At 35.8% G+C, this 72,089-nt stretch overlaps 3 protein-coding genes across 3 annotated transcripts; 2 read left to right on the top strand and 1 right to left on the bottom strand.

The window, feature by feature from the left end:
* Positions 1–31,322: 31,322 nt before the first annotated feature.
* Positions 31,323–36,969, top strand: LOC103433076 (uncharacterized). Its single transcript, XM_008371294.4, has 8 exons — positions 31,323–31,574; positions 32,010–32,135; positions 32,602–32,700; positions 33,680–33,822; positions 34,703–34,811; positions 35,624–35,731; positions 36,159–36,299; positions 36,418–36,969. Exons 1-8 carry the CDS (start codon positions 31,503–31,505, stop codon positions 36,847–36,849), a joined length of 1,230 nt encoding a protein of 409 aa, XP_008369516.1. The 5' UTR covers positions 31,323–31,502; the 3' UTR covers positions 36,850–36,969.
* A 1,230-nt stretch (positions 36,970–38,199) lies between these two features.
* On the bottom strand, positions 38,200–39,123 carry LOC103433077 (probable calcium-binding protein CML13). The gene has a single exon (XM_008371296.4). It carries the CDS (start codon positions 38,859–38,861, stop codon positions 38,418–38,420), a length of 444 nt encoding a protein of 147 aa, XP_008369518.2. The 5' UTR covers positions 38,862–39,123; the 3' UTR covers positions 38,200–38,417.
* Positions 39,124–70,360: 31,237 nt separating this feature from the next.
* Positions 70,361–70,819, top strand: LOC103433092 (senescence associated gene 20-like). The gene has a single exon (XM_008371317.2). The coding sequence runs from the start codon at positions 70,361–70,363 to the stop codon at positions 70,817–70,819; it is 459 nt and encodes a 152-aa protein (XP_008369539.2).
* Positions 70,820–72,089: the final 1,270 nt, after the last annotated feature.

Genomic DNA, 72,089 nt, shown 5'->3' with positions numbered 1-72,089 from the left:
CAAAATGACCAAGAATATTTAACGTACCCATGATTAAATCAGGATTGTTCTGAGCATCTTGCAGTGACATGTTATGGATACGTCCCTGATTCTGCTGTCGTCCACCACAACCTCTGTTAGCATGAACGCCATGTCCCTGTCTTAATTGACCAGACTGCCTCGAAGATCCTGTACTGTCAGCAGCAATCTCGACCTGCTGAGACTGTCCCCCTTGGTACCACTGTGATCCACTAGTTGAACGTGGCTGATATGACATAGAACCTCCCTGATACTGAGGGTCCTGAGAGTACTGATAATGTCCTGAAGTATAAGGAGCGGTGTCGCCCTGATAATGATAGGCACCTCATCGTCCAGTCTGGACATAACCACTAGATCCTGAAGCTTGCTGGGTTGGCACAGGTGGTGGGAAGGAAGATTGTTGGGGTCTCTGCTGATTCTGAGGGCATTAAGTAGCTCTATGACCCATCTATCCACAAGTATAGCATCCACCGCTGCCTCTCCTACACTCCAAAAAATGCCTATTATTACACCTACGGTTTAAAGGAGCACCTGAACCACCTGAACCACCAAAGTCTCTCTGTCTCTGAAATTTAGGGCTTCCTGTAAATCTACCACCCTTCATCTGCAAATTAGAACTCAAACCTCCACTAGAAGAGTTAGAACTGCCACTATTTCTCTTAAAATTCTGGGTCATATGAGGTCTCTAAGATGCTTGCCCTTTGCCTTTATCATTTCGCCTCTGATTCCCATTCTTTTCTTCCTCATCCTTATTTTTACTAGGCATGTTCTCTGAGTCCTCAATCCGCTGTAAAACCTCATAAAACTCTTGGTAAGTGACACAGGGAGTCGACGTCGCTATAGAACGCCATTTCTTCTTAGTACCCAACCTGAAGCGATGAAGCATCTCAACCGGATTAGCAGCAACCTCCGAATCATAACGCGAAAAATCAGTGAACCTCCTGTAATACTCATTAGCTGATGTCTTTCCTTGCTTCAGATGAGTAAACTCTTGTTTCTTACGATCAATATACTCAGGAGGAATGAACATTTCTCGAAGCAACTTTTTAAATACTCCCCAGTTTGCAATCTCTGCTAGGGTCAACTGGTAAGACTCCTGTCTCCACCAGGATGCAGGCTGCTCTCCCAAAAACCAGGTAGTCGTCTCGACCCACCAATCAAAAGGAAGATTCCCCTAACTCTGCATCACAAAAAAGGTTTTCTTTATATGATTAAGATATTTTTCCGCTCCCTCATGTCCTACATTTCCTATGAAGTGATTCAGCTTTAGATTATACACAGTCTCAAGAGGTGTCATTTGAGGATGACAGAGCGAAGTCTAAATGGCATTAGCTATAGCTTCCCCTAATTGAGTAATATCAGGAAAACTAGGCTCAGCTGAATGACGGGGCTTTCTACGAGGCGACATAGTTTTGACAGAAGACATCACAAAGATTAGAATATTCATGAACTATAAATGACTGCTAAACCTAGGCTCTGATACCAAACTGACACACCTCGACCGAGATCAAGGCATGTTGGCCGTCACGTGAGGGTGACGTAGCCATGTGCACAGTGCGGAAACATTAGGGATAAGAAATATACGAATAATTAAAAACCGAAACTACTAGAGTGCACTAGAAAACGAGAAATGTTAGGAGTAAGATACAAAAGTAAGTACTCCTAATCAGAGCATAGAAAGTCTAGGTGTAGTCCAGTAGGACAAGTACTAGTTATACAGTACCATAAGATGTCCTACAATTATTTTGATATGTCAGAACTGCCGAAATCTTCAAGGCCACCAACAACAAGCTTACCTAAAACCTGGAAGGGCACAAAACAGAAAACGTGAGTGGGCAAAAACAAATGTTTTACAAAACCAATTCATTTATCAACATTTCTAACCCCTCGCTGTAAAACATGTATAATTTTTCCCAGAATCAGAATATAAGCATATACATAAATATATATGTAAATATCTCAATTCAAATCACGCTTCACATAATCATATTCATATGTATGCCATGCCAAAATATAACAGAGTAAGTAATTTAGGTGAGAATAATTTCATAGAAATGTAATATATTAGCCGGAACCCCTGTGGTAGTCTATACAGCTAAATTCATAGCTCAAAAGTCAATCTAGCTGAAGTCACTACAATGACCTATACGGCACTATACTGTACAAGAGTCAGAACCAAATGAAAAGGTATGTACGACAATACTGAGTGTAATATAATTATGCTCAATATTATTCTCACATAATAGCTGGGCGATAAAGCGCGACCACCTATGAGTTGGAACCAAAGTAAAGGTTTGTACGACAAGACTGTGCACCTAAATTGGATCCAATATGAGCATATGGTGCAGGAGGTGACATTATAAACAGGCATGTGCCATATCTCTGGCTAAATCACTATCACCCTAGGTGCAGTTTTATGAGCTCAACGTTATTTAATCACATATCACATCATCGATAATTCACATAACCAAACATAACTCACCTGAGCATCCATAGCACCACAGTTATATATATAATGCATCATATATCAATTCATATACGGATTATAAATTTATATGCATGGCATTCATGGCATACTCTTATTTAAACATATTTTATGGGAAAATATCAAGTATATTAATATATACTAAAAACCAAAAGCCCACTCACTGGTATGTCGAAAGGTTATAGCCCCCGAGTCGCCATTGAACGCATTCGTCCTCAGGATAAGTCTCACCTATATGCGAATTAACTATAAAAACATTATTTAAAGCACATAGGCAAAACTAGCTAATAACTTCTCATACAATACTCAAATGAGGTGTTTGAATATACCAATGTGATCTACACAACTCCACGAACATCCTCATATTTTTAGAATAATTTTCTGACCACCCACGCACCGCCCACGCTTGGGCACGTGCCTGGCACACCAACGGCAACAGTGACACCGTTAGGAATATTCTGTTAAATAGTAATAGAAACCATTAAAGTTAACTGACGCCATGGATTATTCCGTCAAAGTTGATGGAATATTCCGTCATCCTTAACCTCAAACCTTCGGGAACCGTCGTCGGCGTCGAAAATTGGGAAAAACTTGCAACCTTAATATCTCACTCGATATTCAACCAAACCCATACCAAGTTTAGGACCTAAATCAGTTACAACAAATCTATACCAGTTTTAGGACCTAAATCCCACGGGATTCGCCAGAAAACTCCTCGATATTCCAGCGAAAATTTGCAGCTCATAGTTCTCGCTATTCTGACGTCCAATTTCTTCCAACAAACCACTCCTAACCTTGTGATGACCTCCTTATGCTACCTAAAAGCTCTAAATTCCCAAAAACATACGATTTTACGTTTGCATGAATAGTGCCATAATCGGAGAGCGAGGAAACTAGGGTTTTCGAATGAGTCCTTACCTAGAAATGGTACCATTCAACTCATATGGACCTCAGGAACACAATGGTGTCTTTTAAACCTTCGATCTGCAAGTTTTTTTTCTGAATTTGATGTTGTCCGTACATGAGGGAATGAGAGAGAGAGTGAGTCCGAGAGAGGAGAGAGCACGGGAAAGAAGAGAGAGGAAGGGTGTGTGTGTGTGAATGGTCTACGTGGTTCACCAACCAAAACCATATAAACTTAGTCCAATTTTTGTCCAAAGATTAAGGAGAAATGCAAGTTTGAACCACCCCATCACGCATAATACACACCACAACACTCATGTTCAAGGGTATAATAGTCAATTCACATTGTCAGAATTAAATATTTCGGACGGGTTGTGACAGTGTCCCTCTTGGACCCTGAATTGAGCTGTGCTGGTTGACACCCGGAGGGTGATGAAGCCATAAAGTGTAGTGATGTAGAAAATGTGAGTAAATTTAAACCTAAAAGTGCCTAAATGCAAGATTGCGCATGTGAGCGGGAGTGAACCCAATTCACACGTGATGTCAAAGCATAAGTACAGTACAGTAAAGGTAGGATAAGAATTATATCGTCGAAGGTACACTCCTATACCAACATTTTCCAAAAATCCTCATCGATACAAAAGCTCTGCTACTAAAACCTAGAGGAGCAAAAAACAAGGGTGAGTGGGCCTAAAAATAAAGGTTTGTAAAACCTTTTCAAAATGTAATAACCCTTCCCCGTAAAACAAGTATAGTTTCCAAATATATACATACATATATATATATATATATATATACACGAGAAATCCTAATATTTCACCTATAAAACATATGACAATCGGTACCATATCTCGCATAAACGAACATGTAATATCGGGTGCTCATCGACATATGATGACACACGAGTTTATGCAGAGATATTCTGACATAAACAGGACTGGGTGTGATAATGATTTACGCTATGGTACTACAATCACGTGAAGACTAATGCTATGCGCGTCACATACGAGTCCTAATTGCCTATAGCAATCTAAGACAGGACTGGCACCTACAATGGATCCAAAGTTAGCATACGGTGCTATATGAACATACACGTGAAGATTGGCCCTTGGCGAGTACTAACATTAGTGTAGCACACGATGAGCAGATAACGTAAATATGATCATGCCACAATAATTCAACAATTTTAGTCAATATAATACTATTTCCAAGCCGTAAATATAATTAAGGCATTCCCTATAGTCCGCTTACTTGTGCATCCCATAGGATTAATCATAATTTCCCAACACTAAGATATTTTCTTATAACTGTTAATTTAATTATGGCAATCACATAGAAAATTCATTAATAAATATATATTTGGAAACTAACAGATATATATACTATATAAAAGAAAAGACCCACTCACAGATACTTGCGAAGTTGCAGCCGTTTCGAATGAGCGAAGCCGGAGTCTCTGATAGTAATCGTACCTAAGCATAATGGAGACCCATTAGTAAATCTCAATTAAAACGTCTGAATTTGGAGAAACGGACGACAGTTTTGGAATCAGCGCATTGAAATACCGTAAAAAGGGTCCCGGGAAATTTTCGTAAAAAGACGACGAAAAGTCAACCGAGATGATGAGTCAGTCAACTACGTTAAAACTAAGGAATTTCACCTAATGGATGTGAAAAATGGACTCGGGACGTCGAAATTAGCCTAGGAGAGTTTTCGAGAAAAGTATACCTAAGTGGAACTGAATCGTGACCAGAGTTGGTCAAAAAATGGCTTGAAAGCTGTCGGAAAACTAGAGAATCATTTTCTCTGAGGTTTCTGCATTCCAAAAGTCACCAAACTTCTCAAAACTACTCGAAATGTAGGCCAAAACATGATATAATAGGTTTTAAAGGGTTTTCGATCGTTACCTTCACTAGAATCGACGAAATCTTTATTGGGAAACTAAAATCCCTTGCCGGAGCTTCTTGGCTCGACGGCAGAAACTGGGTTCACGGTATGGCTGCCCAAACAGGGTGTTTATGGTGGCTTTTCGTTCGTGGTGGTTAAAGACGAGAAGGGTTGGTGGTCTAGGTGGTTCACCGGAAGAATAACGGCAGTGGTCGTTGTTGTTGTTACTGTCAAGGGGAGAAGCTACGAGAGAGATGAGAGAAAGAGATAGCTAAGAGAGATGAGAGATCAAAAAGAGGCTAAGAGTTTGGAGAGAGAGGGACACATGACAAGAGAGAAGTAAAGAGTTATGAGGTGTGGGCCCCATGGGCCAAAAATAAATTAATAAAATATTTAAAGTATCTAATCAGAAAATATTAAAATAATAATATAATAATTATGAAAAATATTTTAAATATCAAATAGTAAATTTTTTTACAAAAGTATTTTCGGATTCATAGTTCCGTAAAATCTTCGTCGTCACTCCGAATTTGATTCCGCTTGCGCCTACGCGTTCATATCGTCTAGTACTTCAAGAATTTGGTAAGCTAATAGCTCGTACATGTCACGAAAAGATGGTCAACGAAAGTCAGCAAACTCGCCTCAAGGGTATTTTCGTTAATTCACTCCTTTAAAATTAATAAAATCGTAAAATTATGGCAGGTTGTTACAATCTACCCACCTTAAAAAAAAATTCATCCTCGAAATTTGATATAAGTTGCTATATAAAAATAGTGAAAAGATAGCATAAAAATATATATGTAAAGAAGATATCAAGTTAGAGTGGTTGCATAAAAGAAAATGTCATTCTATCACAATCGGAGTGCAATGATTCCTCTTTCATGCCTCCAAACTCATACTTTCTTTCTCCTTCAATACAAAACTATAAATAAAACCTTTATAAAAACACAAAGTCAGAAATAGATATATAATAATGGGTAGATCTCCGTTTACTACTCTCAAGTTTCATGGTTTTCAACATTTAGTACATAAAGTTTTTTTCGTCCCAGAGTCATACCTAAAGTGTTAATTTTGGAACAGTCTCATACATCTATTAGTTTGGCTGTTAAGTTTCTCATTGACTGATGATGTGGCGCTCATGTGGACAATGATTGGGTGCCACATGTCATTGAGGGGTTCACGTGGAAATAAAAAATTCAAAAAAAAATTACCCACCCAATTTTAAAATATTAAAGTAATTAATTAAATAAAAGTATTAAATTAATTTCAAAAGACAAAGAGAGAGAAATAAGAAAAGTTTCAAAATTTTCATAGTTAAAACAAATTTACAAGAAAGAAATAAAGAAAATTGCAGTAATTTCAAAATATAGAGAGATTTGAGTACATTTTGAGAAGAAATTGGGAGAAAGGATAGCTGAGAAACTAGGCCTTCTTAAATCAAAGAGAGTAGAGTATGAGAGCAAGCAGTTGAGGTGTGAGGAAGAAGAAAGAGGGATGGAGTCGTGGCCACCAACAATCCATCGTCATCAAAGTTGAGAGAGGTGTTTGGCTAAGACACAAAGTGGGGTGGGAGTAGAATAGATGAGTTCTAATTGGGGTTTTTGGTTTTAATTGACTTTTCTCATATGCCTAGGTGGCTTAATCTTAGGTTCTGTAAAGAACCCAATCTTTTCGTCACCGAGTGGAAACAATTGGGCAGCAAAATTTGGCGCCTAAAAATTTGTGAGGAATTTAGGATTGCTATGTGACGAATAGCATTCCAAAAATGTTTCATATCCTGCACTAGTATGTATGTGACACTTTTTTAAAAATTCCTCACTTATTATACTAAAATGTGATGAATTTATAAACGTCACATAAAATGTCGTCACCTAATCCATGTTTTCTTGTAGTGATTGTTTGGTTTGATAGTTTATTCTTGTTTACTATCTAATGTGATTCTCTTGTCTATATGATACCTTGAATGTGGTTTGGAACAACTTCCTAAATCTCATTCATACTCTGACCAGACACTCTTAATCATATCATAGAGTATTCTCCCTCAACGGTTTGAAGGTTAGAGACCCCTTATTGAACATTCACCCACCTCTATGGTTAAATGGCTTAACCACAACTATGTCGTGGACACCCTTTGATGAGTGCCTTTAACACAGACAAAGATCAAAGATCTAATTACAAGACAATTATGATGCCTCAAGTCAAATGAATACTTTGCATTATCCCAACTATGAGTTCTCATGTGACATGAGTATGAGAACTCCTAGTTGATCGCGTTCAATGGACTCATTTTCTATTGAGCACCTACATATTTGTCTTGATGTCAATCACACTGATGACTCAAGACCGGTCACTCTTCCGGAGATAAGACATAGCATCTACTGATCTTAACTGATCATCAATGCCTAATTGGCAATCTTATAATCAGGAATGTTCAGGATATGTGTATGAAAGAGAATGATCTCATGAATCTGAATTTTTTAGATCACATTATCTTAATTACACGTTCATTAGACTTATTGTTCAAGTATATGAGATGACTTTAAACAATAATCATTGCCCTTATATTAAACAAGTTTAGTTTAACATGTGAAATGTCTGTCAGGTATCATCATGTGATTGGGATTAGGGCACAGTCTAGATGCCTCATTTGGCCTTGTATTAGGCACATGGTGCCAAAGAATGTAGTTAACTTAGTACGCTTATCTGAGACAAAAGTAATCGTGCACAGGGTCAGAGTTTAAAGCTACCACTCGGATGTAACATCCCACATTGCCCAGGGGAGTGAATCCTGTAAGCTTTATATGTATATTCCCATTTCTACCTAGCAAGAGGCCTTTTGGGAGCTTACTGGCTTCGGGTTCCATCAGAACTCCAAAGTTAAGCGAGTTCGTGCGAGAGCAATCCCATTATGGGTGACCCACTAGGAAGTTCTCTTGTGAGTTCCCAGAAACAAAACCATGAGGGCGTGTTCGGGGCCCAAAGCGTACAATATCGTGCTACGGTGGAGTCGAGTTCAGGATGTGGTGAGGGACCGGGCTGGGATGTGACAATTTGGTATCAGAGCTAATCCATGGCCGAAAGTGTGCCGACGAGGACATTGGGCCCCTAAGGGGGGATTGTAACATCCCACATCGCCTAGGGGAGTGGATCATGTAAGCCTTATATGTATATTCTCATCTCTACCTAGCATGAGGCCTTTTGGGAGTTCACTGGCTTCGGGTTCCTTCAGAACTCCGAAGTTAAGCGAGTTCGCGCGAGAGCAATCCCAGGATGGGTGACCCACTAGGAAGTTCTCGTGTGAGTTCCAAGAAACAAAACCGTGAGGTCGTGGTCGGGGCTCAAAGCAGACAATATCGTGCTTCTGTGGAGTCGAGCTCGGGATATGGTGAGGGCTTAGGTCGAAATGTGACACGGATGATTTCTAGATAGCCATTTTCGATTATTCCCTCGAATGGCGTAAAGCCTAGGTTTGTATGTTATAACCCACAACCCTTAGGTTGTATAATCTTCCGGAGGTCGAATAGTGTGTTGGACTTTCGGATCAAGGGCCATGTCCCTATGTCCATAGCCCACCCATCGTAAATGTGCTTAGTATGGGTATAGCCTCTCAAGTTGCTAACCGAACACTAAAAAATGTGCTAAAAGAGACTTCTCTGACATGTCACTTTGAATTTTTAAACTTGTAATTATGCTACGTTTCAAAGCAATGTGTTATTCTGGAATTTAGGGTATTTCATATGCCGCAAGGAATGGTGTAAGAAAGTAGAACTGAAAATTTCTCACACGATTCGTTAACATGACACATAAACAACACGAAAACAATGGGTTTCGAGTCAACATGATAACTAATCGGGTCATCATCGGTTACACGACAGGTTTACATGAAGGTTACAATCGGGTAATTCGTTTTGACACGTTAAGAAAAAAGTTATTTTGATGATTTTAATTTTCCAAACTACTAAAAAAACTTACTATAAAATACAATGGCCATAATGTATATGTAGATATTGTATATTAAATATGTATCATTGCAATATTATTCTATAAAAAATTAAGTTTTATTTATCTATTTTTATAGTATAATATAAGCAAAGAGTGAGATTAAAAAATTATAAAACACATTAAAAATAAAAATATCAAGTAATTTAAAAATATCAAGTACATTAAAAATTACAATAATTAATTTACAAATGCGAAAATGTGAAAAAAATATGCAAATGCTCATTTTCGCATCCTTAAGCTTTGAGTTTGGGTGCATCGTCGTTTGAATTTTTAAAACCATACAAACCCTCATGAATAGTATTTTTAAGAGAGTTCAAAATAACTAAAATTCATAATCATTAATGTGTAAGTCTGAAAAATGTGAAAGCATATATAAATATGCAAGGTTCCTCAACCATGAAGCCCAACTCCCTTCATTTCATTTTGCATATCCTTGAACATTTGGTATTTTGTAGTAATGTACTATTGTTTTTTCATTAGACTTTTATTTTGGAGTATGTAATACTTGAAGACAAATATTTTTTATTTTATTTTATTTATATTTTGAAGTAATATTTATTTGACAATAGGGTATGCATATATTAATTTAGCATTATGTTTTTCATTTTTTTAGGTGAAATTATGTTTTTCAATTTCATTATTTATTAACTTCATTTTTTTTCTTTAATGGGTAACGGGTCGGGTCAGATTACCTGATCATATTAACAGGTTGATTTCAAGTCCGATCATATTACCTGTTTCCTTTAACTGGTGTTACACAACACAACCCTTTAAGATCCGTTAAGATGTCGGATATGTCTCGAAAACGACACAAATGCTAGGTTTATGATAAATTACAAACAAAGGTGTATAAGGATCTTAAGGATCTGAAAAGATCATTCTAGCTTTGGGTCCTCTATCCTGAATGCTAGGTTTATGATAAATAAACAAAAGTATTATCTCTTGGAGCACTACCATGGTTTGGAACAAGGTTGTTCACCGTCGGATGTGCCTTTGAGTTGTTTTCCTCGTTCATTTTCGATGAAGCAATTGAGAATCCCAGAGGATATCTATGGGTAGATATTAACTCTTCTTAGGAATGTGATTACTTGTTGTGCACACCAATCCCAAGATTTTAGGAACTCCAAGAATATAGGAAACCTAGCCAAATTCGTACCAGATCAGGTTTTCGTATCTTTCGAAACAAGCATGGTTAATCTTAGTGAGGCTCTAGAATAGAATGATGGGGCATTACTGATCTTTTTGTCCAGCCACGAGTTGGAAGTTGTTTAGTCCATGATTGGATTACAAAGGTGAACTTACTCTGATCCACCTTATTCTGGACGGTTTCAAATTAATCCGAAGTAATATGTCGTTCGAACTTATTCATCTGTGGGAATCGGATCCATAACTGCAATGTGGTGTAAAAGTCATTTGGATTCATAAAAATTTTCTCCTTACTCCATATAAGACGTCCTTGTCTGTTTCCATTACATGCTAGTAGTGGGGGAGGAAAAAGCATGGAGTTGTCACACAGTGCAATGTGAGTGACTTTTAGTTTTTAGCTCATTGGAGCAAATTTGCATTAGCTCATTAGAGCGAATTTGCGTTAGCTCATTGAACCTTTAGGTTAACCTTTAACTTGATCGTGATTATGTATTCTGACCCATATGTTGTTATGGCACATTGTAATGGTTGTATGTCATTTGAAGTGGGTTCAGAGGAAGAACATGAGGAGTTATGCAGAGAATTCCAGCTTGTGGTATGAGTGGTAAAATGACAATAATGTTGTCTATGTAGCTTAGAATTACGTTCTGCAAAATTCTACGAAAAAATCTCATTCATTATGAGGAGTTACACTTTAGCCTATCGATTTAATAGTGCCACTGCAATGTGCTAGCTTGCTATTTAGTAGCTTTGCGTGCCAGAGTTAAGAATGTTATATTGTGTAGAAAATATTGGAAAAATAACAACATTGTAGCTCTACTTCTTATCTTTTCAGGCATATATGGCATGTCACTGAAAAAAAAGTCAGGAAGACTTTGAAATCTTTATTTTCCCATAATTGAGTAGTTCTCAAGAAGATGCAACTTTGTTTATTTTTGTTCGAAAAAAATTAAGGATTAGTTGTGTAGAAAATTCTAAAAATTTAACACAAAGGTCTTCTGTGTATTAGCATTCATCTTCAACTGACCTTGTGTTCAAATTCATCTGGGGAGTTGGTTTTCCATTAAAAACTAGTCAAGTGTGCATAATAGGTTTTAGGCAAGATTACATTGCCCCCAGAGCTTTACGAGCGCTTGTCCCAGTCGAAGTGTTTTAAGGACTTGGGCTGGGTTGCATGAAAAGCTAATTGTAGACTTCAGACAAGAGTTTACGAGTCAGACTTGTGATGAGGTATTGGTTTGCATTTAGCCAAACCCATCTTTGCTTCTTGACTTGGAAGTACAATCATTGCTCTATTTTGGAATTAATATATATGTTCTTCTAACGGTGACTTATTCCCATAGAAGTTCTTCCAATGTTAGGACTTTGCTATACTCGTTAGAACAGTTATGTCACTGTCGAAGTTACTAGCTCTACTAGAATGATGTTAGACTAAGTTAGCCCAACGCTGCATGATCTGAAAAGAAAAGGGATGTGTGATCAACACATTATCCCTTTTTCAAAATGATAACAAGTAGTCATAGTGTGTTCTTAGTTGTTTCATGCTAAACTGATTTACAATTTTCAAAGCAATAAGGTATTGGAAAAAAATAACTAAAGGTATTAGAAAGCTTCCCTTTTTGTGTTTCTGGGAAAAACCAGTCCTTGATCATGGACAGTAGCATCAATAAGTTTATTAAAAAAGCATTCTTTATGTGAGTCACCAGAATTGGTGGTTGTTATGAACCGCAAGAGATTTATTCTTTGGAGTATCAATTAAAGCTCTATTTAAGAATTGTGACATCCCATCCCGAAATTTATCGTATTTTATTATCAATAGTAGTGAAATTATCAAAATACCCCTGAGATGCCACGTAGGCCTTCCACGTGGATCTCAATTTTCCTTTCACTTTTTCCACTCTTATTTTACTATTTAAAGTAGTACTCATTTTTACGAGCACGTGGTGATGTGGTAGAAACTAACACACAAATTAATCCCTATAAATTATGCAATCGTAGTATGAGTAAGTAGGGATCGTTCTATTCTGGGGATTTGAAGGGATGCTAAACAACACAAATTAAGCTTATAAAACTGAAAATTAAGTTAAACTAACAACAAAACAAGACTGTGGGGATTTTGCACGAATTTAATTAAAACAAAATTAAAGTGCAGCAAGTAAATTAAGTTGTGAATGAAATATGGATGAAGGGATAGCTAAAGGATTCTTCTCCACACATGAAACATATGCATACAAATCGATTTCCAGTTATTCTTTCCATAAACCATGAATGACAAAGCCCCAAATTAACCGTGAACAACACTAATTAACTCTCAGATTTTCCTAAGTTCATTGAAGTGGACTCAGCGACGCAACCAAATTATTCTTCTCAAGTATCCTAACTATGAAAAGCATGATAGAGATACATCTCAAATATCATTAAATTTTGTGAAAAACATAAGCATTGACAAAGCCTTCGTAATTATGAAAAGCATGATACTCCTGCCAAGAATTTACTTAACTCAATCATGACTAGTGACTTTTACTACTTACAAATATAAGTTCATAACGATTAGGTAAAATTCCCTTATAGTCTAGCATCAAATCCCTGCATGCAAACTAAGTATGCACCTTTAATAAACATACAAGAATAAGTTCTCTATAAAGCAGATAAGTAAATTGCATTCATATTTTATGGAACAATAACTAAATGTAATCAATTTATATAAAACATATGATCATGGCTTCGAATTCACCTCTAGCTCAAAAGAAACTTAGTTACACATGTTCATCGTAACTGAAAAACATTCTAAATAAACATTGAAACTTAAAACAAAGATAGAAAGAACTCTGAAAATTCAAGCAACTTCAATGGATGAATGGTAGGCATGGCACACTCTAAAACGTGCAGGAACTTCATATATATAGGGAGGGAATGGCTGAATCCAATGAGGAAAAGGTTTTGGCGTTTTGAATTATTTTAGGACTCTAAGAATCAGGTAGAGAGTGTTGAAATGTGATTAGGATTTCTCCTTGCAGTTAGAGATAAGACAAGATAAGGTTGGATAAAATAGGATAAGATAATGTTCCTTTCCAACTAGGATTCCTCTTTCTTGTGTAATTTCTTGCCTTCCAAGCCTCAACTTTAATTTCTCCAGATTTTAGCACATTTCTAACACCATTTAAATGCCAAAAAAGTCCAGCCCATATGCTATCCACGCATGCTATCCAATCCAAGTACAAAACTGCTCCAAATTGCTCCATTTTACCATTTATTGTCATCTTTACCAACTAGACCTTCAATAATACGAAAATAACTTAAATTACTACAATAAATGAAAATTAACTAAGTAAATGCAAAGAAATAAGATAACAAAGTCGCATAAATATGCATCTATCAAATTCCCCCACACTTAACTTATGCTAGCCCCCGAGCAAAACAAAGAAAACAAAACAAAACCTAAACCTTCCAACAATTGCCTCAGGGATTTCCAATGAAACATGACATGTTGAAAATCACTACTTACATACATTTTAGCCATCCTTACTCTTGAGCTTATACTAATTGCAGTAACCATTTACTAGCTCGCATTTAATCAATTAAAACAACATTTGAAAGTAATAAAGAGAATTCACTCAATTCCTCACCGGATATACTCTCTATTTTCACACAAATTTTCTAACTACACTCCCTATACTAAGTAAGTATATGATCTCACGAACGGAATGCCACTACTTAGAAGCGAGAACCAGGGATTCCATATGCTCATACCAATTTCAAACTCCACATATTGAATCACTTAACAATCAATGTGTAAGTCTAAGGATTGTAATGGGGCTAAGGCATTGGCTAACAAAGAAAGGTTAAGGATAAACAACGGTTCTTAAAGTGATAGTAAGCAAAGTAATGAAATCAACACTTCGAATTCAACTTTTGATCACAACACCCAACTTTAAACACAAAGGGGAGATTCGTACAACTTTAGGGTCAGATTCACATTTTTGGACCCTTCTTCAACAACCAACACTTATGAACTCATTCTCACTTCTTTTCAACCTCTTTTTTCTTCTTTTCTCAACTTTTTTTTCTTCTTTTTTTCTTTTGAAACATAAAACATAAACACTACTTCACCGGATTCAAAAGAACAATCCTTCCCCTACACTTGTATTTCTGCAAATCGTAAATCAAAAGGAATTCCCAATAAGTCATGCTTCACTATTCTTTAAGAGCAAGGGTATGGATATTCCTATACTAGGCTAGGTAGGGGTAATGCAAGCTAACAAATACAATAGGCTAAATAAGGCTCAAAAGGGGTTAAACCTACAATTCATATGCAAGGGAGAAGGCTTTTTGGCTTTGATGGTAACTAAACAACTTCATCTTATTATTTGTTATGCAATCAATTTTATGCTTTGAATGGAACAGGCATGAGTTCTAATATTTGGAACTAAAATGATGAAAAAGCATTCTAAGTAGCAACCAAGCAAAGAAATAATGAGATCATGCAACAACTTTAGAAACCAAGAATATCACAGATTATTAACTCTCCAAACAAAGAATAGGTTCAAGTCTCCTAGGGTCATAGCGTTAGTTTGACTTTCTTCCTTCAAGCATGTTACAAAAACTGATTTTTTTTTTTCCCTTTGTGATTACATGTGAATTCATAAAGAACAACTACAACTAAGTATTAACCAAAGAGCATATCAAACTTCCACCCACGTTTGTAACTTTCTTTAACAGTCATTTTTGTTGCTTGGAAGGTAGCCTAAAACACAAACAAGCAACAAAAATGACTCTTTTTGGTTTTTTCTTAAGCTTTCTCGATTATTTTTTTCAAATTTTGTTTTTATGACACACAATAAACACTTTAAAACAGTGAATAACAACATTAGTAGTGATAGGTGGTGAAATTCAAAGAGAAATCATGGAAAACAATCTGTTTACCCCCCCTCCGGACACTTAAACCAAACATTGTCCTCAATGTTTCAAAAATAAACTTAAACAAGAAAGCAGTAAAAGATAACTAGCAAAAATGACAATCATGGAAAAGTAAAAACAATAAGGAAAAGGGTAAAATAGAGCAAATCTGGTGGTAGGAGTTGGAAATTCCATGGTCTCTTTATTTGAACACATGGGTCCCAAGAAGTGCTTTCTTTAACATCTTCCAGCCGGATGATACCTCTATTTAATCGTCACTAGGACTAGCAGCATGGAGTTGATCTTTGAATGGAAGGTGATACTTGAAATGATCCGGTAATTGTTTAAATTCTTGAGTGGCTTCCTGAATCATTGAAATTTACAACATGTTAGTAGAAAACGAAATTGAAATTTGAGGAGGTGGCTTACCTGTGTGCTGCGACAAGATCTCAAGGACAAAGACTACTTCGAAAGTTTCAGGAATGCTAAACACAAATTAACACACAAAATTTGATGTGGTAGAAACTACCACACAAATTAAACCCTATAAATTATGCAATAGTAGTATCAATAAGTAGGGATCGTTCTATTCCGGGAATTTGAAGGAATGCTAAACAACACAAATTAAGCTTATAAAACTGAAAATTAAGTTAAACTAACAACAAAACAAGACTGGGGGGATTTTGGACGAATTTAATTAAAATAAAAGCAAAGTGCAACAAGTAAATTAAGTTGTGAATGAAATATGGATGAAAGGATACCTAAATGATTCTTCTCCACACATGAAACATATGCATACAAATCGATTTCCAGTTATTCTTCCTATAAACCATGAATGACAAAGCCCCAAATTAACCGTGAACAACACTTATTAACTCTCAAATTTTCCTAAGTTCGTTGAATTAGACTTAGCGACATAACCAAATTATTCTTCTCAAATATAAGTTCCTAACGATTAGGTGAAAGTCCCTTATATTCTAGCATCAAATCCCTTCATGCAAACTAAGTATGCATCCTTAATAAACATACAAGAATAAGTTCTCTATAAAGCAGATAAGTAAATCGCATTCATGTTTTATGCAATAATAACTGGATGTAATCAATTTATATAAAACATATGATTATGGCTTCGAATTCACCTCTAGCTAAAAAGAAACTTAGTTACACATGTTCATCATAACTGAAAAACAATCTAAAATAAACATTGAAACTTAAAATAAAGATAGAAAGAACTCTGAAAATTCCAGCAACTTCAATGGATGAATGGTAGGCATGGCACACTCTAAAACGTGCAGGAATTTCATATATATATATATAGAGAGAGAGAGAGAGAGAGAGAGAGAGAGAGAGAGAGATAGAGAGAGAGGGAATGGCTGAATCCAATGAGGAAAAGGTTTTGGCGTTTTGAATTATTTTAGGACTCTAAGAATTAGGTAGAGAGTGTTGAAATGTGATTAGGTTCCTTCTTGCAAGTGGAAATAAGATAAGATAAGGTTGGATAAGATAGGATAAGATAAGATAGGATAAGATAATGTTCCTCTCCAACTAGGATTCCTCTTTCTTTTGTAATTCCTTGTCTTCCAAGCCTCAACTTGATGTGAAATATTCCAACAGTCAAATTAAAACCCTATGATTATAGTATATGTAAGTAGGAATCGTTTTAGGCCGGGGATTAGAAGAGATGCTAATCTACTCAATTTAAACTTTAAAACACTAAACTAGACTCAAAAACACAAAACTAGACTCTTATGACTCAAAACTGACCAAATTGACTCAAAACAGCAAAACTAAGTTAAAAAGACTCAAACCAACTACTAAAAGGTGATTTGGACGAATTCTAAACTAACTTGACTCAAAATACCAAATGGGGACATATTTGAATGAAATTAACTAAACTAAGACACCAAATAAGAACTAAGGGGGTTTTTGGACGAATTTGACAAAACTAAGTAAATTGCAGCAAACAAAGTAAGTTAAAACGAAATTAAGATGAATTCAAAGGTGAAAAGCTAGTTAGATGGTCCTTCTCCACACATGAAACATATGCACATAAATTGATTTCCAGTATTGTTTCTTCAAACCATGAATGACAACGCCCCAAATTAATTGTGAATGCACTAACTAACTTTCAGATTTTCCTAAGTTCATTGAATTTAATGGACAACGCATCGCAACCGAATTAATCTTATCAAGTTCCCTATATGAACAGCATGATAGAGATACATATCAAAGATCATTATGTTCTATGAAAATCATAAGCATTGACATGACATTTGTAACTATGAATTGCATGATACTCTTGCCAAGAATCTACTTAACACGATTGTGACTAGTAACCTTCACTACTTGTAAATATAAGTTTGTAACTATTAGGTGAAACTCCCTTCTATTTTAGCATCAGATTCATGCATGCTGATGTGAGAATTACTTGACACACAAATTAAACCCTCTTTTTGACAATTGTAGTAAAGTATGTAAGTAGGGTATCGTTCTAGGCCGGGGATTAGGAGGGATTGCTAATCTATTCTAAATTAATTTAAAAATATTAAATAAGACTCAAGGACACAAAACTAGGCTAAAAACTCTAATAACTCGAAACACACTTAGAATGACTCAAAATAATGGAAACACTCAATTTAGACACTAGGAACTGAAATGGACGGAAATTGAATTAAAAGACTAACAACAATGAACACTAACTAAATAATATAATTTAATAATGGGGGGGTTTGGTTTTGACGAGAAGTAAATTAAACTTAAATAAATTACAGAATTGACAAAAGCATGAATTAAGGTGAAATGATAGGTGACAGACTAGCTAGAGGGTTCTTCTCCACACATGACACATATGCAACCTAAATTGATTTTCAGTTGTTCTTTCAATAAATTGTGAATGACAGTGTTCCAAGTTAATTAGGTCCACTTAAATTAACTCTTAGATTTCCCTAAATTCATTGGATTGAATGGAATACGCATTACAACCAAATTATTCCTCATCAAAGTCCCTAACTATGGAATACGCATGATAGAAACATTCAACAAAGATCATTAAGTTCAACGGAAATCATAAACATTGACTAGGCATTCATAACTATGGAATACGCATGATAATCCAGCCTAGAATTCACTTAACACGATTGTGGATAACAACCTTCACTACTTGTGAATATAAGTTTATAACGATTAGGTGAAATTCACTTATATTCTAGCATCAAGTTTAGGCATGCAAATTAAGTGTCGACCCTCAACCCACATACATAAACAAGTTATCAATCAAGCAGTTAAGCAAATTAAATCACAACTCAGAAATCACAACTGAAGGTAATCAATTCATATTACAAATATATTCATGGTTTCGAATTAACCTCTAGCCAAAATAAATTTAGTTACACATTATTTTCAAATTAAACCAGAAATTAAACATGAGTTTGAGAAAATATACGACCCTTTTGTTTTTCTTCTGCTGCACGTTCTGCCCTCAGTCCCCGCGTCTCACTCTGTTCTTTGCTCTCCACGTCCGTTTCCTTTTTTATTTCCTGCACGCTGCCTTCTGTTTCCTGTCTCCCCTGGCTTGCGTCTGTCTCTCCGTCCTCCCTGCTGCAAAGGCAGCTCCTCCCTTTAAATTTCTGATTCTCTCTCTCTCCCGGTTTCTGCTGCCGCAAGGCAGCTGTCCCCCTTATTATTATTTTCCTTCTGGTCTACCCCTGCCAGGAAAGCTCCGCTCCCCTCTTTATTGTATTACCGTCCACTTCTTTATTCTTTCCCATTCTTTTTGTTCCACTACCTTCCCACTGTCTCCCGCACTCCTCTCTCTTTCTTTATTCAATTTCTGTTTTTCAATTTTTATTCTTTTGTTTCTCCACTCATTCCATGCATCCACACCTTTCCTTTACAGTCTGCCATAAAACATGAATCATGATGATGTTTCAAACATCATCATGATTTATCATTATTATTTCTTTTATTAATTTTATTTAAAAGCTGATCTACACAGACAGTTTTGACGAATTTATTACATAAAATTTCACTTGTTCTATTTTTATTTTCTTTGCATAACAAATCCTATAAACACAAAAATACGTAAATAGCTCAAAAATATAAGGAACTAACCAAGAAAAGACGAGTGAATTTGAAGTAAAAATATATATAAATATGATCCGATCACATGCAAACTAAGTATGCATCCTCAATCAACACACAAGAATAAGTTCTCAATCAAACAGATAAGTAAATCACATTCATGTTTTACGAAACAAAAAATTGAAAGTAATCAATTCATACTAAACATATGTCCATGGCTTTGAATTCACCTCTAACTAAAAAGGAATTAGTTCCACATGTTCATAACAATTGAAAAGCAACAGAAAATAAACATGGAAACGAAACGAGGGAAGAAAGAACTCTTAGAACTCCAATGGTTGCAGGTGGCTTGCTCACAAGGTCCTCATTCTCCAATGGCAGCCACATTAAAGGCTTCTTCTTTTCCAAAGTTGCGGCAAAGGGTGTTAATTGGTGTTTTGCTGCTAAAAGGGGGTGTAGAATTATATGGGGGTGGTAACTCGAAATTATGGCTGAAAACATATATTTATAGGCTAGGGTTTGGCCGAATTTCTCGAGGAAAAGGCTTAGGGTTTGTGGCACCAGGCTTGGCCCAATCCAAGGGGAAACTAACTAGGGTTTCTGGCAGATTTTTAGGGTTTCTAGAAGGAAGGGGTGCAGCACCTATTTAGGGTTTCTAGAAAGAATGTCTTATGGCAGGTTCTTGAGCTTCTAGAAGGGTTTGGGGTGCCACCTTTCTAGGGCTTCTAGAAAGGTGGGTACGGCACATGTAAAAGAGAAGGGATAGGCCTTCTAGAAGGGATTTAGGTCCCCTTGCAACTAATTACTAATCTTCCAAGACTTGAATTGATTTCTCCATCTCTTTAGCACGTTCCTAGCTTCACTTGATCTTCAAAAATGTCCATTCCTTGTGCTCCACATGCATGCAATCCAATCCAGCCCAAAATTGCTCTAAAATGCTTCAAAATGCACTTTCTTGCCAACTTTGCCAATTGGACCTACAAACACACAAAAATAGCTTAAAGTACTATAATAAACACAAACTAACTATGAAAATGCAAGAAAACAAGCTAACTAAGTCTCATAAATATGCTCCTATCACAACTTTAATTTCTCCAGATTTTAGCACATGGCTAACACCATTTAAACACCAAAAACGTCCAGCCTATATGATATCCATGCATGCTATCCAATCCAAGTCCAAAACTACTCCAAATTGCTCCATTTTGCCATTTATTATCATCTTTACCAACTGGACCTTCAATAATACAAAAATAGCTTAAATTACTACAATAAATGGAAATTAACTAAGTAAATGCAAAGAAATATGATAACAAAGTCGCATAAATATGCACCTATCACGTGGTCACATACAAAACTCAATTCAAAGTTATAATGAAGAAGTTATGTTCGAAACCATGTAAATGTACCTGAGATAAATTCTAATTTAAAAAACTAACCTCATGCAATGTGCACCACTGTCTAGCGTCAGGGTGGTTTTAACTGTTGTGTTGCGTGGGAAAACATGAACAAGCCTTGATATGGCTTTGTGCAGACCAAAAATTTACCACTTGATTTGATTTGGCAAGTGGACAAATAAATAAATAAAGAAATATTATTTTAGATTTTAGAAACCCACACTTGTTCCATCACACATCACACATCACCATCTTTTTCATTCTTTTTTGGCTTGTCCCCTCACACTTTCTCTCTTTTTCCCATCTCTCTATTCCCTCTCACTTTCTTTTCCTTTTTTACAGGTTCTCTTTCTCTCTCTCTCTACCCACTCAACTCTACCTCTCCCTTATCATTTTTCTGAACACTCTCTCTCTCTAGCTTTCGAAACTTTCTCTCTCTAGCGCTCTGTGAGCTCTCATCTCTTTCCTTTCTTCAAACTAAAACAAATCAAACCGAAAAACCTTGAAGTCTTGATCTCTAAGATGAAAGCAACCTGAAGATGCTTTTGCATGGGCCATCAGAGCACCCTCATGTGCTCTACCATTAACATCGAGAGCATTGGCGGATCCATATAGGGATCCGGGGGTCCCGAGACCCTTCGGAAGTCCGAAGAAACACTTGTGATCGACCTTTAGGATCCTCCAACAATTTGGGCAGGTGCAGTGGAGAGGCTTGTTGCCTCCATAGGTGTGTAGGCAACAGTGCTTATAACAAAGAAGAAGAGGTTTTTAATTTTTGTTTTAAAAGACCTAGCCAAATCGACATCGTTTTTTAGCCAGGTAGTTATAAAAAATTTAAAAACTAAAATATCTCTATTTTCTCTATAGAGCCCGAGAACCCCGGTCTTTTCCAGTATCCCCAAATTATATTTAAGAACTCCCAGCCCCAATTGTTGCGACCTTCCAACTTTAAACCCAAGTTACCCTATTCCCCACCATCATTTGCCATTCCATCGCCTTTAGCTACCTAATTTTATTTCTTCCAAATTCATATAAGTTTTTTAATCCTAGACTCTAGTCCTAACTCCAATTAATAATATATATGTTACATTAACATATTTTACCTTTGTAGAGTCACTAATTGAGTTATGTTGCTGAGGCGAATTTGTTGGTTTTTTATTACCTTTGAGATTAATCTTGATTTATTCAATGAACCAAATTCAGTAGAAAATAGTGATATGGAACCAAATTAGTCTAATATTTTTTTTTGGAGCTTTTATGTTTGGACCCCCTAAGCTTGAAATTCTGGATCCGCCACTGATCAAGAGCTTGAGCTCTCTCAAACTCCACTTTAGGTAAGGTTCTAATCCTCAACATGGTTTTTGTAGGTTATGATCTTGTTTGAGCTGTGTTTCTATGTCGAAATTTCAAGGGTTTAAACCTTGTTATGAATCTATGCATGCATGTCTTCCCCGACGACGAACTCCGGTGAAATGCCATCAAGTTCGAAGTTAGTAGGTGTCCCTAGTACATCAAATTACTCCCTCTTTGTCTCTATGATAAATTGGGTGAAATTTTGAAATGTCATTCGAGCCCTAACCTCTGCATGCACATCCCTATCTCTTTTTTAGACAAGTGTGAATGGAAGAACTCCAGCGATCTCCAGGAATTTCGAACCATATTTTACCATCTCCGTCCACTTTTTGAACTCCAAACAAGTACAATCTTTTTCTACACTTTCCTAGCTTCGTTTTGATATATCATGGGACAATTTTGGATGAGAAACGAGTGAGATATTGTTGTTTAAAGTTTACCCAAAAAATCCGGCCATTTCTGCAGTTTCCAACCTGTGACCAAAAATAAAAAAAAAACCCAAAACCCAAACCCATGACCCTCCATCCCGGATCCAGCCTAGCCCAATTTCTAAATGGATTCTGAAATATTCTAGAAAATTCCTCAAATATTCCCTAGAATATTCTTTGTGTTCATTTTTATGAAATTTTCTCGGAAACCCTCATACGCTAATTTCGACGTCCTGAGTTCATTTTTGATATCCATTTAGGAAAATTATGAAGTTTTAACATAGTTGACCACCGAGGCATCTTGGTTAACTTTTTAGGGTTGACTGTTGACTTTTTACAAAATTTGTTAGGACCCTCCTTAGCGTATTTAGAGTTGATTCCGAATCCACTGTCCGTTTTTCCAAAATTAATCGTTTTAGTTGATTTTTACTAACAAGAACGAATATTATCCTTAGGGGCAATTACTATCAAAGACTTCAACTTTCTTAGCTCAAAAGGATGTGACATTGCAAGAACCTGTGAGTGAGTCTTTTCATTTTTATGTGTGTGTATATATATATATATATATGTATGTATGTATGTATGTATGTATATGTGGTTTTCCCGGCAATTGCTTTCATTACTAAGATGTGACATGACATTTTAGCTTTACAAATAGACTTTTTGTACAATTTATATTTTTAATATTATTTGTGAGCATAAACTTGTGGCATGACATTCTTGCGTTTTATTTTCTCATTATTACATGTTTGCACAGTGTCTCTTAGTTATTTGTACTATCTTGGGCCAAGGACTAGCTTCACGTGTAATTCACATGCACCGTTTACATTCGCTTTGGATCCAAAGTTCGGTGCCAGCCTATCATTTTGTGTGATGTTATGAACTCGTATGTGATGCGACTAGAGCAACTCACATGATGTAGTACTAGAATGTAAAACCTACACCCAGCCTGTTCCATTGTTTGAATATCTCTGCAGTGGTCTTGTGTGCCTACATAAATTAATAAGCATTGATTTCTTGTAATAATGATTTGAGATTTAATGTTGAGATACCTTGTAGTTGTACCCTGCATCTTTTGACTCACTTATGCTGCAGGGTACCTATTACATACTATTATTATAATATTTTTGGGAAACCATATACTTGTTTTACAGCTAGGGGTTACACTTTTCGAAAAGGTTTTACAAAACTTTACTTTCAGGCCCACTCACCCTTGTTTTTCGCCCCTCCAGGATTTTAGTGGCAAAGGTTTCGTGACGACGAGGATGGCTGGTAAAAGTTGTCATGTATAAGACTCCTCCCTTCAGTATAAATGTACTTACTCTTCTTTTACTGCAATTTATCTATGCTCTGACATCACTTGTGTGATATGGGTTCAATCCTGCTCACATGCGCACTCTAAATTAGTCACTTTTAGGTTTTGATTTATTCATATTTTTCCACATCACTACACTTTATAGCTTCATCACCTTCCAAGTGTCGGCCAGCACATCATGATTCGGGTGTGTCCAATTGGACATTCCGGGTCGAGGTGTGACAGTTTGGTATCAGAGCATAGGTTACGTAGTATCAAATTCATCACACATATGATGTACCAACTGAAATTTATCGATTAATCCCAACTACAATGTAGCCATCGTTACTAACTTTTCTTTGTTAGATTCAGCGACCTAGATCACTCTTATGAGCAGCTTCTAGCTTGAAAATCTTGTCCGTCTGATTCTAAAGTGTAGCCTTCGTCTAAGGATTAGCCTAGCGTGGATGTTTGCAATATATTAGATGTGGGATTTGAAGGAGAAAATGACAAGATAGAAGGAAATGAAAGAGACTCATCGCGTATCGACTTTGGTAGCAATTTTTTACCAAATGATCAGACCTGGCAATCACCTCCTCAAAATCAATTGGAGTAATGGTCGAACAGATCAAGGCCTGACATGTTTTACATTGTGAAGATCCCTCACATTAAAAAGAAGCACCTCGTGACTGGTAGTTGAGTTTTATTAACAATGGAGAATAAGCTCATTTCATAGTAGTGTAAAAAAAACTTGAGGTACCAGCGGATGGCAGACGAAATCTGATGGGACCAATTGTTGTCACCTCACCTCCGTAGTTAGGGCATGAACCTGTTTAGAAGTCATCTCTTGGTCGGAAGTAGAGACAAGGTCATTACATTGTTACTATTTTTGTTGTTGTTGTTGTTATTATTACTATTGTTGTTGTTTCGATACCACGACCAACATAATCCGGGTTCTAGGGGCATTGACAAAGCCTTTGCCTATTTCACTGGAAACCAATGCATATTGTTGCTCAGCCTTGATCAACTTCAACTAGAATGGGGTTGGGTCCTGAATCGTAAGTACTTCGTCAACTTTGCCTAGAGAAGCGCTAAAGCTCCTCATCATATTAAACTTTTTCTTGGAAGGCTTGGCGTTACCAACCTTCTTTACGACACCTTCAGACATTTACTCTTTCTTTTTCTCAAATTTGAGGACTTCCGGATCTTTCATTAGATTGTTCCTAACCTTGGCTGTTATTGCGTCAATCTATAAGAGGTTCGCAATAAGGCGGTTAGAGTAGAGGTTTACAATGGAGCTATGAGTCATTTCCAATTTCGGTGCATGAGCTAAATGATTAGAAAGCCCTATCGATCAGTTAAGGATAAGACTGGCCGATGTTCTTCACATCATTATTACACCAAAGATCAACAGACGGGGCATTCTGGACTACGAGTTCAGCAATTTCACATTTCTAGTTGCCCATCAACAACTAGAACATATTTGTACCAAATCCTTGTCGTGTCGTGGCAATTCAATGATATACGTAGACCATGTAACAATTGGCTACGATTGAAAGAAGTAAGGAAGATCAACACTTTTACGTAAGGTGCAGAGCATACGAAACTCCTTAATGTCGAGCTCCGCCGCATGCTATTCATTTAGAAGTTCAAAACAAGTTAAGATAAGGAAATATGCCAGCATGAGATGCGATTTTGTAGCAATTTAAGACATGCTTTAGAAAAAAAGAAATAGGGAATTTTAGTCCCAGATCTAGGTACCAAGGATGGATCCTGGTACATTGTGGGATCAGAAGGGTCAAGCAATAGGCTCTGAAGGTCATGTCCAAATTCCTACTGGACAGTGCACCCATACCCATTCAAGAAGTGTTGGTGAATACAAGCAAATACTTCACCTTCCTTCTTACTGCATACCCTGATCATTAAAGGGACATACTAGGAATCATAATTGGTCATAGGGGCTGGGAGCACATTTTAGGGAGCAGCCATTGAAGGAAAACGTGGAAATTAAAGAAGATAGTGTTGAAGGATGATGAATTTCAGGCAAAAGAATGGGAAAAGTTCAACATTTTTTTCTCAAATAAAAAATATTTGGGGATTTTTTAGAAGACAAGGGAATAGATCCGAAGATATTCAAAGGGGATATTTCAAAATCATCTTACCATTGTATCCAGATCGTTTCACCTCGATCAGCAAATTCGATGGTGAGAGTTAATGGGGAAAACAACAGACAATCCCTGGTTCTCCGTGCACAAGCAACTAAGACGTCTCCACCATTGCGATATTTATGTCATGTTCTACAAGGCAACACACTTGAAAAATGAATGACTTGAGTACTTTATAGTATTCATAGGGCTCAAGATGCCACACATCAGAAGACTAAAACGATACGTATTCGATTACTACGAAAGGCATTGGATAACTATCGATCCTTAAGGGGAACAAGTACTTTTTAGATTCATAGTTATGGGCAATTGTGGGACAATGATTTTCTAGGGCTAAAGTTAGGTAAATCGGAATATGCATATCTTAAAAGTTCAGTCATGTACTCAACAACCTCCGTTGCGAAGCTAAATAAACAAACCAGTAATGTCACCATCATCTTGTTTTGGAATTAGTGGGCGAAGTCCAACGACTCTGCTAAGATTAACCCTACTTTTTTTGCAAGATACAAAACCCAATCCAACAAGGAATCATATAATCTTTGAGTCTTTACAATCTAAGGATTGGTATGCGTCACAAGTAATCACACTCCTAAAATGATGCAATATCTACTTCCTAGATATCCTCTGTGATTCTCCCGGTTTAATAAGCATTCTACTATCTTAAAAGGTCTTATCCTCAATTGGTATTACACTCTTCTAGGGTTCATCTTTGGTAATGCAATTAGCGCATACTTATTCCCTTGCCCACTACTTGAGTCTTATATAGCTTACTAACTTAACTGTCGAATAGTCTTTGACTAGCACACCCCCCTAAGTCTTTGGCTAGCTTACGGTTGTTTGTTCCTTTACAAGTTACTTGGATTTGTGCATCTCCACCTCTAACGACGGTATATGAATTTGGTTCCAACACATCGTCATTGCTACCCGAGGTGCCATAAGTTATGGTCCCAGAAAATCATGGTGTAACAGTCTTATAGTCATTAGTCGGCACAACATGCTTAATTTATCTCTATTCTAAGGGCCATCAATGATATAGTCGAATACCATACATAAACTTTCGGTAAGTTTCATTTTTTTTGCAACAGAACGGTTTAGGATTATCGGGTTTGATTATTTTCAAGCCAAGTTTAGTTTTTTTTTTCCTAGCCTTAGGTGTATTCAAAATTTCATTGATTTAAGGATTTTAAAAGTCATGGACTTTCAAGGACTTTGAAGCTTTTTATGGTATTTTCTTTTTCATAGCAAAACCAACCTCTTCCCCTAAGATTTTGGTGGATTTTGCTTTCCCACTTCTAATGCTTACTCCACCACCCATCATGATGTAGTGAGGATCACTATTTTCACTTTTGTTACACCATGTCGTCACCACCACCTAACCATGACCATCCCCACTTCTCTTTTGCCACCATTTTTGCCACTTTCGTTGCCATCATCACCATTGATGTCACTATAGCCACCATCATATCACTTCTTCTACAACCACCTTGTCATACCCATCATCACTGTACCACAAGCTCATACAACCATATTTATGTTGGAAGTATGCCCACAAAGCCACTCATTTGATGTAATAGCTTTTGGAATACTTATTGTGTTAAACTATTATATGTTTAATGAAGAGCAAAGCTTATTATTAATCATTATTTATTGTATTATGTGTTTAAGCAATAAGGGAATCCAAAGAATGTATTTAATCTAAGAGAGAAGTGATCTAACTAAGTTAGATTAACGAGACATTTCCCTTATGTTCATTTCTAAAACGTTCCTAACCATTGGATTGCCAATTGGGCATTGACAATCTGCTAAGGTTAGTATATGTTATGTTAACTCAAGCATGAGTATGACTAGTCTCAAGTCATTTAGTGTTGGACACTGAGACAAACACATAGGTGCTCAAAAGGTAATTAAGTACACTAAACAATGATCAATAAGGAGTTCGAACATACATGTCATGTAAGAACTCGTAAGTTGCAATATGCAAAGTAGTCCTTTGACCTGAGGCATCATAGATGTCTAATGGTTAAGTCCTTGATATTTGATAATGTCAAAGGAATTCCATCTAGAGTGTCCACGGCATTGTTGGGGTCAAGCTATCTAATCATGTAGTCATATGAATGCACAACAAGGGATCTCTAACCTTCCATGGTGGAGGGAGAATACTCTAAGATATGATTCGGGAGTCTTTGGCCAAAGCATAAGAATATGACTTAGGAAGTTTGTTCCAAATCATATTCAATTGAATCATATAGAGAAGTATCACATTGGATAGTAAACATGAAACAAACTATCACATTGTATTAGAGAATGACCGTATTGCATTGTAATTGTAATTGGATAGGTTCTTCAACCACTTCTACTTAGCTTGGGTAGCCATGACATACTGCTAGGTGTCACTCATGGTTTGTGGAAGCCCTGAGGATTAGCAAACACTAATCTTCATCAAAGGGAGAATTGAAATGTAGTTTCAATTCACAATTGATCGTTAAGAGTAACAATAACCCACTACCTCGCTAATTGGAAACTAATGAATTGTACACCAAGTAAGGATGAAAGGGAAGAAATATATATGAGATAGATAAGCAATTAAATAGTTTAATTGAGAATGGTTAAGATTAATTAATTAGTTAATTAATCTTATGAAGGGTTTGTATTGGGCTTTTAAGTTGGTTTTGGGTTTCGAGGCCCAAAAGGGTTTTTGGTCCACAAGGCCCATTGAGTTTAGGTTGTGTGACAACTAAAACTAAATGAAAATTAACCCAAAAACAAAGTCAAAACCGGCCTAGGGTGAGTGGTAGCAAACTTGGGTTAATTGCAAGTTTGTCACTCACATGTGAGGTGGTATAAAGGCAACTTTATAGCCATTCTCTCACTAGAGGTTTTCTTGAGGAAAAGAAGAAAAACTTTTTCTCTCTTTTTCTCCATAGAGGCCGGCCACATAGGGGAAGGATAGCTAGCAATCTTTCTTTCTCTAAGTCATCAATTTCATCTTCACACCTCATCCTTGGTGTGGAGACTTAGAGACACTAAATCTTTGGTGTTCTTGGAGATCCTTTCATCACATCCTCAAGGAGCAAAGGAGTATCAAAAGGAAGAAAAACACAAGGAAGATCTAAGGAGCTAGGAGGTGACTTGAAGGTCTCCACTTGGGTGAATCCCTTGTGTCAACAAGGATGAGCTTCAAGGGTAATGAATCTCAAAATCCTTTCTTCTCTTTAATGTTGCTAAAGAGTCTTGCGGTTCACCATTCACTAGGCTTTGAAAGTCATGGGTTTTAGAATTGTTTTTGAATGCACGCCTACTTTAAAGTGTTATTAGTTTGCTTATGTGTTCAAATGTTCTCACATGTTCTTAGTTAGGACAAAATTTATCCTTCAATTTATGCCTCCACCGACACGACCACTATGATCCCCACCTATAGTACATTTCCCACCACCACCACTCTCACCACTACCTCTAGTATCACTGCCTTGTCATTGTGATCAACACCATAACCTCCTACGACCATCTTACTATCACCCCCCCCCACCTATGACCACTATTGACACAACCATCATCATGATCATCACCTTTACTCTTCTTTTATCTTGCCCATCACCAGGGACGAAGCCAAAGATTTGTATGAGCGGGGGCATCCTTGAACAACAAAGTCACAATTAAAAATCTCAAGAATTTACTGAACAAAACACTAATATATTAATCCATAAAGTTTTTCATACAACATATTACAATATTTCTCAAATCGTTTTCGTGTTTTGAAAGCGTTGCATAACATTATCATTACCAATACCATTAAATATCTCTTTATGTAAAAATAATCATTTCATCATTCATCCATTGATCCATTGATCTCTAAATTAGAAAGCTAAATTCTAAATTGAAATGCCAAAAACAAATTAATGAAGTAAAGTCGGTATAAAATACCTTCTGGAGTAAAATTCTTGTGTTGAATTTTGATAATTGATTACTTGAACTCCAACTGTCTATAACACCAGATTCAATTGAGTTTTGGTTGAATGAAAGGGGAGGAAAAATCTGGAGAAGGTGAGGACTGGAATTGCTTTGCCGTACGTGGTGGGATGAGTTTTGTGTGGATTAACGACTAGGGCTGGGTTCGGTTCAAATCGGTTCAGTTTTTTGTCAAAACTGAAACCAAATCGAAATTTCGGTTCGGTTCAATTCATTTTTTTCGTTTTTTTCGGTTTGGTTTCAGTTTTTATTTTAAATTTTAACATCTCCAACACAATCATAACATAAGCATTCCAACTAGATCAACACATTTTTATTGATGAGTATAATTAATTAAGGGGCATCACATGCTGCCTTTAGCTTAGTTTACTTGCAAAATAGATGTTTGTTTTATGGTCTTCTATAAGAAAAAATGTGAAAGAGTTTATAACCAAATATACATTTTTTGAGACCAATCCATACAGCAGCACTTGATGAATTAAGCATTCCAGTTACAGAAGCTGTGTGCCCTTTCTGTCTTTCACTTCTTTATGCACTGTCCATGTAGCCGCTTAAACATCCTCTTCTAGACCTCCTAGCCCAAAAATAACAATTTTTTTTAGCCGCAGAGCCCTTCATATAGCATATATGATCAAGAATTCAAATTCTATCCTACACCTCCTAAACTTAGAACAGAAAACAAGAATCAACACCGATAATTATCAGAGTTAAAGAACAAAACCAATCTAGAGGAACCCTAAATCTAACCGAATCCCAACAACAGATAATTAAATAAATAAATAAATAAATATATTTATTTAATTAATTCGGTTCGATTTAGTTTCTAGATCACTGAAACCGAACCGAACCAAAAGAATTCGGTTCGGTTTGATTTTTTCAATTTGGTTCGGTTTTTTCGTTTGGTTCAATTTTTTCAGTTTTAGTTCGGTTCAGTTTTCGATTTTTTTTCAGTTTTTTTGAACCCCCTATCTACAACCACTTTGACAGAAAAAATAAAAAATTAAAAAAAAATTAAAAAAAACCCTACAACCACCAATCATGCCTAACATGTAAACGACCTTTGACAAGCAGTTGATGAACCATTGAGTCATGGACTGTAGTAGTGGGGGCCCGGCCACGTGGACTTCCCTCTCACCCTCTACTGGTCAATCCCCCAAATTAAAAAGGGGTGTGATATTCACACACCCCTTTTTACTTTTCTCACACTTTTTTAATTTTTAACCGTCGGATCAGATGAATTAAAGAAGATCAAAGAACAGAAATTAACAAAGATGTGAGAGAAGTAAAAATGGATGTGTGGATAGCAAACCCCATTAAAAATTTCAAAGAAAATTCGGAAGAAGAACGAGGCAAACCAATCCAGCAAATACATAGAAAAATAATAGAAAAATCGAGAGAGAGAGAAATAGAGTGATCGATCAATAAGATCAAATCGAATAATGGGTATGTGACATGGGGAGGTTTTGGGCATAGAAACCAGAAATGAAAGGCGTCTACTCGGCGCCCGGAGATTACATCTACTTCAAGTCCCAGGTCCCTCTTCACAAGATCCCTGTACGTTTCTTTTCACCTCCACTTCTCCTTTACCCTTTTCAATTTTCAATTTTTTTTGTGATTTTGTTTCTGGGTTTGATTCATTAGTTTCATTTTACAGCTGGGTTTTTTGTTCTTTAGGGTTTAGTCTCACCTTTTTTTAGAAAACCCAAATGCAAGATAGTTCCTTTTTTCGTGCATAGTTTTGTATTTCAACTGTATTAGGACGTGGGTTTGAATCAAGTTTGTGAATTTTGATGTGGGGTTTTTCTAATTCGTTCAATTGTGGATTGAGATTCTGCATGTGGTATGTGGAGCTTCTTATGAATGTATCTATGCCTGTTCAGCTACAAAGCTACAAGCTTAATCAATTGTGTGTGTTGATAAAGCAGTTGTCCGCCTGTTTCTCATTACTTATTGAACATTGGGTTTACATTGAAATTACGGTGTATGCAGATTGGCACAAAGCAGTGGCGATACTATGATTTTGGCCCAAAAGTGGTACCTCCTCTTATTTGTCTTCCTGGAACAGCAGGGACAGCCGATGTCTGCTACAAGCAGATCATGTCATTGTCCATGAAGGTAGTAGGCTGGCCTTTATGTTATCTTCATTGTATCTACCACATAAGTCTTCCCAAAGCATATTAGTTTTTGGTTTTCGTTTTCTTTTGCTTCATAGGCACTTTAGACTATAATTTCCAGTTTTCATGGTCCATTGGGCTTTATTTTTTGCTGTTTAGTTGTTTTGTTGCAAACAATCAGCAACTTTTGGGTGTCTCTTGTATATGTTTGATCTCCTCCGTATATTTGAATTTTATATTTCTAGATACTGATTTCCTTTTATTCCCTTTAAGCGGATAATTCAGTTGGTTAACTAGATTTGAATGGTTGTAGCTGGTAAATCTTCTATATTTATCCATCTTTTTTCGTTCTGCTGCTCCCTCTCTGTCCAACACCTCTAAATTTGAATGGTTGTAGCTGATAAATCTTCTCAAGTTCTACTTAATTAATTTAAACATTAATACTAATAAATTTATAATATATGCAGGGTTATCGGGTGATTTCTGTTGATATTCCACGTGTATGGAATCATCATGAGTGGATTCTAGCATTCGAGAAATTCTTGGATGCTATTGATGTTCATCACGTAAGAACTCCTCTTACTTACAGTTTACTCCTGCCATTATCAATCTAATTTTGTTTAGTATTTATATTGCTTGTGCAAAAGGAATTTCTCATTTTCTTAATGCACAAGTAGCTTCTAGGTTCTAAATAGTTAGTTTCTTTAGGAAACACCCAAGTGCTGCATACAGCTTTCAGTGATTGATGACCATTTATCCCTACTTAATTATACATATGATATTTAGGTGCACCTTCATGTTATACTGTCAGCAAGATGCTTCACAAATCAACACTCTTCCAGTGATTGTGCAAGATGGAAAATATTTCATTTCTGATTGCCTTTTCTCACATGCCCTTCCTCAAAGATACGCACATAAAACTCCCAGTACTTTGAAACTAAAGAAAGATTCCTGAGTTCCCTGATTTCTAGCTTCTGGGTAGTTGAGTAGTGATTTCAGGTATACAGAAAGATTTGAACTTGGTGTCTAGGCCACATGATAGTGAGATAACATTGTTCTTATAGTAAATTTGTTACATGCAATAATATACACTGAATGATGCATCTAGATATATTACTTTTAATTTCGATCAGATTGAAAGGATTTCAGACATATTACGTCGAATATAGTTAAACTATCCCTACGTCCAAAAAAGAAATAGTTAACTATCCCTTAAATAAAATCATTCGTGGCACCATAAATATTTTGTTTTTGTTTTTAGTTTTAGATTATATAATTAAACAATTGCTGATTTTCTGTATATGAAATGCATATCCGAATCGGGAAAAGTGATCAGAGCAGAGAAAGAGGAAACACACTGTTGATGAAATTTTACACCATTTACCTGAGAAATGTGTTTCATAACAGTGCATATCTTGATATATAACTTAAACAAACTGTTAGATTGTTTAATTGCTGTTAAAAACTCTTCTCATATTTGTGGTGACTCTAGTTGATTAAAAAAAATCGTCTTTTAAGGTAATCTGATCAATTTCTTTCTAACAGATACATATCTATGGTACATCCCTTGGGGGCTTCTTGGCTCAACTTTTTGCTCAGCATCGTCCAAGACGAGTTCGATCATTGATACTATCAAACACATTTTTGGACACGCGCAGCTTCTCTGCAGCAATGCCTTGGGCTCCCGTGTATGTTTGTCGTATTTGTACTTTAAACATTGATAAAGCTACACACATGTTGTTAAAGTTGTGTCAAATCCAAAAATAGGTATTAGATGGTAAATATTTAATGAGTGGTTTTGATAGAGGTTGATACTTAAGCTATTTATGTCGACATCTGTGTTCCGGTGTTTTATAAGTGCTCAGATGTTGCATTGACCTGGCAAAGGGTTATAATGGTCTTTGGTACTGCTTGACATCAAAGAGATTCATGCTTTACCTTGTAAATGTTTGCTGATAACAATAAGGTGCACTAAGGCACACCAATTTTCCTGCTCAATTTATTCTTGATATTGCAAGTTGATAACCTAAATTATGATTCACTGGGATAAGTATTTAGCCTTTTAATATATCCTTGCTTCCATGGAATATTGAGCATTTCACCTAATTGATTGAAACTATCTACTTACCCTCTCAAGTGGCTATTCTCATCTGATTTTGAAAAAATTGTACACTCAAGGTGCTAAAGTGACATCATTATTAATGAAATGTCACTTGTAAAGAAAAAACTCCATATGATCCTTAGGCTTATCTTCTCCCTTCCATGGACTGGTCTGCATTCCAATGAGGAAGAGGATCAATATAAGGGATTACATTCATTGGACTATTGATCCATCCATCCTCATGGTTACTTTTGTTTGATTTTTAAATGAATTAAGAAACAAAACGTTATACCGGAACATCATCAATTTTTAATCGAAATGTTTGAAATTATTGATTGGATATGATATACTATATTTTACAAAGTGCATGCTGCATTTGTTTAGTTTTTTGGCTCAGAGAGTAATTTGCTTCCAGTTTTGTTTTCTTTTAACATTAACTTACCTGATTATGGTATTGTCTTATGCAGCATTAGTTGGACCCCTTCTTTTTTGTTGAAAAGATATGTCTTGACCGGAATACATGATGGCCCCCATGAGCCATTTATAGCAGATTCAGTGGACTTCGTTGTTTCTCAGGTAGTCTGTGAAGGCCTTTACACTCTACCCATTACCGCTGTTTTGTTACTTCTTATTAGAGATCTTCTCACCTTCTGTACATCTCACTTACTGAGATATCTTGTGCCTGCTGTTAGCTCAGCATTGTGCCTCAATAACTTCATTGACTTCTGTCTGCATGATTACAGTGTCTCCATTTATTTGTAATTCTTCTTGACTTTAGGCTTTGGATACATGCTCCACTTTGGTTTTAGGATAATTTGTGTTGTTCTATTAGTGGATTGGATGCTTTTGTTTGAACCCTTTTTTTTTTCTAATCACACTACTAAAATGGTTTCCAGATTTTTTCTACTATACCGATTACTTTTTAACTTTTAATTTGAATGACAAAAACAAAAAAAACAAAAACAAAAACAAAAAAAGCAAAAAAACCGAGTAAACTTTGATAAATTCGACATCATGAATCTCTGGGTGTGATAAGCATTTGGAAAAAATTCCGTATCGGATCTTGTCTAGATAAGATAGTATTCATTGTTCTTGTTTTCTGATTTATAATTTTTCTTGACAAATGATTTACAAGTATTAATTTTATCAAAATGACATGTAGAATGAATGATATGATATTTTAAGCTTTGGTATTGCCATGCACGATGTTATCTTCAGAGGGATTTGATTTAACGAAAAACCAAATGAACTAATCCGGAAAGGAAAAAAGGTGTGTACTTGGGAAGGGAGTTAAATACTATCAGGGACCCTGGGGTAATTGACTACAAATATTTATAGAAGTTGAATGGTGCAAGCTGTTCTAATTTCTTGAAACTGTGATAATTCAGGTTGAGACGCTCTCAAGAGAGGATCTGGCCTCCAGGTTGACTTTAACAACTGATGCTGCTTCAGTTGGACCTCTGTTGCTTACCGATTCATTCATCACTATAATGGATGTATGTATTCGGGATCTTGTTTGGTTTATGTTCGTGCATATGGATACATTTTCAAATAATCCCTCTGGAAAAAAGTGTTTGTTTATGTATTGCATCCCTTTGGTTCTAACTTTGTTCTAACTCATTGCTCTCTTTAGAACTTCGAAAATTTTGGCTGCTTTCAATATTATGCAATTTCTTAATAAATTTGTCACAGTGCATTCATATCTCACATACAGCCATAAATGTTGCTTATATAGAAACCAGCTATGGATTTGATTCAACGACACTTTAAATGTGAATGTCTACGGCTTGTTGCTTTAGCATGTCTATTCATACATCTGAATCCTTCTTACAGTACCAGTATTACATTCCAATACTAGATTGGGAAGTTTAAAAATTTAAGCTGACCCGTCAAAAAATTTCTTCCTGAAACATATACACGAAGACAAATGACTACAGTGGGATTCCTCAACAACTCAAAGATGAAGTTGGTGAAAGGTATCCTGACGCAAGGCGAGCACAGTTGAAGAGTGGGGGAGATTTTCCATTCCTGTCCCGACCGGATGAAGTCAACTTACATCTTCAGGTAAATGGTCTCTCTATTTGCTTCTACAAGCATTTAGTTTTTAATATTTGGTTTACTCGGTAGTAGCTTTATGCATGATCAAAAGACCTTATAATCTAAATGGTGTTTGCACTGTCAGCTGCATCTAAGACGTGTTGGTGTGGAACCTCGACCTGACTTGGTTCCAGGTTTTTCAAAGGGAGGTGGTGGTAGTTCTAGCAAAGAGAATGAGAAAAAAGACGAGAAAAAAGATCCAGAAGATCCACCCAAGGATGATAGGGGAAACCCGGATAATCCATTTGCAGAAACTCGGCTACCTCCTGCTCCAGAAAGTTCAGAATCTCGTAGCTCAGACAACCAGCTTGTCAGCAACGCAAAATTTTGCCACGTCGGTAATGAAGACATGATGGTTTCCTTGCCTTCTGGATTCTTGAATAACCAACATGCTATAGCCACTGAATTCGTTATGCGACTTAGTTGGGAAATATTCGCTCTTCATCTGCATTCATATCATGTGGTATCGTTGTACATAAGTCTGAACTGTAATCGGAAGCTCAGGCCTCTTGTGTAAAGTGGAACATCTTGACATTTGTTGTTTGTTGCTTGTGTAATTTTTTGAAAGTCCAGTTTGAGTCTCATTGTTGCCATATTTATTCTCTCTTTTACTTCTCTATTCGATCAGACTTGTTAATTGGGTTCTGGTTCCAAATGTGCTAGTTCCATGCCTGTTAAGATGTTAAGAATCGTAACCAACCCTCGTCTCTGTGCGTTAGAATTGGCGGAGTCGGAACAACTACTACGCAGCTGTAATTTTGCAGTCAAGTGAGGAGAAGGACAGAGACGAGTGTGCAATGCCCTCTTGATACGAAAGTCTCTCCTAATGAGGTCAAGTTAAAGCTCCTGACAGCAACCATGATGAGAGTACATTGGTTAAAGCTCTCGACAACACTGCCTCGTCATGGTTGTTGTCTAGGATTCGATTCAAATGACTAACATTTGACGAAGGAAATGAAAAAGTCATGTTCGACTCGACGATAGATTATGAATTACTCAATAACCAAACCTGTACATTCCAATCCTCCCAAAGTGGTAAGATTATCTGATAAAAAGGGCTAGGCTTCCTTCACGTGCCCTTCTAAATCCTTCACCTCTACCTTAAATATATCTTGAACTTTTTGAGTTACCCAATCCATTCCAATCCTAGGCACCAAACAAGTTACACCCCTAGCATTAGCAACTACATCAAGCTTCAAACTTTAGTTGGAGGTCTTACATTTGTACTTTGATTCCTAAGCTACCCATTAATCCTTTATTCCTCCACAGTTCATCACAGGACTGGGATTGCTGCTCCAAGATCATTCAAAGTATTGCAACAAGCAATCCATTGAGGGCACAAAATGTACTTTACTAACACAAATATCATTGCACCATTTACATGTACCATAGCAGCATAACTTGTGTTATTCACTTGGTCTTCAACTGAACGATGATCAAGTTCAGTCGTTGAAATATAATCACGAACGATAGAAATCTTACAAGAGGGGGGAACCTCCTCTTATGGTCTTACCAGAGGGCTCAACATGTTATATAGGCAGACTATGGCAAGAGAACATTACCCTACAAACCAATGTCACCTTCACCGGGAAATCCTTGTACTGAACTGATCATGAACCCTAGACGAACCGAAGGAATATACCTAATTTTATATGGGAAGAACTAGGTAACAAAACCCCACCTGCCCAAAACAATGAAGTTGTCTAATTCATTAAATTTCCAGAAGATGGAGCACTGCCTCAATTGTTTCTCACTTACCATTTCATTGAGCTTGAGATGCAAACGCAATCGAACCGCAATCGAAAGATCAACGCTTTACATAAACAGCAAAATTCCCAACAGAAAAACAAAATCAAAGAGCACAAAATAATCCAGCAAATCCAGATTACATCCGTAAAACCATCAACACTTACATCCCAAACACCTTCAAATTTATCAAGTACTGGAGACAATTTCCGTTCATCACAAACAAAATCCAAACAAACAAACCCTAAATTTCCCATAAAATTAAGAAAAAGACATACATTACCCCCAAATTACTTCCACGAAACACTTTCACTCATGCAAAACGCACCGTTACGTCCCTCACTTGGCCACCATTCTGGCAATGAAGTCCTCGTATTTGATCTTGCCATCGGACCCGACATCCACCTCCCGGATCCACTCGTCGAACTCGGACGGCTCCAATTTCTCGCCGATGCTGGTGAGGATGTGCCGGAGCTCCGACACGGACACGAAGCCGGTTGAGTCCTTGTCGAGGACCTTGAAGGCGTCGCGGAGCTGGCGATCGAAGGGCTCGGGCTTCATGTGCTTGGCCATGAGGTCGAGGAAGCGAGGGAAGTCGAAGGGGGCGGTGATCTTCTCCTCGGCGACTATGGATTTGAGTTGGGCCTGGGTCGGGTTGCCGCCGAGCGATCGCATTAGGATCCCGAGCTCCGACGGAGCAATCTTGCCGTCGTTGTCGGTGTCGAAGAGCGTGAACGCCTCCTTCATCGACGATACTTGGTCATCGCTCAGATCTTTGCCCATTTTTTCCGGGTTCGCGATTCGGGTTTTCGGGTCTCTCTCTCCGCGAAACTGGCTGGCTTTTTTCTATTTAACTTCTCTCGGAGATATGAGAAGGGTGGAAAGGAAATTGTGCGAGCGCTAAAGCGGCGTCGTTTTAGGGATGGTGGACCAGCTGTGTAATGATGTCGTGTTGACGTTTCAGGAGTAGCAAAATAAGGATTGCGACCAAGTTCATAAATCAAAGCTTTACAAGGTAAGAAAAGAGTCTGTCATGTTCTGGGTGGGTTTGTACCGTTAGGTCCATTACGTTCAAAAACTAAATAACAATTACAACTTAATATTACGGTCTCATTTACTTTAAAAATTACTTAGTCTACGTGGCGTGTAGGTCGAATAGCTAATAAGCTAATTACGTGATATGTAAATTTTAAAAAATTTAAATAGTAAATATATATATATATAATTGTATAAAATAATAAATAATAAATAATAAATATATATATATATAATAAATATATTTTATATTCTAATGTATTCTAAAGATTTTGGTTTATATAAAGATAGTCTTCAGTCGAATACAGGCCGTGCCAACTCGTTGGCTAAGTTCGGCCGAAAAGTAAAATGAATGTTGATGTGCGTTGGGCACGCTGCTGACTTCTTGATCTCGCGACTGCGGCCGAGGAAAGAACACGTCTCGTCCTTTAGGTTCTAAAGCCTGAAGATAAGGTTGCTAGTTTTACAAAGTTCGATATCGAATTCGACTTTCAGTGTGCCGAGTGTAATAACCTGGTAACACCTCACTTCGCCGAGAAGACTAATGAGATGACCTCTTCCAACAAGGACTCATAAATCCTTGATAGCCGAGACTTGGATAAATAACCAGTTGATCTTGAATCAGTGTTGTTTATCCAAACTGAAGGTGCTTCTCTATCGACTAATTTTACGGCTCCAGTGCTGTTTATCCAAACTGAAGATGTTGCCGGTTGCTTCCATAGTGTTGTTTATCCAAACTAAAGGTGTGTTGGAGGGAAAAAGGAAAATAAAAATCTCAAGGTCTTCGAAAGGTTTCGGATAGAGTGAGAGTTTGACATGGCAGTTGTGTGTTGATTTGGAGGGGCTTTCAATGATGCACTCCCTTCTCTATTTATAATAGCAATTTCCTCAATGACTGAGTTAGAATTTCATTGGACTAGAATTCATCAACCCAATCTGATTAGGTCTCAACCAATCCTAGCTCCTATAGGATTCTGAACCAAGCTTTTTAATCACTCAGATTCAACCCGTGATTCGAAGCATCCTTAGCTTATGAATAAGCCTTATTTTACTAGGATTCGACCACTTCACCCTTATCTAGGCAGAACCATCTTCTGATAGGATTCAACCGAACTCTACTGGGCTAGGCCCAAGGTTATTTTTCCTTCCCTCCTCCCCTCTCACTCCAAATTTATCTCTCTCTCTTTTCTTCTTTCTCTCACCTCTTTTTGTTTTACCTTTTTCATCTCTCCTCCAATCCGCTCTCTTCATTCTCTCGGTTCTTTCTCTTACTCCTCTTCTTCTCTATCTCGTCCGATCCTCTCTCTTCTTTCTCTTTCCTTCAACCATCTCTTACTTTCTTTCCTCCTCTCTCCTCTTTCTCCCTCTCCTGCGACCCCCTCTTTTTAGATCTCTTTGTCTAGTTTAAGTCATAAGATTTAAAATTTTTAAATTGCAAACCAATCAAGTTTTTGAGTCTCAAAGAAAATTGTTTTCAAGAAATGTTCTTAAGAAATGTTTTGGGAAATGAAATTTTCAAATAGGATACCAAACAGATTCTAAGTTCTTCTCAAAGAAAATTGTTTTCAAGAAATGTTCTTAAGAAATGTTTTGGGAAATGAAATTTTCAAATAGGATACCAAACAGATTCTAAGTTCTTCACAAAAAAAAATTAAAATAATGCTCGTAATCACACCCAATGAATAGTAACAAAATAAACAAGGAGTAAACCTGACAATCCAACACTTGGTCAATAATTTGTCTAACTACAAAACAACTCACTTGGTAACATAAAATAAAAAGTAAAGGGATGTGCTATTCACAAACTCCTTTTTGCTTCTCACACATTCTTCTAATTTTCGGTCGTCGGATTGATGAATTAAAGAAGATCAAATGACAGAAATTAACAAGAAGTGTGTGAAAAGTAAAAAAGGATATGTAAATAGCACACCTCAAAGTAAATGAGTGTGAAAAAAAACCCATAAATGAGTGTGGAAAAAACCTGTAAATGAGTGTAAAAAAAAAACCCCCACATAATGAATAACCAGAATAATATGCCAATCTAGTCAACCTCAACTTTTGAATACATGCATAGTTTTCATTATGGAAAACTAACCAAAACCCCCAAAAAACTTTCCTTTTAATCATCAGAACAAATTTTTTTTATAATACCCAAACTGGGCATAAGAAAGGTGACAAAGGAAGGCTCCAGGGAGACAAAACATGCAGCAACCCTTGAAAACCTTTAGACAACAATTGAATGCAAAATGATAAAGTAAGGACACAGGCTCTAGAAGACAAACCATGCTGGAAGATTCACATGGGTTCACATGGCCTTTATCAAAGCAAAAGAAAGAAAAGACAAGATCCGATCAAAATCAGAAGCAGTGTCTACAGATTCAGAAACAGTGCCAAAAAGTGGAAGATAATGCACACCATTCAATTGTAAAGAATTTTGTATGTTAGTATCCTCATTCAGTGTATATAAGGAGAAATTCCTTTCATTGTAAAATACATCTCTCAACATCTCAACACCTGAACACCCTACTCTCACCATATACTCACACCATTTTCACTCGTAGCCTTCATAGTATCCTTGTAAACACTTCCTTGTAAACAATTATCTTTGTAAACATTTTTATATATCAATAAAAGTTCAAGTGTACATATTCAAGCAATCTCCAAGTCTTAAGTAAGTTTTCTTTTCTTTCTTTAATGTGTTTGTTTAATTAGACTTCTAGTCCAAAACAGGGAAACATTATTGTAGTTATATTATTAATCTGCTAAAGTGACTATCATATTTTGTTTGAGCACTCTATTATAGTTGAATGTTTGCCATACAAATAATTGGACATTAACCAGGGTACCTCTGAGTTCTTCGTACCTCTGAGTTCAGCCGTTAAGGCCTTATACCTGTACTATGAGTGGTTGTCATGTTGAAACATGTCGAGTTCCATGTGCAAGGTTTTATGTCTAGTTGTTATAATGGCCATCTAACTATTTAACCGGGCCTGCTTTCCAAATCAGTATTTAACCGGGTCTGCTTTCCGAATCTGGTATCAGAGCCAAGTTTAGCATTTTAATAGTATAATTATAATTGAAAGTACCTTGAGGACGGAAGTCATTAACACATTTGATATCACACTTGTTTATTTTGTATGAACAACAGATATTATTGTCCTTGTAGACCTTGTCAACCACAACCACTAGGTATTTATTGTCCCAGACATCCAACTATAATTAGCATAAAGAGAAGATTAGCATATATATCTAAAAGAATTAGCAGGACTTTGAAGAAGTAAAAGTTTTATCTTGGTTATCTTGAACATCCTTCATTTATTCGTAAATATAATAACACAGAAGTGCAGTATAAAGTTTTAGAAGCAAAAAGAGCAACATATCAAGTTTTAAAGACCTTGAGAGAAGAAAGAGAGTTTCTAAGAAACCAGTTAGCCGTAACTTTAAGGAAAGGTAGACTGTAGTTTATGATAGATTATCTTAATTTAGAAATTAATGAACCTCAAAAAAGAAAAATAACCTTAGACCAAAATAGTTTGGTTTGTTATTTTCCATTGAGAAAGCATAATCATATTTTTCATAGTGAAGAAAATTCACAAGGCAATAGTATTGTAAATTTTATTATTAGTCAAGTAGAAAATATAAAATTAGAAAATAATAAGCATAATCATTTGTTAAACCAGTTGTTAGAGCATTTTCAGAAAAATTCCATAAAAACAATTAGACAAAATTTAGACTATATTACATCTTAGTTAGAAAATAATAATAAAAATATTCAAATGTTTCCTAGCAAAAGAGAGATAAAAGAGCTTGTTAACCTCATAGATAGTAAGCCGAAACAAGTAGAACTTAGATCATTAGAAATAGTTGAGCAATTAAAATTAGAAGTTCAAACAATTCAATTATTGCAAAAAGAGTTGAGTGAACAAGTAGATAAGTTGCATAATAAAATAGATAAATTATTAGTTTAATGACCAATTCTAGAACTAGCAGAAAATATATTCAAGCTTTGAAAGAAATTAGTAAGTTAGATAAAGAACCAGTATGTTTAACAGATTTTTCAACATGAGTAGCCAGTAGTAATATTCTCATTAGGCAAAATAATTTAATTATTCAATTACTTTTAAGTTTGGCTGAAAAATTAGATCAAATTGAAGAACAAATAGCAAAAATAAACCAAGTTTTATATAACACATCTTCATCACTTCCACCAGTTTTGCTAGATAAATTAGAAAACTTAACTTTAAGTGCAAATAGTAATATTAGAAGACCTAGCTAAATCCTTTTGATAATAGAAAATGAAACTCTTTAGGAAAAAGGGAAAAGAAGTAGTTAGAGCTGAAGATATTTATCCAAATGAAGAAGAAGCACAAGAATTTATTCGAAGATGTTTTGAGAGAACACAGAAAAATAAATATAACTTGTACCAATTAGGTTTATTTGAAAACAGAAGTAGAATTGTAAGTAGCATCAGTCAACATGAAGTTAGCTGTATTGATAAAGAAGTTACACTTAATTTAATTAGTAAGGAAGTAGTTATGCATTTGAGAAAATCACATTTCAGTAAGATTCATATAGAAACAATATTAATTGGAATAGCAGGATTAACCAGAGCACAAGTAGGCACAAAACCATTAGTATACATATATGATGATAGATGGGATAATCACCAACAAGTAGTAATAGCAACAGCTGAAGTAGATATAAGTTCCAACTTAGCAGTCATAGGTTGTATTCCAAATTATGTTATGACAATTAATGAATTTAGTAAATATACTAAAGTAAGCATAAGAACAAAAAATTATAATATGAAATGAGAGTATAAAAATTTGTGTATTAGCTTAATGTATATTGGTAAAGTGTCCGATAGATATAATCATAAGTTCAATTTAGAATTTCAAAATTTAGTTCAAACATTTGGTAGTAAACATGTAAATATGATAGAAGCAAAACTCGTAGATAATAGCTTTTTGGAAGGAACTCAGTGGACATTACCTAATTTACAAGTAGCAAGAAATAGACAACCAGATAAATTACAAATATATGAAACTAGTACAGGTCAAGCAACAATTAGGTTTAGTAATTACAAGCAACTAGAAAAAATACAAGAGGATGAGAGTGAGATTGAAAATGAGAGTATACACATGGCTTTTGATAATTCAGATATTAATTTAGTTGAGAAATTTTTTGATCATATTGTAAATAAGCTTATAGAAGATATTGATCATTTAGATGAAGAAGAGTACTTAGAAAAATATAAGACATATGATTTAGGACTACACAGAATTTCAGATGAAAAGATGAAAATTTTAATTTTAGAAATAGGAGTAGAACATATTTTAGGATCAAAAGAATATAATAATTTATTAGAATTGAAAGAAAAATGTAATTCAGTAGAAGAAAGTAGTGCATCAGGAGTAGAAAATCCAGGACACGCTAGTAGAACTGATCAACAATTTTTGAGACCAACAAATGAACAATATAATGAAAAAGCAAAAGTAGATTACATAGAAGAAAGTATAATAAACCCACCTAGAAAAAAATAGGATTTAGTATTTGAGAGGGTTAGAACAAATTAATATATCTGGTAATATATTAAATTTAGATAATGTAGATCCACAAGATTGGGAAAGAACGATTGAGATATGGGAAAAATGTTGCCTACATGCAGCATTAATGTTCGATTTTAGTAATTCATAAAATATGTTAGATTACTTTGAGCATATTTTAAATGATTTAGTTTTTTATTATTTTCAATCATGGAAAGTTCACAATCTAGAATAGCATCAGGCAACTAAAACACATTGGAATATTGATAGTTTTGTTACTTTGATTAAACAAGAGTTATTAGATCATAATAGGTTAGATGGCAGAAGCGAACAAGAACAAATAAGTGCAATTAGAAATTTAGAACAATTACAAATTTATGATTTACAATATATAGCTGAGTATACCACATATTTCTTTAAATATTTAGGAAGAACAGGTAGAATTAGTGATATTAATTTATTAGATACTTATATGACAAAAATAAAAGGACCAATAGGAGAAAAGATTTGGAATGAATGGCAGAAGCATCCAAAGAAAAATGATATTGCAATAGGACCTAGAATTCAACATGGATATGATATACTTAGACAAGAGTGTAGTCAAATAAAAACTAAGAAACAAATTAGGAAGCAATTTTATATGAGCTGTAAAAATATAGATTTACCACAACAGTATGGTTGTCATAAGAAAAATAAGCACAAGAAAATATACAAAAAGAAATATAAGTCATATAAACCCTACAAACAACATAAGAATTTCAGTATAAGACCTTCAAGAACATATAGGAAGAGAAAATATATTCCAAAACAATTTAGAAAAAGAAGTGGTAGACCTTAGATTAGAAAATATAAAGCACCAAAAGATAAGTGTAGCTGTAAATGTTATTCATGTGGAGAGACTGGACATATTAGACCTAAATGTCCAAAATTAGGAAAACAACCCAGAGAAAAAGTACATTTAATAGAGTTATTTAAGTTAGAAGAAGATGAAGATATACAGTCAATATATAACTTAGATGATTTAAGTGATAATGAGAGTATTTATAGTATAGAAAGTATAAATATGATAGATTTAGACTCGGAAGATTCAAGTAGTACAAATGGTGATTTAGAAGAGTATATGTGTACAATCATAGAAGAACAACATGAATAAGAATATAAATACATTAATTTAGGTTGGCCAGAAAAATATCATAAGTGTAGTAAATTAGTTGCAAATAAATACTATAATACATATTCAATATTATGTGTAAAGTGTTATAATAATAGGTTATTAAAAGTTAATTCAGCAGAATCACAAGAAAGTACCGAAATATTATGAAATACATTTCATAGTATAGAAAAGTCAAAAAAATAGTTCTTTAATTATAATAAATTGTGAAATAGAATTAGCAAAAGAACATAAGATATAAACAACAACTATGATAGATACAATGAGTACAAAGAGTGTCATAAGAGAAGAGTTAGTGCCAGAAAAATATAGACAAAAATTAGCAAAACCAGTAAGAATAACACAATTTGATGAGAGACCACTTTACTTAACACATTGTATTAATAATGAGTCTATTAAAGTAGAAAAACAACAATTTAATTTACCACTAACATTTTGTTTCACTTGTAGGATCATACCCATTCATTTTAGGTTTAAATTTTTGAAAAGTTTACAAGATTTTTTATTTATGAATCATAACGTAACAATTTTCAAAAGAGGTATTACAATAACTGATCAAAGTAATACTGTATAAGCATACAAAAACATAAGTATAGAAGAATCTAGTAGTCAAGATAGTTATTATTTGGAAAACTCAAAAGAAAATGATGAGCATAATAACATAGAAGAGTTTGATGAAGAAATATTTGAACATGAATATCCGATTTTAGAAGAAGGAACCCGTATATAAATATTATAGTTAGATAGACCAAAGAGTTTAGAAGAATTGTTACAATCAGCAGAACAAACTAGGATTATAGGAGAAGACCCACAGTTACATTGGAGTAAAAATAAAATATTAGCAAAATTAGATATAATTAACCCAGATTTAACCATTAAGACAGCTGATATGCCTTGTAGTTTAATAGATAAACAAGAGTTTGAGCAACAAATAAAAGAGTTGTTAAATTTAAAACTAATTAGACCCCCTAAGTCTAGACATAGATCAACATCATTTATAGTGAGAAAACATTTAGAACTAAAGAGAGGTAAGGCTAGAATAATTTATAATTACAAGATATTAAATGATAATATATTTGAAGATAGTTATAAGTTACCAAATAAAGATGAGCTTATAAATAAAATTCAAAAGAGTAAATATTTTAGTAAATTTGATTGTAAATCAGGATTTTGGCAAATACGATTGGCAGAAGAATTAATTGAATGAACATCTTTTACTTGTCCAGAATGACATTTTGAGTGGCTTGTTATCTCATTTGGACTTAAAAATGCTCCATCAATCTTTCAAAGAAAGATAGACCAAATTTTTAAGAAATATGATAATTTTTGTAGTGTTTATGTAGATGATATTTTAGTACAGAGTAAAAATAGAAATGAGCATAGGAAGCACTTAGAGATAGTTTTACAAGAATTTATCAATAATGGAATTGTGATTAGCAAAAATAAAATAGCATTAGAAAAGCAAGATATATAGTTTTTAGGAATGTATATCAAGTCAAGTACAATACAATTACAAGATCATATAGTTAAAATGGTCTTAGAATTTCTAGACAAATTAGAAGATAAAAAACAGTTACAAGCATTTTTCGGATTGTTAAATTATGCAAGAAATTTTATCCCTGATTTAGACATAAAAATAACAGTATTACATAGTAAAACTAGCAAAACAGGGTAAATTTTTTTAATGGCAATATTGTTGAAGGAATCAGAAATCCAACTATGAGATATAGGCCAAGAGTACCAGGACTATCTAATAGGCAACATGTTCTCTTACATAATTTTTGGAATATCCAAATCAAACAGCCAAGCATGAGGCTAGGTCATAAAAAATTAATTAGAGCCCTAGAACAAGAGTTTGATAGTTTTAATTTTAATTTCCATCAAAGTCAGCAACATATTCATTCTCTTGAGCACACTTTTCAAGCCATTTCTAGAGACCATGAGTCATTACTTGGTAAGTTTACCAAAATGAACCAAGAACTCCAATCTCTTAGAATGCAGCAAAAGGCAGGTGACACATTCAGAAGCGAATTGAAAATAGATTTAGAAATTGATCAACATAAAAATAAAGAAAAAGAGGTTATCATAGAACAAGAGGCTAATGAGCCCATAAAAGAAATTAAGATTGAGCTCTTAGAAGAAGACATTGAAATGGAGCAGCAACAACACCTGAGTAACAAAGTAAAACAAGAAATATATGAAAGTTTTCTTAGGAACATATCTTTAGACTTGATATTAGATGATATTTTATTAGAAGAAATTCTAAAAGAAAAATTAAGAATAACGCCACTAGATATGCAAAATGAAATCCTGAGTAGAACATCACAGTCCATGAAAGAGTTACAATTACAATTACAATGTGCTTTGTATCAGTCAATCTTTGATCCAATGACACACCCCGACCCAGAATGTCCACTAGGACTCTGAATCAAGCTTTGTTGGCCAACACCTGGAAGGTGACAAAGCCATAAAATATAGTGATGTGGAAAATGTGAATAAATTTAAGCCTAAAAGTACCTAAAGACCAGAGTACACGGTAAGCGGGAGTAAACCCATTTCACACGCGAAGTCAGAGGATAAGTAAAGTACAATAGTGTGGGTAAGGATCATACCCTCAGAGGTAGCCACCTCTACTGAGATTTGCCACAAATCCTCGTTAATAATAACTTTCAGCATTTAAAACCTGGAGGGGCGCAAAACAGACAACATGAGTGGGCAAAAACAAAGCTTTTTAAAACCATTTCACTTTCAAAACATATAACCCCTCACCATAAAACCCGTATAATTTTTCAGAAAATAATAATACATACGTATAAAGAAATCAGGATTGGAAAGCAATGAAAACCAAAGTATGTGCCATGTCAAGTATCTCAATAATAAATATGTAAGCCAGGTGATGTAAATCAATATAAAATGATATATCAGCCGAAGTCACCTAACATGACATGTACGGCTAAACCTATAGCTCATAACCAATTCCTACACACAAGTCGGAACCACCTAATGTGGTCTGTATGATAGGCTTGGTGTAAATAAATACGTTCAAGTGCTACGATCACGTGAAGGATGTGCGAAGTATCGCAAGTCACCTACGAGTCGAAACCACCTAATATGGTTTGTATGACAAACTAGCACCTGCCTTGGATCCAAGGTGAGCGCACGGTACGGGAGGTGAACGATCACGTGAAGGCTAAGCCCTGGCCTCGGGCGGAGCATTAACACCGAAGTGCAGGATAATGAGCTTTAAATGCATCTACGCATAACCATACACAATGCAACCACTCACCTGAAGCTTACCTGGGCCTCCGCAACATCATTTCATATTATGCAAAACTATACTAATGCAAATACTGAGATATAATGCATCATTGACATGACATTTAATTCACAAATTCATTTAAAAACAGTTTCTGGAAATTGTAAAGCATATATACGTATATATAGAAAACAAAATCCCACTCACCTGAAGTCCGTGCTACAACTTCCTAGCACAAACATCAAGGCGTCACGAATGATTGGCGCCTAAAACAATTATCAAAACATGTCTTAGAATTCTTGTCAATAGAACATGTAACTTACATATCCTATTTGAGTAGATCCGTACGTCGGATTCCTGATCCGTAAGTTTCTAATATCCTCAAATATTACGTACTACAACATATCAAGGTTTGGTGACGATCCAACGGTCGGATCGTCGATTGTTATAATAATCAAGCGGTAGACCTTAATAGAATTACTTTCAAATGACAAAAATTTGTCAATCGGACTTCACCAATGGAATCAGGGTATTCAAATTTAGCCTAGGAAGATCAGGGGACGTCTCGGCCCTCGCACCACCATATGTGGCGATCGGCCGTCCTGACTTACCGGAAAATTCAACTATTTCTAAAAATTCTCACATTTACAGGAACGAAGATCTCGATGAGTAGAGAAACTTTCATACCTGTGACTAAAGCCAATTTGGCCGGAAAAAACCTCAATTTCAAGAAAACCCGTCGGCACCCTAGAACGGGTGGTTCTTGATTCGACTCCATACAAGCTCCGACGCCTCTAAGGTTGATTGGGCTTTTTTTCTGGGTTCATGGAGAGTCTATTGGTGGTGTTGATTGAATGAAAATGTTTCAGGTTTAGTGGATCTCGACCACGGTTTCACGGTACCCACGGGTTCATTTCTTCTCAATTCCGAACCTAATCTCCTCAAATTTGATGTAGAAATGGTAGAGGAATGGTCAATATAAGGATTGGGAGTAGTAGATCGGCCCAATCCATCGGAAAAATGATGAATTTCACCAGAGAAACCTACAGGTCGCAACTGGGATCGCGGGTCGCATGGGTTAAGGGTGATTCCGTGCTTCTCGTTTTTCTCCATTCCCCTCCTTTCTTCTGCTTCCTATTAGTTCTCCTCACATCACTCATCTTCTGATTTGTCTCACCTCTCCCTCCTTTCTCTCCTTTATACTCCATATGCACCAACCATCCTTTGTTCCTTTTAATCTGGGCCACACACGTGGCATCCCAGATTTCTAGATATTAACCAATTTACTAAAATGCCCCCAACTTTAAACGTTAATAACTCCTCCGTTATCACTCCAAATTGTATTCCGTTTACACCTACGCATCCGTAACGACGAGTAATACGAGGATACGCTAAGAAAACAAACCTTACATGACATGACAAGACGATCAACAAAAAAAATCAACGCTTTGCCTCAAAGGGAATTTTCAGAACCTCACTTATTAAAATTATAAAAATCATAATTTTTAGGGACGGGCTGTTACATCCAAAACCAAGGATGGATATTATTAAAAAGATGTGTACACCATATCTTTGTGATAGTACAGAGAATTGTATTTGTAAACCAAAGGTTAACATAGCTGTGGCCAGGATTAACATGAGAGATTTTAGACCATGACATTTTAGTTATGAGCATCAGAAAAAGCATAATGTCGTAGAAATTACCCCAACCTTACTATTAGAGTTTGGCTATCTTGATAAAATATTCATTGGCCATATTTCCCAACTATAATATTTTCCTGAAAAACTTATAAAAGTAGCAAAAGATTATCTAGAAAAGTGGAAAGAAATTTGCATAAGTTTTATGAGTAGGCCTCCATATTGGTATGTACATATGCATAAGGAGAAAGTTAGGCATATAGCCATGATTAATGAAGAGTCTTTTAGACTATCCCCTATCTCCTCACATAGGTGGACTCCTTCATACAAAAAAATTCTAAAATTTCGAGGGATCCAAATGTTTGCCTTAGATGAGTTTGAAGATTTTAAGTATGATATGACATTAGTAGCAGAAGAAGAAGAAATACATATTTACAGCAAGTCAAAAGTCCACCATCAACCATACTGGAAGCCTTGAAATTTCAAAGGAGAAACAGAAGATATGTATTACAAGGTGAAAGAAGATAGAGAAAGAGATGCAGAGCTAGTAGAAGGTGATGAATAGTACTAGAAAAATTTGACAGAAGAAGAGCTACATAACATCTACAACATGATGGATGCATGAAGAGCTAACAGCAAATTAGCATAAGTTGAATAGCATCATGCAAAATAATGTATTTTGATTAGACAGAAATGTCAACATCATTGTGGACCCCGCTACAATAATGAAATAATGGCATAAGAGTAAATAAAGAAAATAGCTTGATCCATTATGGACTTTTCATAAACAAAATGTCCTTTTGATTAAAAATGAATAGTGTCAAGCCCTTTTCGTTAAAACTCCGTTTTCATGATTTATATTCATAATTCATAATATAGAATTATACATTACACCCACACAACACTTTCACTTGATCAATCCACGTTACTAATCGCCATCAATACAATTAGGGGTGTTTGTTTGAGCTCACTAAGTTTCATTGGACTAGACTACACTAATTATTAGTGTAGTCCTATGTTTGGTAGGCAAAAGGACAAGTGTAATGAGATTAGCCCTCACTCTCTCCGACTATCTACTTTGTTAGGAGAGATTTTTCAGTATGACCGTCAAACGAGATGGTATACCACGTGTCCCTATAGAAATGGTGGGTTATGTGTGTTAAAATGTTAGTAACTTAAAAATTAAAATTTTCTTCCACTTGCATAATAACACGTGGTGTACCATCCGTATTCTCGTCACAACTAAAAATTTCTCCTTCACTAGGAGTTATTAGCGAGGAACCCCAAATACCACAAGACTGCCTAAGCCCGTCATCGAGAGAGAGTCGTCGCTCGTTCTCACATGCTCACTCATTTTCCTTCTCTGTCATCCTCGTACTGCTCGCCCTTATCTCCTGCTCGTCATCATCTACTCCTGGTCTGGTAAATTTCGAATCTGACGAATTATTTCTTCGATTTTGTTTTCAGGTCGTTAAATTATTACTGGGTTTTCATCGATTCATTGTTTTGGGTTTGAAAACTAAGAAAATTTGGAATTTTTACATCAAAGATTGTCAATTTTGTAGATAATATTAGTTTTCTTGAATTTTGTGGTTTTGGGTGTTTTTTATTTGGGTTGAATTTCATAAATCGGTAATGGCTTAGAGATCCAAGGCAGGTGGGTGATTAGCGTCATTCAAATTGTTTGTCTGTGTACTTTGCAATGACTCTGCAATACTCTGCAATGACAGTAGCCTGGTGCACGGGGCTGCACATTTGTTCATATTAATATTAGTAATAATTAGCCAAAAAGGACAAAGATCCAAATGCACCCAAACGCCCTTTCACTGCTTTCTTCCTCTTCCTGTAACTCTCATCTCACCTGTTGTTTCTGTTTCTCTTACATGTTATCAATGATGTACAACTGCAGTATCCGCTACGTATTTGAATGATGTCCCCTTTGTGTGAGACGCTGTTTGAGGTCAATTGGGGATTTTGTATGTTGCAGGGATGATTTCAGGAAATCCTACAAGGAAGTTAATCCTGATTCCAAATGTGTTAAGACGGTATATAGTGTTATCAACCTCAGCACTCCATTATTGTATAGTGTTATCAACCTCAGCACTCCATTATTGTATGATATGCTATGATTTGATGAGTTTGTGCAACCTCTAATGCCATAACTTTAAAATGGAATTTCAAGTTGCAAAGGAGGGTGGTGAGAAATGGAAGTTTATGATTGATGAGGTTTGTATTTGTATTCATTTTTTTTTCTTTATGGTTTTGGTAGTGACCTTCAATCTAATCCTATGGACAGGAAATGGTAATTAGACTTTGTCTGATCCTATTTTCTTCTTGTGTCTGATGTTAAATGTGTTCAGGAGAAGAAACCCTATGTGGATAAAGCTGCTGAGCTTAAATAAGAGTACAAAAGAGCATTGGAGAGTGACATTGCAAGAGATGGCGATGTAAGACTTATTCATTGTAGTTGTTGAATGTGTTATTATTATTGTAGTATTAGTCTAGTTTGACAAACCTTTTCATATAAAGTTGTATGTTCCTCTTTGTTTGAAGGGAATGAGTCTGATGCATGTTTCTAGATTCTTGTAAATTCTGAGGCTGGTTCTATCTGAGCTATCTACGGCTTTCTTGAAACTACTTATAATATATATCGTTCTTGATTGATTCACGAGCATCCTTTTTCTTGGTGGACTTGTGAATGCAAATCTAGTAGTTGAGCATTTCAATTCCATTTGTGTTTTTGTGTTATAATTGGTTGGTGTATGTTGAAACATGAATTGCCTAGTGCTTACTTGTAGTATCATTTCATGTTACAAAGTGCATTGAGTTGTCCTTGGTGATATTTTTTTTAACTTTAGTGTTCGTAAATGACACTCAAAAAATTATCTACCAAATTATCATTTATTGCTCATGTGTTCTAGTTGGCATTTGTATCTAGAAGTCTACATGAGCATCTCTTTATGGTTCCCTTTGTATTGCAAACTGACTACCCACAAAAGTTTGATGTTCCAGCTCCATTTGTATTGCACACTAAGGGACCAAAGACAATTGTTGCATTCTATTTATGATGATGTAATTTGTGCATTTGGAACGATCTAATCTGTGCATTTGGAAGGCTTGGCTACATGTATAGGTGTGACAAATACAACATTAAACCAGACCTTGTATCTGTGGCAAAGGCTCTTCTTCAGAATATATGCCAATCAACATTCTTGTGAGCCCATAAGTTTCAAATGTCATACACTCTCAGAGCAGCAAGGTTGGTTCTTTTTCTCATGGGTTTACATATTATGGACACCCCGTAGCCTGTGCAGTTGCAATTGAAGCACTCAAGATCTACATAAGTAGTTGAAGGGCACTGAAGAATATGTGAAGGAACTCAAGATTAAGCACAAGTAGTTCCAACTTGTAAATGTATTGATAGCTGATGATGGTGAAAAAAATATGTAGACTTTCATGTAAAGCAAATTCTTTCCCCGTTTTGATTATGAGATGAATGATATTTTCAATAAAGCATTTTTATCTCTTAAAAAAATGTTTTTAGACAAGAAAGTGGAAGTTTTCATAATTAAATACTAGCATAAAGTACACACTTTGTGTGTGTGAACAATTTCTCTTAATATTACATCATTACTGTTTTGTCCTCCTTATGTAAATATTGTGTATCAAAAGTGAGGTAAAAATTCGAAAATTAAGTATATGATTGTCATTTTCTAAAAAAATAAACACACTGTGTGTGAACAATTTCATTTTCTTTTTTGTTTTTGATTAAGGAGTGTGATTAGTTTTTAAAATTTTCAAAAAGAGTATGAGACAATGATGATGGAATCTCTTAATAAGGGCATATTTTTCTTAATATTACATAATTACCATTTTGCCCTCTTTATGTAAATATTTTGTATCAAAAGTGAGGGTAAAATAGGAAAAATGAGGATATGATTGTCATTTTGTCAAAAGGTACAAGATTACTATTTTGCCCTCCTCATGTCAACATTGTGTATTCAAAAGTGATGGCAAAATTGAAAAAAAAGAAGGCAAAAAGTTGACAAGCCCTCTTCTCTTAATAGAATAGATAGATAAAAAATAAAAAATAAAAATTTAGTCCTAGCTAGTCCGGCACTGCATCAAACGCTTCACAATTCTAGTACTGTTTAGTATATGCCAAGCCAATCCAGCTTAGTCCCTGAAGCTAGTCCGGTGCAACAAATGCTAAATCCATCACTTGCCTTGCAAAGACACATAAGCATGACACTAACTAATTTAATAATTGTTCTCAGAGATCCAATCACACTTTTATTATCACATCATGAGGGGATATGATCCCAACATGATCCTCTCTGGATTCTTTTGGTGAGAATCCTGGAGATTCGTGAATCGTGTTCGTTCATCGTACATCGTGTGATCATTTTTTGTCAAGTATTGTTTATGTTTATTTTTAAATAAAAATATTTAAAATGATTTCTGACCGTACGATGTACGATGAACAGACATGATTCACGGATCTCTAGGATCCTCACCAAAAAGGATCCGACGACGATCCAGACTCATATATGCACACGTCTCACTAGGCATTTTAATATTTCAATTCTAATGATACTTTATTCAAAATATTAATTGACTCGTCACACAATAATCTTGCAAGAGCACTGTTAATGATACCAACTCATATATAATGAGACATTCATTTTACCATAACATATGTTTTTACCTTGTTTGCTGTTAGGATGTCAAGTGGCACCATCTCAGTTGTCCAAGTGTACAGCCAAGATGGATAGCTGTCTTGTTAGATTGGGTGGAAGTGTAATCGGTTAGACAGTTACGAAAATTGCTCGCACAACAAGTGGCGAGTTAGTATATAAGGAGAGAGCTGTAAGAAGAAAGGTGTGTAATTGTTTTGTTGTTGAATGTAATACTAAGAGATTGTATATAATATATAAGGAAGTAGAGTTTGGGTCTTAACATTTGGTATCAGCCAGTGTTTGATCCGCTCAAGCCTTCATCGTTGTATGACGCGTTAGGCCTCGAGGAAAGCCATAGATGCCCGTTTGTCTGATCTTGAAACCACAATCGAAGATCTCAGATCGGAGCTCAAAGCTGAGATTAAAGCGAATCAAGAATTGATTTTGCTACAACTGCAATCACTTACAGCGAAAGGCAGTCAGGGATCGTGTGGGGAATCTTCTGAGGCGACTCCGACGAATCCCAATTTCCATGAGGGATGAACCCTAATCAAATTTACAATCCCCCAGATTTGGGTTCAAATGATGGTCAACCACCATTTTTTAGGATGGATTTCCCTATATTTGTGGATGGAGACGATCCATTGGGGTGGGTGTATAGGCTGAACATTACTTTGATTTCTTTACTATCAAAGACTTGAAGAAGGTGAAATTGGCATCGTTCTATATGGAGGGAGAAGCTTTACAGTGGTTCCAATGGGTGAATTATCTCACTCAATATCCTTCATGGGGTGAATTTACGAGGGTTTTTTGTCAAGAATTTGGCCTATCGGAATTCGACGATTGTGCTGAAAATGTGGTAAACTTGAAGCAAACAGGTATTTTCAGGGATTATATCATGGAATTTTGAAGACTGTCCAATCGAACCACGGATATGAGTCCTGTAATTCTCAAATCATGCTTTATTGGGGGATTGAAAGCGGAATTGCGCCATGATGTGAAACTGCTTAAGTCAAGAAATGTCTTTAAAGCGCCATCATTTACCCAGCAAGTTGATGCTAAGCTATCAGATTTGAAGGTGAAGTCTTTTCATATAGCTCCTTCATTTCAGCTTACATTTCGATCACCTACTTCACAGAATGTAATGAATCCCACAGTCCTCGAAAATCATCCCAAGAACCCTTCTGTGAGGCGATTAACCCCTGAATAAGTTGATCACTGTCACAAGAATGGTATGTGTTTTCATTGCAAGGAAAAATATGGGAGGGGTCACATGTGTGAGAAGAAACAACTATTTCTTATAGATGTTCAAGATTCTGATAATTTGGAAGAAGAAGAGAACAATATCATTGAAACTAAGGAACCTGAGATTACTACATGTGCCTTGTTTCGCACTCATGCACTTCCTAAGATTAATACAATGCGTTTTCCAGGATTCATCAAGAATTTTCCAGTTACAATCCTGATTGATTCTGGCGGTTCTCACACCTTTATTGATCTGAGTTTGGTTAAGAGAGTGAAGTATACGTTGGATACTAGACATATATTCAATGTTAAAATTGTTGATGGTGGAAGAGTGGCTACAAAAAGGACCCTGAGCCAAGTTTCTGTCAAAATTCAATAATTCAGTTGCATAACTGATTTGTATGTTATTCCACTAAGGGGCTGTGATATTGTCATTTAAGTACAGTGGTTAAGAACTTTTGGTCCAACTCTGTGGGATTTCGACAAGATGTATATGAAATTTTCCAGGGGTTCTCAAACATTTTGCATTTCCAATCATAGTTCTTCCTTGCACCAGATCGAGGATGTCTCTGCATTACAGATGCAAAAGCTTTTGCAGCAAGAAACCACGGTTGGAGCCTTTCTGTGTCATATGGAAGCAACAACTATAGATTAAACTGAAGACAAACACTTGCCTCAGAATTTGTCTGCTATACAACAGCAAGAGTTACAGCCATTACTAGAAAATTATGAGGTATTGTTCTTTACTCCAACATCCTTACCACCACATTGTATGCATGATCACATGATACATTTAATTAGTGGTAGCAAACCCCCAAATTGTAAACCCTACAGATATGGACCAATACAAAAGACAGAGATAGAGAAATGTGTTAGTGAATTGTTACAATCTGGTTTCATTAGAATTAGTAACAGCCTTTACTCATCCCCTGTTATTTTAGTAAGAAAGAAAAAGGGTACTTGGAGGATGTGCATGGATTATAGGGGTCTCAATTTGATAACTATTAAAGACAAATTTCCAATTCCACTCATTGATGAATTATTGGATAAATTGTATGGAGCTCAATATTTTTTCTAGTTGGATTTGAGAGCAAGGTATCATCAAATAAGGATGAACCCAGATGATTAGGCCTGGCAATTCCTGACACAATCCGATAACCCGACACGACACGACATGAAATTAACAGGTGTTCGGGTCGACACAATAATGAATCGGGTCATTATCGGGTAACTCGATAAGAACCATTAAGATAATGGATTGATTCGAGTATACACATGGGTAACACGATACACAATAAGCAAAATATTAATTTTATAATTTATAACCCTAAAAAATACTATAATAATATACACACACACACACACACACTATTGAACTTGATGGGATATGAATTCTACGAAACTAATTTTAACAATCCAACCGTCAAACTTGTTGTATATGCTTCAAGATCGCATCAGCAAAAAATCACAAAAAAACAAACATTCAGAGATCAAGTAACGAGACAAAACCTTTCGAGGTTATGAACAGAAAATCACGATTTAACGGTTATTTTATCTTTGATTTTGATGATTTTTTACAGTTACACTCCTTGATCCTATATGAATACAATGAATGAACTCGATCTTCAATTTAAAATATTTACACTAGTGGATATCACAAAATCTTATGTTACACATAATGAAAGTATGAATACACTCTTAAGTGTTAGTGAATCTATCGTTTTGATGGGATACACATTCTACAAAACTAATTTCAATGATCCAACCGTCAAACTTGTTTGTATATGCTTCAAGATCGCATACGCCAAAAAATGCAAAAAAACAAACATTCAGAGATTAAGTAACGGGACAAAACTTTTCAACGATTATCAACGAAAAATCACGATTTAACGGTTATTTTAACTCCGACTTTGATAATTTTTTACAGCTACACTCTTTGACCCTATATGAATACAATGAATGAACACAATCTTCAATTTAAAATATTTACACTAGTGGATACCACAAAATCTTATGTTACACTTAATGAAAGTTTGAATAAACTCCCAAGTGTTAGTGAATCTATTGTTTTGATGGGATACGCATTCTTCAAAACTAATTTCAACGATCCAATCATCAAACATGTTTGTATATGCTTCAAGATCGCATATGCTAAAAATCGCAAAAAATAAATATTCAGAGATCAAGTAACGGGACAAAACTTTTCGACGGTTATTAACGAAAAATCACGATTTAATAGTTATTTTAACTCCGATTTTGATTATTTTTTACAGTTACACTCCTTGATCCTATATGAATACAATGAATGAATTCGATCTTCAATTTAAAATATTTACACTAGTAGATACCACAAAATCTTATGTCATGATGATCGATGAAAATTGAGGATTTTGTAAAAGGAATAACGTGCAAGCTTTGAGTTCCAGTGGCAAGGTTTAAACTTTTGAGAAAGGCTTCACAACCTTGAAAACAATAACTCTTTCATTTTGCATATCCTTGAACATTTAATATTTTGTAATAGACTAGTAGTGTATGGATGTTTGTTTATTAGGCTCTTATTTTCGAGTGTAGATGTAGTACATAAATGACAAATGTGTTTTAATGTTTTGAAGTAATATTTATGTGGTAATGTGTGGTATGTGCAAATTTAAGAAAAAATATATATATTTTTCTTAACGGGTCATAAAGGGTCGGGTCACTTTACCCGTGACCCGACCTGTTAAGGACCCGTTAAGATAACGGGTGTGACACAACACGACCCGTTAAGATGACAAGTGTTACACGAAAATGACACGAACACGACAGACACGACCTGTTTGCCAGGCCTACAGATGATGTAGAAAAGACAGCATTTATGACTCATGATGGCCATTATGAGTTTCTGGTTATGCCATTTGGATTGACAAATGCCCCTGCAACATTTCAATGCTTAATGAATGAGATATTCAAACCCTATTTGAGGAAATTCATATTGGTCTTCTTTGATGTCATTTTAGTCTACAGTACATCATGGGAATCTCATTTTTTCAACATCTCAGGACAGTTTTTGACAAAGTCATTCCTTGTTTGTCAAGAAGTCAAAATGTGCTTTTGGCCAAGATAAAGTAGAGTATTTAGGTCACATTGTGTCAAAAGAAAGAGTGGTTGCTGATCCTTCCAAACTAGACTCTATTGCAAAATGGCCTCTTCCTACTTTTGTCAAAGCCTTGAGAGGGTTTTTGGGGTTGACTAGTTATTATAGAAAATTCATTCCTCATTTCGGAAGAATTATGGGTCCATTGACTACCTTAACAAAAAAGGATAGTTTCCATTGGACTGAAAAGGCTACAACAACTTTGAAAACTCTCAAGACTGCTATGATATCACCACAGGTCCTTGCCTTACTTGACTTCAACAAACCATTCGCAATCGAAACGAATGCTTCAGGTTTTGGGATTAGAGCAGTTCTACAATAGGAAGGTAGACCTATAGCTTTCACTAGCAAAGCTTTGTGTCCAAGGAACCAACAATTGTCTATTTATGAAAGGAAACTGTTAGCCATAGTTCATGCCATCTCGAAATGGCAATCATACTTGGTTGGTAACCATTTCATTATTCAAACTGACCACCACAGTTTGAAATATTTTCTTCAATGGAGAGCAAATACCCAATTCCAGAAAAAATAGGTGTCCAAGCTTATGGGGTTTGACTATGAGATTCACTATAGACAAGGCAGTGATAATCTAGCAGCTGATGCACTGTCAAGGAGTCTAGAGGGTACTGAATTAGTTGCATTAGAATTGTTAAACCCTCCTAAATGTTTGGCAATTTCATACCCTTATTCTCAGTGGATGGATGAATTCAGAAGACATATGGAGAATGATCCTTGGATATTGCACAAAATCCAGCAGGTCTTCACCAACCCTGCAACTAAGGATATTATGGGAAATCTCATATACCAATTGGATAATGGGTTTTTGAAGTTCAAGCACAGAATTATTATAAGTCCTCAAAGCTGTTGGAGAGAAAAAAAATTGGAAAACATCATTCGAGTCCTATTGCTGGCCATGAAGGATTTCTCAAAACATATAAGAGGATCTCTATATCTTTTTACGGGGAAGTTATGAAGAAATACATTAAAGAAATGGTGTCTAACTGCTCCATTTGTCAACATAACAAGTATGAGACATTATCACCTCCTAGATTACTCCATCTACTTCCTATTCCTAATAAAATTTGGGCTAACATTTCTATGGATTTCATTATGGGATTACCTCCTAGTAAAAGGAAGATTGTAATATGGGTGGTGGTTGATCGATTATCTAAGTATGCTCACTTCTTGGCACTTGCTCATCCTTATTCCGCCACTATGATTGCTCAATTGTTTGTGGGTCACATCTTCAAATTGCATGGGATGCCTAATTCCATTATTAGTGATAGAGATCCGATCTTCATGAGCAAGTTTTGGACAAACTGAATTTCAATTCTACTTACCATCCTCAAACAGATGGACAAACTGAGGTTCTCAATAGATGCCTTGAGACATATTTGAGATGTTTCTGCAGTTTACAACCAAGAAGATGGGCTATGTGGTTATCTTGGGCGGAATGGAGTTATAACACAGGTTATCACACTGCTACAAAGATGACTCCATATGAAATTGTTTATGGCCAGCCACCTCTACTTGTTTCATTTTATGATAGTGGCACCACTAAGGTTGCTTCAGTTGATCAGACCTTACAGGAACAAAATTGAATAATGGCAGTATTGAAGTCTAATTTGCAGGCTGCACAAAATCGAATGAAGGTTCAAAGTGATAAAAAGAGAACTGAGAGGGTTTTCGAGGTGGGAGATTGGGTGTACCTCAGGCTTGTACCTTATTAGTTCATGTCTTTATCCTCTCACTTAGTTCACAAACTGCATCCCCAATTCTATGGGCCTTTTGAAATCTTGGCAAAGATGGGAACAGTGGCATATAAGTTGAAGTTACCGGAGACTTCAAAACTCCATCATGTTTTTCATGTTTCCTGTCTGAAGAAGCATATGGGTGATCAAGTGCAACCTTCTGTGCACTTACCGGTTATTACTAAATCTGGCAGATTACAGGATGTACCAATGGCTATTTTCGATAGGAGAATGGTGAAGAAGGGTCACACTGCTATTTCATAAGTACTAGTGCAGTGGCAGAATCACACCACAGAAAATGCTACATGGGAGAACTACCATGAACTCAAATCCAAATTTCCAGATTTTGTACATTTGTAAAGATATGTGTAATGATTTCTCAAAGTGTAAGCATTGTGTTACATGTAACGCCCCGGTCCCAAAATATTTACTTTATTTCGAGAAATAATAATATTAGTGATAGGCCCAAAATAAAACTCTTATTTAGTTTATTATCATTAATTAACAATTCCAAATAAAACCCTTCATCCCACAAGCAATTTATAAGCATTATTCATTTTTCCAGAACATACAATTTAACTTCCAATTTAGTACCATTTCTTTGTAGGGACCAATTTCCATTATGTAACCTTTATTCTCGAATTAATTTAACTTCACATATTTTATGGCTGCATCTAACGTCTCGTTAGACTGCCTACGTACCCTCAACAAGGATCAAGCCTTTCGTAGTTCAAAATTTCAAAGTTCGAACCAAATACAAAACTATTCATTTACTCCCACATACACCACAGTCATATTAATATTTAAACCATAACAATTAGATAAAAAACAACATACTTAAAATAACGAAATTCATATAACAACGCAAATGTCGGCTCCCTGGCCGTGCACCACCGCCCCCGCTGCCGCAGGTGGCGGTCGGCCGTCCTGACTCGCCGGAAAATTCAACTATTTCTAAAAATTTCCAAAAATTACAGAAATGAAGATCTTAATGAGTAGAACAACTTTCATAACTGTGGCCAAAGCCAATTTGGCCGAAAAAAAACTCTAATTTAACTAAAACCCGTCGGAACCCTAGAAATGGGTGGCCTCGAATTCTTAACTTCGGTGCTCCGCCGCCCCTACCATTATTTGGGCTTTGTTCTAGGCCTCAAGGGGAGTCTAGCAATGGTGGTAATTGGAGGGAAACCTTTCACAATTGTTTAAAATCGAGCAAGGTTGCCGCGGCACCCGTGAGGTGTTTTCCCCAATTCTAAGACCAATTTAACTCCAATTTGTAGTGGAATAGGTAAAAGAGATGATTAGAGATAATTTTTAGGTGGTGGGGGACCTTAATTTCGTCTGAATTTGGCCAGGAGACGATGAATCTCGCCGGTTATGCCTCACGGGTCAAAAGACCCGTGTTTTCCCCTTCTCCCCCTTTGTTCTTTCCTTTCCCTCCTTTCTCCCTTTTATGATTGGGTTGTGCCCATTTCCTCCACTCACCACCCGCCACGTGGCTACACACCCATGCTCCAAAAGATCTAGAGCTCTCCAGAAAATGGTTGAATGACCGTTTCATCCTTGACTTTGTTTATATCTTCTTCGTTATAACTCCATTTCACGAACGGTTTACGCCCACGTGTTCGTGGGGTCGAGCTCTATTCACACATATAAATTGTGACCTAAAAAGGTTGACGGATTTTAAATAATTAATTTCCAACTTCAAACTTCGTAACTATTTTAATTTAAAACTAGATTCAAATAAATTAATATAATTTCCCAATGAATAACATAAAATCTCAATAATACTTTACGTAACTTATAAAAATTTTCAATAACAAAACTATAAAATTCTCCAATTCTATTTCTATAATCATAGATCGATTTATTTTCGATTTTCCCCACATATTATGAATATTTATCTCATATATTTAAATTTTTCAGGGTATTACATTACAATTTTAGGATTAGTTTGAAGGCGGGGATATTGTTAGGATGCCAAGTGGCACCATCTAGGTTGTCCAAGTGTACGCCAAGATGGATAGCTATCGGATAAGGTTGTTAGAATTGTTGTTAGAATTGGGTGGAAGTGTAATCGGTTAGACAGTTAGGGAGATTGCTCACACAGCAAGTGGCGAGTTAGTATATAGGGAGATAGCTGTAAGAAGAAAGGTGTGTAATTATTTTGTTGTTGAATGTAATACTGAGAGATTGTATACAATATATGAGGAAGTAGAGTTTGGGTCTTAACAATTGCAAATGAATCGTATTTGAATTCACCTCTCTGTCGATAGTACGCAGTTTGAGCCAAAAGTCTCCAAGTTGTAGAGTCGGCCCAATTTATAAGACTATCTCCAATGGTGACTCATAACCTAAATTTTCCCCTAAACCCAAAAAGAAAGCAAATTCCGGCCACAATTTAGCCCACAAATAGAAGTGGGACCCACGACTGAGAGTGAAAAGTGGGCTTTGAAGCCCACACCCCAAAACCCACTCTCCCCAACTCTCCTCACGCGCCACAAAATAGACAGCAAAAGGCCTACCCACATGGGCTGTCCCATTCCCCCGTCAGAGTTACTATAGCCCAACGGCTACTTTTCTTCATCCAACGGCTCCATTTAAATGGGCCGTTGGTTAATCTAACGGTCCAAGTTCAAATTATTTTTTTTTAGTTTTATATTTATATATTTATTGAATCCAACAGCTTAGATCGAATATAATCAAATCTAACGGTAAAAAGAAAGATCTAACGGTCCAAATTTAAATCCAACAGCTAAAATAATTTTTAAAAAAAATTATTTAACTTAAAATTCAACCAAAAACTCTATAAATACCTACGTATTTGTTCAAACATCCACACAAAACTCACTTTTCTCCTACAATTCTGCCAATTTTTTTTTCTACCATTTCTTCTCATTTCCAAAATTTTCAAGATGGCAAAAGAGCATGTTAGAGGTCGTAATTGGACCTTTGATGAAGATATTGCTTTATGTTTGGCATGGATTCTGTTAGTGAAGATGGTGTCGTCGGCACCAATCAAAATAGAAAGGATTTGTGGGGTAAAATCGTTGATAAGTTCCATGAAAACTCCAACGCCGGTTGAAGTGAAGTTGGTGGTGTATGATTGGTGGAAGATTATCAACAAAGCGTGCACTTTGTAGAAGGGAAGCTTGGAGAGAGCCATGGTTGACATGCCTAGTAGAATGGGCGCCTCAGAAATTGTGAGTTTCTTTGTTGATATTTTACTTGTCATATACATAATAGTATTTTGTAAATAATTATTTTTATGTATTTGTTGCATAGGGTGACAAAGCAATGGCAATTTACAAGACAAGAACTACACCAAAAAATCAAGCTTTTAAGTTGCATCATGCTTGGAACATCCTCAAGGATTGTCCAAGGTGGGGAACCGATGCAAATCAACAATGTGGAAGATTATTTCATAATGAAGCCCCACCCCCAAATGATGTCAATGAAGGTGTGAATTTTGCCGACAATGAAGGTATCGACCAAATAAGCCCAACTTCTTCTTTGCCAATGCCCTCGGGTAAAGATAAGCAAAAGAAAGCAAAGAGAAAAGGGAAGTCCCAAGATCCGATACATGCACAATTTGCTAGCGAAATGGCAAGAATGAACGAAAACCAATGTCGTTGGCAAGAAGAATCGACCCAAATGTTTTTGGCCATGAAGCAAGAAGGGGATATGGAGCAAGAAAGGTACGAAACTAATTTGATAATGGAGGACCTCAACAAATACACTCTAGAGAGGAAGAGATACTTACGTGGTAAGCAAAAAGAAATTTTGCGAAGGAATGCCACAAGGAGTATATTTCAAGATGATGATTCATCTCAAGACTATCACCCAAGTCCACCACCAAGTCAAGATGATGGATGTCATTATTAGGTTTATGTAGTCTATGAGTTTTCGATTGTATTAAGTTTATGTGGTTTATTAATTGTCTTTTTTTTTAAGTTTATGTGGTTTATCATGATTTTCATGTATTGATTTAGTGATTTTTCAAAATTTATCAGAATTTAAATATTTTTAGGTTAAAATGTTCATAAAATTAATTTAGGATAGTCTACATAATTTTTTTTTAAAGTTAATTTTAAAAAAAATTAGCCTTAATTCATTTTTTGATAATATGGGGCTAAAATTTTAGGCCGAAATGGTTGGAGTAGAAAAGCTGTTTCTGGGCTAAAACTTAAATTTTATAGGCTAAATATTTTTAGGTTTTAGGTCAGGATTGGAGATGGTATAAGGAAGCTTAAGGGCAACATAAAAATGAGGATCGCCTTAGATAAAGTAGTCACGAGAATTTTGGCCAAAATCCTTCATTTACTATCCCAAACCATCGTCTTCTTAGGTGTGGAATTGTTATCTTTTCATCTATTTATTCAATCAAACTTGAATTTATTCAATATCCTAGTGAATTCTAGCTTGGGGTTAATGTTCGTTTTTCCTTGTTATATATCCCGTGCATTACATGGGCCTCAGCGAATCCCATTTATGATTTCAAGTCTGACTGGTTTCGTTAATATGAAGTACAGGCCCATTGCTTTAAGCAAAAAAAAGCTAGGCCCAAGTATAGCCTTGACTCGATTGCCCAGTATAGTGTACAACTCAACTTATACGTTTTGATTTGTAATTTGAATTTTTAATCAAAATGGTCTTGGAATTTCATAACTTTTTACTTTGGTCATTGACAATGCAAATCGATAAAAGTGATACCTCAGGTTGTTCAGCATTATTTTGGTTTTTTGGGGAAAAATCCAACAATATTCTCATTAAATTGTCACGTGAACAACCACATGACCACCTTTTAAAGATATTTTTGTCAAACCAATCCCTCCACTTAATGAGGATATTGATAGATTTTTCACGACGAGATCAAAATGATTTACGGCAAACAAACTCAGGGACCACTTCGATCGATTTTCATGTCAGGACCAAAGTGAAAAATTATGTTAATTTCAAAGATCATTTTCACTAAAAAAAGCCGTACTGAATTCATGCTAGTCCAGTTGCATACCATATAATGTAGGAGTTCAAAATATAAATCAATTTTTGATCCAAAGAAAGAAAATGCCATTAAAGCGTATTCCATCTCAAACTGGGTAGACTGCAGAAGCCTAGAGCACTCATAATTAATGGAGAGTCCTACGACATGCTTACCATTTTGAATTTGAATTTTTAGAGCTCACATAATTAATGGAAAATTAAAGTTCTGAAACACAACAAAGTCTAAATGGTTCACTTAGTACCATCATGTAATTATATATTTTTTTTATTTAAAGGGAAATTTGAACCATATTATTAGTAACTCATTGTGAAGCTAGTTTACTTTCACCTCTTTAGTATAAATAATGTCGTAGCCAATCATGAAGTCACTTCAAAGAAAGTTTAATGAGTTCTTTTTCCCTTTTTCCTTTCAAAAATGCAACTATGCATGAAGATATGGAAAGTGAGAAAGACCTTTTCCTTAACTTCTTATTTTTACTAATTTTTATGGCTAAGCAAATACCTTTAAACATGACCTTCCATATGGCCCATAATCAAAAGCCTAAAACCCAAATTATTTAATTTAAAACCGAAAGCAAAAACATATTAAAATAATGGATTAAGTAAAATATGAATTTTGAGAAATGGAATGGTATCTACTCTACTCTCCAATTTTATTTTATTTTTCTTTTTTGATCTCATTCAATCATGTCGCAAATGGCGGAATGATTTGGAAGGCAAAACCCCACTATCATCTACTTCCCACTCAAATGACACTACTTTCTTGTTAACAACGGTCCCTATCGACTGCAGGTCTGCTGTTTACGTGTCATATTTTGACAGATTTATTTTGATTTAATTGAAAATAATCCTGTTAGCGTTTTTATTTGGCATTTAAAAATTATATAAAAACTAAAATCCAAAGAAATATGCAAGCAGCGTATGGAGGAGGTCCGTTTCAAGAAAAAGCATTTGGCATTTAAAAGTTATATAAAAACTAAAATCCAAAGAAATATGCAAGCAGCGTATGAAGGAGGTCCGCTTCAAGAAAAAGCGTATGGAGAGAATTCATGTTGATAGGGCGGCAAAGTAGTAGTCTTAAGTGATTATCGAGAGAATTCATATCTCACCTGCGATTTTATGTATGTTGTTACTTCTCAAGAAGTGGATCTGTTGAACTAGATGGTGCACAAGAACGTACACCAAAATTTCCGTACAGTTGAGATTTTTAATACCATAGAGAAAATAGCTTTTACAACCATGGAGAAATAATTGGGAGCTCTGCCCACCTTGTCAACCAAAAACCAGGAAAAAAAGCGAAGGGTTAATGGTGATGGGATTTTGCTAGAGTTTGAGAGATGAGAGTGGAGACAAAGATCGACCCATCATGCGCTTTTGTTTAAACAGACTTCCATACAACGAGTATTTCTTCGTATTTTAGATTTTTTTTAATTATAAATGCCTAACAAAAAAATTAATAGAGTTATCTCTCGGTTAAGTCATTGAAGATTGTGTTAAAATATTAGTAAAAAGATACCAAAAAAGAACACATAAAAAGGGACAGCACTACCACTATAAAAGTAGCATATATATGTTTTATCTCAGCCATACATAATTTATATATGAGACAACACTAAGTGGAGGTTAAAAGGTTAGATCATTGAAGATGACGTTACAATAAGAGAAACAAGACTTTGGCATATATGTTCCTGTTCAAAATACCTAATTATTAAAGTTTTGCAACCAGCTTCAATATTCTCTTTGGTGATCATAACTTTTTTTAGTTCCTTCTCTGGATTATGATTGAAGGTTAAATTATACGAATTTTTTATTGTTTTTTGAAATGGTATATGAATTTATATGTCTTTTTCAATTTGTCTTATGAACTACAATTGTTAGCGATTTATCATATAAATTTTTTGAAATCATTAATTTGTAATCTTACTCTAACTTCACACATGACTTGTTTTCAAGATTATTTCGAAAAATTTTGAGTACTGCTTTTCAGTTGACATGATTAATCATGTTGAATTCTTAAAGCTTGCAATTAGTTAAACTCATATTTGTGAGCCTAATGTCCTTTTTAGTATTTCACCATAAATTTTTGAAATGACCCTTGCATGTTTTTTTCAACTAGTCAAATTTTCTAGATTTATACCAAATAAAAGTAGAGAACTTAGGAAAAGACTGTCAGGAGTTCAAATTCAATGTACTTCCGCACCCCTAGTGTACTTATATTTTTGTATAAAAATAAAAATATGAAATAATTCTTAACACAAACTTATTTTGGATGAAAAACTTCACGCGGAGTTAGGTGAGATAACAAATTAATAATTCAAAAAACTAATATAACAAATCACTCAAAATTTTAGTTCTTATGAGAAATTGAAAAATATGAATAAGTTTATATGACATTTCAAAAAAAATCTCCAAGTTATGCTATATAAACTATTTTTTCTTTTCTGACATACTTATAATTCTCATCAAATTACAAATTAAGCTACGTAATAACAAAGATAGACACAATACAAGAAGCGTGTGCAACAACATCTCATAAAAGTTTTTCTCCTCGAGTTGCATCGTTGCGCTCTCTCAGTGCAAAATACCATTGTAATTACGTTACCGTAACTCTAGAGACCTCCATGCATGCACAGTCGGACTGTTGTTCAGACGTAAGCATGAGTTACCATTAGAGACCTCCAAACATTCCAACTTGAGCATAACAAACCAATACAAATTCAAACTCGATTACATACAATTGAAAATTAGAATATGATAACATACAAACAAATAGATTATGAAACTACAGATATTATTTTACTAACGAAAAAACAAATAAAAATGTTGCCATACAAAATGACAGTTACATTGGACTAACTTACTAAATTACAAACTATATTTATAAAATCTTAAACCTAAAAATCATAATACATAAAATATAAAAAGTATTCAAACAATTGCATAAACTTAAAGCACTAATATTTTGCAATTAAAATCTATCGCGCCTATGGATTAAGGATGAGGATGAAGATGATGATTCTTTCTGTTTATACTATATTTAGGGTCTTCATATTTAGATCTCGTACAAATACTCGGGGGACTTAAATGTAATTATGTGATAAAAGAAAGGGCAAATATGTAATAAGTGAGGAGTCTTTATTCTATAAAATGACCCCTCACCCTCACAATTAGAGAATGCCATTTCTAAAGCCTCCTCACACCCCCTAAGCTCTAAGCTCTCTCTCTCCCTCTTCAATAGAGAAATATAATACAATCAGTGTGGACGTAGCCCAAACCTTGGGGTGAACCACGATACATCTTGTGTTATTTACATTTCTTGCAGATTCACGGTCGGATTTACGTTGTTCCAAAACCTCTGGTTTTGTGCATCAACATTTGGCGCCGTCTGTGGGAATTGACACGAAAAGTTATGTCGGTTATTTCCCATTTTTTCATCACAACCACTATCCACCGTGGATATGCAAAAAAAAATCCAAAATGCCTACGGATCTCCATTTTCATCTACCAAACAAATCAAAACACCCAAATCTCATTTCAGAGATATCACAATTTTTCCAATCACTTCCTAGAAAAAAAACCCAAACAAACGGTTACAAAAACCCAGAAAATACCCCCAAATATCGGCACACTTCTTTTCCTCCTGGCGACCCCCGTCTCCACCTACAGATCCATTAGCATAAATTGGGTTGAACTCAATCCTGGCCCATAACCTGGCCCAGCACCGCCCGCCATTGGAGATCCGACACATGGCACAACACCCACCATGAGCTACCACCATCTGGGTTGCTGCTTTTCAACAAAACGATAGTGACAGCTTTATACCAATGGAGGGAGAAGATTCCGAAGAAGCCAAAAACAAAATGACAGTGACGGCTTTATACCAAGCCTTAACCTCCAAGGACGTTGATGTCGTCCACCTTCTCCTGGCACTCTACCTCGAGTGGTGGTTCCATGGCCCCTTAACTCACCAGCATCTAAACCGCTTACTCACCGGTGCACCATCGTATGACTCATCGTTCAAATTCGTCCCTCTCTCGATCATTGCATTTGGATCAATGGTACTGGCTGAAAGATACGACGATGTTCATTCTGTTTCGTGGGTGCATGCGTGGATCTTCACTGATGGGATTATTACCCAGGTTAGGGAACACTACAGCACGTCTGTCACGGTCACTCGGTTATCCTCACTGCATATCAGATCACAACCGAGGAATTGCCAATGTGTCTGGCAGAGTAAGCTCTCGGATAACAAGTTTGTGCCTGGTCTCGTTTTGGCGCTATAACTTATGTTGCATTAATTATCGTTTGAACTCACCGATCTGGGCGAGGATGAAGGTGATGACGTGTCCGTCTACTCCAACTGGACTGCTTCCATTGCAGCAAAGATCGTGCAACCCACTATCCTTCAGCCAGGCGTCGTGGTATACGATGGGGTCTGCCATATCTGCCATGGAGGGATGAAGTGGGTGATCAAAGCTGACAAGTACAGAAAAGATCAATTTCTACCAAATTGAAATCAAAGGGCTATACATTTCTCTGTGTGGGTTGTCCATCGTCTGATCTTGAAGTAGAAACGCAAGAGGAGGATGAGAACGGTATCTTTCGATCTTCATGGACCTTGGTTTATGTGCCATCTTTTCCACTGAGTGTACATCTAATGCTAAGTATGGTCGTTACTTAGGTAATGTTATCTTATCCTTGCTTTGCTGTCGTATTTTATACTTGCTTTGCTGTCGTTACATCGGTTGCCTCGTTACAGAGACCTCTTGGTGGTTGAAATCACCCCATACTGGATCCGTGGTGTGGGCCTTGCCGTATGATCCACCCCATAATTGAACGAGCAAAGCAAAGCAGAAAAAGAAAAAGAAAAGAAAAGCAAAGCAGAAAAGGAAGAAACAAAAGCAAAAGGAAAAGCAGAAAAGGAAAAGAGAAAAGCAAAAGATCTTCCTATTATTATGATTCTTTATGTCTGCCAGATGAAGAGACAGAGAAAGTGTAGCAGAAAAAAAACACTGCAAAAACAAGGAATAAACACCCCACAAGAATGATGTAATTTATTTTCCTTATCTTTCGGAAACATCTGTATAAACCCCATCAGAGTGTAATATGTATAAACCCCATCAGAGGCTAAAAAAAAAAAACCGCAAAGCCCAAAATAAATGGGCTGGCATGTTGTGGAGGGCGAAGGCCCATAAGCCCGAAATAGCACCAACCAGGTCATCAAAAGTACACCCAGTACTCCAAAATTATTCGGCAACCTACCGCTATTACCACCAACCAGGTGATCAAAAGTACGCCCAGTACTCCACAATTATTCGGCAACCAGTCACTATTACTACCAACCAGGTGATGAAATGTACAACCCGTACTCTAAAATCATTTGGCAACTAGCCATTCATGCCACCAACCAGGTGATAAAATGTACAACCCGTACTCTCTTTCATGCCACCAACCAGGTGGTCAAAAGTACACCCAGTACTTCAAATCATACATGAGCATTACTCATGTCATTCATACATAAACATTCATGAGCATCACTCATGACAACCATAC

Source organism: Malus domestica, chromosome 04 (genome assembly GCF_042453785.1).
Source record: "Malus domestica chromosome 04, GDT2T_hap1".
NCBI lineage: Eukaryota > Viridiplantae > Streptophyta > Magnoliopsida > Rosales > Rosaceae > Malus > Malus domestica.
This window is presented reverse-complemented; position numbering and strand designations above follow the sequence as displayed.

Excerpts from the sequence above, each read along its gene's own strand:
- LOC103433076 (XM_008371294.4), top strand. The coding sequence starts at position 31,503 with ATGAAAGGCGTCTACTCGGCGCCCGGAGATTACATCTACTTCAAGTCC. Across the intron at positions 33,823-34,702 it reads GCAATGCCTTGGGCTCCCGT|CATTAGTTGGACCCCTTCTT; the intron begins GTATGTTTGTCG and ends TGTCTTATGCAG. Across the intron at positions 36,300-36,417 it reads AAGTCAACTTACATCTTCAG|CTGCATCTAAGACGTGTTGG; the intron begins GTAAATGGTCTC and ends TTGCACTGTCAG.
- LOC103433077 (XM_008371296.4), bottom strand. The coding sequence starts at position 38,861 with ATGGGCAAAGATCTGAGCGATGACCAAGTATCGTCGATGAAGGAGGCG.
- LOC103433092 (XM_008371317.2), top strand. The coding sequence starts at position 70,361 with ATGGAGGGAGAAGATTCCGAAGAAGCCAAAAACAAAATGACAGTGACG.